Raw genomic sequence first — 51,123 nt, 5'->3', positions numbered from 1 at the left:
CTCTTTTTTTCCCATCGCTTGACTGTTTTATTGTTTGTGGAGTTAATTTATGGGAAGGACTGTATCCATGTTAACATCTTTAGTGTTGTTTTTTTTCTTTGTTTCCTGGCAACATAGCTGAGTGATAGCTTAGTTTCAACTCGGCGCAGTTTTGCTTTGGTTGGAGAGGGTTTTGTGGTACTTCCCACTGACGCAAACCAATAACAATAGCTCTTGACTGGCCAGAGTTATTTTAGGTCTTGAAAGAGAGGTCGACTTTCTGATTGATGCAGCCACCACCACCCTGTTTATTTAATTAAACTGGTAGTGTGCACCTGACATTCACAGCATGTTGGAGTCATTGTTGTCTCGAGTAAACACACTTATATCACCCATCCTTCCCCTTTTGAGACATGGCGGTCATACAGAGACATCTTGTAGAGATGCTGGAATGGGCCGTCAGTTTGGTTCAGGAAAGACTGGTCCTGTGCGTCAAGAACTAAACACTGTTTACTGCAATGTTCCGTTGACATGTAAGACTTTGGAGTTCTTTCCACATCTCTCACTATACATATGGTTCCATCTGTGTTTATCACAGCAGCAGACCATAATGCTATTTGTTAAGTATATTCTACAGTACAAATTATATTCTACAAGCTGTTTTATTATTGTTGATGGTAGGAGTACAATAATTACACAATTTCAAGAATGGGGAAATAAACAAACTTTACCTACAGCATATGCAAGATTATTAAAAAGTTACATATGTTCCATATTTCATATGGTCTAACTAACACGTCTAACTTGTTATGTTACATAATAGTGTAATTATGAAAGATTGTATATCCAAGTTTATGTTAACTTAAAGTGAGACCTACGGTTTGGTCTTATGTCTGGTGTCTGGTGAAACCTGCAGTTTGGTCTGGAGTCTGGTGAGACCTTCATTTTGTTTGAGCATACCGAAGAAGCTCTTTCACGAGCTGATTCATTTGTGCTGAGAGACAAATAAACAAACAAATAAAAAAGACATTGGTGAAATCTTATCAGATGTGCGTTGCCATCTACTATAAGATCATATCAAATTTGACTTACCTGCCAGCAGAGGGTCACTTCCACTGGTCACCTTTCCTCCTCCAAACATGGTTGATGCACCAGAACCAGTGGAACCAACACCTGCCCCTCCTACACTTCCATAAGCTGATACCGCTGATCTGCCCAAGTCAGGTTTCTGCAGGCCTATCCCACCACCCAGTCCTATTCCACTCGACCCGACTGAACCTCCTGCTATTCTGCTAGTGCCCAGCCCTGAGGAACCCGGGCCTGATCCGAACAACAAAGAAGTGGATCCAGGAAATTGGCTTTTTGGAAATGCCTAAAAAGAGCAACAACGTAAAAAGAACATTGTCATGTTTCTTTATCAGTTGGTCAGAACTGTAGTGAAGTAAATAGTCAAGGTTTAGAAAGTGGACGTGTCGAACAGAGGGCCTTCATCACCTGTGCAAGCAAGCTACTTATGAATTTGTAGGAGAATGAACCAGTTTATATTTGACAAATAGATGATCATTTTATGATCATTTTATCATTTTATGTCAGTGGAGGACACTCAGGACAGGGCCAGATGGAGGAATTTGATCCGCTGTAGCGACCCCTAAACGGGAATATCCGAAAGAAGAAGAAGATGAAGAAGATGATGATGATCATTTTATGGGATTCTATTGTTCCAAGAGTTTACCTCAATTTCCATATTTCATCGCTACCATAGCAACAACTAGTAATGCAAATACATATGTCACTGGAAGTTAACTCCTTCAAATTCAGAAGCACTTTGCTTGCACAGCTGAATATTAGCCAAAATATGAGCTTTCTCCGGATACCTTGTGTGCTAATTTTGTGAATATCTCTACATTTCTTACTGCAATACACTGCAGTTGCTCACCTGGAATCCTCTTCAGACAAATGTGTGATAGCGTGCAGCATTTATATGTATTTATGATGTAAAGAAATCAATAAATAACATTATCTCCTACCTTACAAGAGGTCAAAGAAGCATTAAGATCCCTGAGTTTAGTATCAAGCCTCTTAATTTCATCTTCCTTCAAATTCAGTAGCTGGTCCTTCAGGTTCTTCTCTCCAGTTATTCTCCTGAGATCCAACAGGAGTTTCTCTGTTGTTTCATCAAACTTTTGCTGGACCAACTTGAGGTCTTTTCTGTTCACTTCAATTAAAGCACTGCGGTTACGGGTACACCAAGTAATGTCCTCTTTTAAACGTTTGTTCTCAACCTTGTATTTGGCATTTTCACCCAGAATAGTGGTGACCTGATCCCCAACCTTGTTCAGATATTGTTGAAGTTTGTTCTCCACGTCTGTTGAGAGACTGCTACAATTTGTACGAATATCTTCGAGCTGGGTACTTTGCTTTTCACATGTGAGCTGGAAAGAAGCATGCTTCGAGAACAAATCGTCAACTCTTTTGAGAAATTCCCTGGTGACATTAGGGATTCCTTGTAAAGACTGAACAAACTCTTCCTTACACTTTGTCTCATATGTGTCGATTCGTTCCTGAAGATAGCTTTTGTCTCGCCGCAGCTCAATGGCATCCAGGAGGTAGTTGTTTCTTGCTTTGTGAGCATTCTCGAGCTCTAGTGACATGATCTGCATTTTCTCAGAGAAGTTTGCCCGCACTAGTTTCAACAGTTCCTGAGTTTCTTTAAGTTGATGGTCCAAATAAAATCCTGTATTAGACAAATTACAAAACAAGCACAGGCTATACCTTTTCTTAAATGGAATCAACCATTAATTTTTGTAATGGTTACTTTGTAACTGCATTGCAATTTATGTCTTAACTACATGTTAGCATGCCAGATAAGTACGTGTCTCACCTCCTGGGTTGGAAGGAGGACATAGAGAATGTGAAACAGGAGCTCGGCTGTCCTCACATTGCTTCTGCACAATGTCAAATATATGCAAACACCAATATCACTCAGACATTATTCATGAAGGCCAAAACACAGAAAATGTGCATTTCTTAATTGTAACTAATTACAATGAATTACTAATTGATGGTTCCTATCGCAGGGCACGAATGTGTTGTTTGTCCCTTTACTCTTTATTTTGGACAGAGGGCACAATAAAACCAAAATCTACACAATGAATACAAAGATGAACTAATGACTAGCAAAAATAGTTCTTACCCATTTGTTTAGCAAGTTATCTATGTTGAGGGCTGAAGTATTTGCTAGTCCGCGCAGTCTAAACAGGTGTGTGTCATCGATTATCTTTGTAGTGAGGGTGACATTTAATTTCTGAGTGAGGTTCTTCTCTTTTGCTCGAAGAGCGATGTTCTCCAGGGAGAGTTTGCTGTAACTTTGCTCCAACTCATGAACTTTTCTCTCCTCCACTGTCTGCTGTGGCTGTCCATAAACGAGAAATAGCACCAGACTGGCAATGATGAGTGACTGGATTAGTGAGGAAAAGAAAAAAAATATTTTCATGTAGTAACCACAGCTCTTCTCCTTTGACCTATGATTCTTCATGGCTGCGAGTCCCATGTGGACTTGTGAGTAGTTACTTTTATACATGGATTCCTAAGAGTAGATCAGTCAGACCGAGAAATGTTTGTCTTCTGTTGTGTGCTCCCGCTCTGTTCAGTGCTGTGTGTCTCTTTTAACATGCGGCATCTCCTCCTCCTCTTCCTTTTGTTAAACATCCCAACCCACCCTCTACCTTTCTACCCCTCTGCCATTTTGATTTATGCATGACAAAGGCATAGTGGGGGGGGGGGGGGGGGGGTCTGTGGTGTCTCTGAAACTATATCAGCAAAGAGGACTAATATGACCCACACTGGTCTGCTGAAATACTCTCCTGTTTACATTATCTCCTTATTATGGCCATTATTTCTACTGAACACACACTGCAAGAAATAAGTTTACATAATTTGTAAAAAGGGTTTTCTCTTTGTGCATTTATTGGTATTTATTAGGCCTGAAATTTGTGTATATAATGCCTAGAGCAGACCTTTTGGTGTAATACAGTAGATCTAATGGTGAATTATCAACATTGGTTCTATGGGGGTTTTTTTTATTTGATTTGCATGTGATCTTCTCAAACTGATATGCACAATGCACCAACCCAGCTATCAGTCCCAGTCTGCAGATCAGGACTCACAGCCAGTAGTGATACATCCACACTAACAACTGAAGTTTCACATTCTGTGATTTCAGGTTTTATATTAAACCACCGCCTTTTCTCAGAGGTTACTAAACTGTTTATCTTTCCATGGCGATGATGATAATTTGCTTCTGCCAGGAACATTGACGAGATGTACAGATGTCATAATCTGACTTATTGTTAAAACGATGGGATGTGGCAACCTTGAGACTAGTTCAGATGACAGATAATTTGTCATTCTTGCTTTTCAGGAGGACATATTGGAATAAATGGTACAAATGAAAGATTTTACTATGTTGTTTTAAAGGCTGGTAAGAGTGCCTCAGTCAAGTCACTAAATATTTGCAGATAAATACCCAAGAAGACTGGATGCAAATGTTGAAGATCTCAGCACAATGCTGTTACAATGCTTATCTCACACTCACAGATTCCAGTCTAGCTGTGTGACTCTCGTTTCCTACAATCTAAACCACTTCACAGCTGTGCAGCAGACGTGCAGGAGCGACTGGACACCTTATACTGTAGAAGCAGATGGGGAAAAAATGAAATTTATGTTCAGTGGGGGCCCGTGGATAACATAGAAGCAGAGAAGTGCGTATTTACTGAACAGAACCTTGACCTGCTGGGTTGTTTCATGCCAGGCAGACTCAAGGTCAGCATGTAGAAATGGTACAGTGAAACAGTGAAGGCTGACGTAAACAGTTATTTTTGCAAAGCAGAAGAACAAGATATGAGAAGGCTGCAAAGTACATTCAGTATTACCTGAGACAGCCAAACCTGTTTTTTATCCTCATGTTATTATCTGATGACCCTAGTTATGAACACACCTCTAAGCCCTGTAGAAATTTGACCCATCACCTAGCGTGCTGATATCTCTCTTTGCTTTGTTGTATATTAGTACCTTGCTGCATAGGTTACCTCAGGAGCACTGTAGTAAAAAACATCACAGCATACAGCAAACAGCAACTTGGACATATGTCGACATATTCTCTGCCTGCTAACTGCTAACATCCAACTCATTATTTGTTTATCACCTATTATGCAACTGTCTTTTATATTTAACTTTTTTCAAAATTGTGTATGACTTGCTGTCTTCAGTTGGCTCTACACAGTATAGTGTGATAGAATTAAGCCAAGCTCTGATACTACATTTTACTGTTAGATCTTACTATTACTATTATTATTATTGTTATACAAATATTATGCCATTTTATTGATTCATAATGAGGGTATCACTATAAAGGATTAAATATAGCATATTAATATATAATTTCTGAATTTCTAAAGCAAACCTTAGGTAAAACTATGATATTGTTCCTCTACTTAAATACGGATTGAGTTTTTTTTTACCCTTTTGATCTCATGATCCTTAATTCCATAACTCAGTCTAGCACGGAAATAACCTCGGAAAGAGTGTGTAAACTTTCGATTTGTCCACTCACCCCAGCTCAGTGATTTATATGGGGATTTAGAGATCTCATTCCAGTCTCACACATAAAGGATGACAAACATGCTCTAAATCTGCTGTGTTAGTGAAGAATGTTTTCAGAGTCAGCAATTTAACAGGATTAGGCTTTACTTGAAACCCTGGCTGAAATTAGATCATATGACCATGTATGATAATTACATATCACAGTTTTTAAACTATTTTAACACATTTTAAAAGTTATCTTAAGGTCTTGAGAATTAATTTTTCTCTGTGATAAATTGTATTTAGTGGCACTAACACACCAACTCCCGCTAGCTGTACTCTCCGCTTTCCTGTGTTCGCCTATTCATAGGGTGACCGCTTCGACCAGTAGGTGGCGGTATTGAGAGAAAACGTCGATACCCTTGCAAGAACAGACGTTTGCACATGCGCACCGCACGGCTGCGTTTTGGGAAAAAAGCCCTAGTAGAAAACAAAGCGACATCTTGTTTTGCTTTAGCAAAGCCTTCCTAAAACATTTTACTTTTGTGTTACTGTCTCCATCGATTTCGTTTAATCGCTTTCGTATACTAAAAAAAGCACAATCGGATCATCAGATTGATCTGTGCGATAAATTACTTTAGCAGTGTAGTGTCCTAAGATGGCGACAGCAGATGAATCGCGATACTACAGCGGTGAGTAAATAGCTAACGCCAGCTAGCCGCCGTCTCCGCACCACGGGCCGCTTACTGCTCAGCTCGCTAACAAACTACTTTACCCGTGTGTAAATGAATTTTACGTACATTTAATGGGCTATCTATTCACGTAATTAGCTAGGGACAACTTTGGTGCCGTGTTGGTTTGCTCCATGTTTTAGTTGTCCACGACCTGTAGTCATGGAGCTGTAGCTCAGTTAAGGGGATTCACTGTCAATGTTAACACACCGTTTCCCGCTGCTAGATAAATAATACAATAACTGGCTGGAATTAAAGCTAATTAACTCTCTATGTAGCAACCTAACGAAGAATAATAAACTGAACTATCATCTACTGGCTAATATGACACAAAATACTGGTTACATGACGCTGAACAGGTGTGGGCTAGCCAGTTAAGATAACGCTAGCTATGCCGTGTCTAACTCGGTGTGGTCCTGTTGTCTGACTAGTTGTATGTGAAGTGTGAACTCGGTAACTCAATGATACCAGTACCAATACTGGGACCTCATTTGCCATAAGCACGTGTTGTGTGCCACAAAACCACGGGTCTTTTCCCTCAGAACTCGATAAATTGAACGTAGTTTCTGAATATTCTGCGTTAAAACGTTACGTCTAAGTCTGATAATGGGGTGGTGCGGCGTCTGAAAACGTCTGAAATGCCGCACTGCTTTTACAGTAACCGTTATATTCAAATGTGCTGCTGGCTTAGCGTGTAGTAACAACATGGTAGTGCGCAGTGCAGCATAGTGCGTCAGACATGGGGCAGTAAGCATGCTATAATTAAATAAATGGACTGTTCACAGTATGCCATGTAAATGCATAGAATCGACAATAGGAGAAATCTGAGTGCACAGTTTTTGTAGGAAAAGGTAAATGTTAAAGGTGAACTTCATGTGCTGTTTGTTGTGTTTCAGAACATGATGATCGGGTTGGCGGACCCAGGCATCGGCACAAGAAAGGCAGGGGACCGTTCAGGGCCCCTATGTATAGTGACCAGATCTCGAAGCAGCGGCATCGGGGAGGGCACGTAGGAGGCGGAGGGCCTGGTCCCAGATCGAGATTTGAGGATGACGATGGAGATGTAGCCATGGCAGATGACTCCCATGATGGTGGATTGCAACGAAGATTGTGAGAATGTGTTTGCTATTGAATATGCTGTCTGTTCTTTGTCCTAAACGTTTATAATGCTGTTGTTTTCCTCTGTGGATCGTGGCTGTGTGTGAGCACCTCACTGATTTGACAAAGAGGTGCGCGGTGGTCACACTGTTGCTTATTCCTGGGCAGTAATCCTTACGGGCGGCCCCAGAATCGTCGCGACGGCCGTAGGGGAGGAAGGGAACCTGGAGGAGACGCTGGATCCCACCGGGCTCGAGGAGGCAGAGGAGGCGGTAGTGAAGGAGGGGGAGGCGGAGGCCGCAAGAACTGGTTCAAAATGACTGTGAGTGCATTCTGACCTGCTGGTGTTGCATATCCTCCTCTGTCTGCTAACTGACAGGCTGCGTTGCGATCGGCTCGTACCTTGTTTGCAGTGGGTCGGCTGAGAGCAGAACATTTATTCATCTGAAATGTTTTCCCCTTTTTAGATTCCCTATGGGAAAAAACATGAGAAACAGTGGCTTCTCTCTGCACTTCAAAATATTTGTTCCATACCATTCCACGCTGTGCATGTAAGTTCCAATATATGGTTTTAGCTTCCTCTCCTTTTGTTAAAGTTTTCCTTAAAACTGTGAAATTAGTTTATGACTTGATGAATAACAAAGGATCAATTTTTTTACATAAACTTTGGCTATCTGTTTGCATGTTAATGGTGTTTTATTTAGTGTAACATTTTTGAGTCAGTAGCTATACATTTAACCTTTTCCTGCCATTATAGTATCATACAGATGGCAACAGAGCACATTTCTACATTGATGACTCTACCACAGCAAATGCTTTGGTCAAAGTTTCAAGAAGAATCACAGACAAAGATGGATACAAGGTACAGCAGCATGTAGTCTATTCATTACTGGCCTTAACCATGGAATGGGGAAAAAGGGCTGTATCAGAATCTTGATTTATTTGGACTTGCTGTGTGGATAACAATAGATGAGTCCTCTCTCTTTCTCTCTCTCTCTCTCTCTCTCTCTCTCTCTCTCTCTTTCTCTCTAGTGTGTATATAAATTCCACACTTGCCCTTCCTGTTCTAGGTGGGGTCTCTTTATCTTTCATACATAACAGGAGATTGAAAACCCTGCGTAGTAGCTTAGCTGTTCCCAGGACCGAACTATTGGACTGGACTGTTGTTCTTGGCATATGCTGGTGCCATTCTCACAGTTTGGGAGTCACTGCCCCTAGAGGTCTAGTTACTATGGGATCTGTTACTGTTGCCTTCACCTTCTACATCTTTTTCAGCCCTTTGTATGTTTGAAATGTTTATGCTCATTTAGGGGTGCACGATATGACGATATAAAATCGTGAATGGCGATAACGAGTGGAGAATCGCAGGCGATCTACCAAATTAGAGAAATCGTATAGATCGCCTTTGCCAATCAGCGCAATGACTTTTTTATGCTAGTTCCCACCGATGCGTCAGACGTAGGGCGTAGGACGGACCAATCACAGCGAACTGCGCGTCTTCCACGCCTCCATGTTGTGTTTGTAAAAACTAAAAACTGCGTGGACAACGACGGCTGAAAGCCAAACCGAGGAGCTGGTAAAGAAGAGGAAATCCACCTCTGTAATCTGAAATTGATTCGGATTTTCTTCCACTGACCAAGACCAAACTACAGCGATATGTAAAGTGTGCAAAGAACACGTGAAAACGTCCGATGCCAGTACAACAAATTTATTCAATCACTTGAGACATAGACATCCCAAGTAATATGCCGAAAGTGAAACAATGCCGGCAGCCGCCTCACAAGTGACCATAGCGCGCGACTCCGCCACACCTCGCGTGAACAATATGTGGTAGTATAAAGAAACATCCCTCAAAACAGGGGAAGGAACATTTACTTGATGAAGTTTAAAGTTGCTTTGTGTTTCAGGTTTGAAAAGTGCTGGAATTTAGGCTAAAGTACTTGAAAATGGTTGAAATTGTAACTACTTCGTTTCACAACAAATAGCTGTCTGACTGAACAGTTCTCTTTACGTTAACATACGAGCCTCTTGTAATTCCAGGACGAAACATGAGAGAACGTGACGACGTTAAGATTGGGCGTTTTGAAAATAAACAACCATTAAATAATGTGAATAAAAAGCGAATTATATCGAATCATTTCGACTATATGTATAAATATTTTACTTTAAGTTTAAAGTGCTGGGAAATATTTAGTGCAATAGTGCGCTTTAACAGTGTAAGGAACTGCGTGACGCAGAGCAGGGAGGCAGACACAAACGCTGAGGAGAGCGAGATTTAATGAATGGACAGAGTCGTAATACCGGGCAGGGGTCATAACAGGTAGGCAGTCCGAACATGAAATATAAACAGGCATGGTGGCACAAAGAACAAAACAAGGCAGGGGAAACAAAACTAGGCTGAACGGCACTTACGACGAAGACGAAACAGAAACAGTTAAATACACTAGAGCACGAACGAGGCAAGAGAATAAACAGGTAGGCTAAGTAGCACAAAATAACCGATACCGACATGGGAGACACGGGGACTATAAATACATTGAACTAGACTAGAAACAGGCAGGGTTGCCAGGTCCTACAAAAATATCCCGCAAAAGTCAGTGTAAAACCCACCCTTCAGCAGCCTAAACTAGCCCAAAGCCCAAAGTCGTTGACGGGGGGATGGGAGGTGGCGAGTGTTTAAAATGGAGACAAATTAAGTATTATATCGCAATCGATTCTTTGTGTTGACTTGTAACCCCTGTGGTGGCCCAACTCAAAAGTAGCCCAAAGAACCGCACCCCGCGACCCCAGAATTTTTACCCGCGGCTGGATTTTCAAACAAGCCCAATTTGGCGTGAAACCGCAAACCTGGCAACTATGGAAACAGATTAAGACAATAACGACATGGGCGTGGCAGACGTGGGGAAACCATAGAAACACACAACAAGGCGGGCTCAAGGAGCAGGGAACAACAGACACGAGGTACAGTGAAACCGGAGTGACAGCTAGGAGAGGGGGGCGTAGCCCTACGTGACACAGTGTCACGTGTGTTTTTTACATTTTTTGTTTACAATGTTTGCACATGGAAAATTGCAATATCATTCATTTAAATCTGCTTAAAAAGAAAGCTTTGTAGCCCCAATTTTTTTTTTGTTTTTTTTTTTGGATGGAAGATCGTGATAAAAAATCGAAATCGTGATTTTATGAAAAAAATCGTGATACTATTTTTTTCCCATATCGCCCACCCCTATGCTCATTGTTCCTGATGTTGCTATCATTTGGGATTGCTTCATTTATCTGTCATTTATCATTACTATGTCCAGTTCGGGTGTGTCTAACCTCAGAACTTCCAATTTATATTTTGCACAGAGGTTTCTTTATATTGTGCAAGCCACATGTTTATGGTGTTCCACGTGTGCTCTGCCTGTTAGCATCTTGCATCCTGCTGTCATGTGCTGGATTGTCTCATGTGCATCTTTGCACATCCTGCATCTGGAGACCTGCCTGGTAGATCCCAGCCTCGTGATCTTGTGTCCAGAGCTTGTTCCTGTGCTAACTGTGATTAATGCCATTGTCTTTCAATCCAGCTTTTTCCACCTATTGGTATGACTTGTCCATATTGGCCACTTCCTGTGTTAGCCAGTGCTACAGACCGTACGGGGGTTTATCCTATGACTGCACCTCTTCTTCCTCATTCCCATCCTCCTTGGGTCTCTGCTGTCTGAAGTATTTACTCATCTTCCTTGGCGTACTTATGGATCTTGGATAGTTTCTCTGTTGATCTCTAATCCTCCCCCATTATACATTTTATTTCTAGAGAAATGGTTCATTTCGGGCACCTTCATTAGGTGTGCAAGTACTTCTAGGTTTCTAGGAGGAGGAACAGGCAATTTGCTTGCGTAGCTGATTAAAGGCCCCTGTCTAAAGCGTCCTGTTTCTCTATATTACAGTATTTACTGCAGTTACTCGCGTGGAAGTATTTGCATATGCATATATACACTATTTTGCCAAAAGTGTTTGTTCACTTTCATTGACTTTGACATATGAGCTTAAGTGACATCACATTCCCAATATTACGTTGGTTCAACCTTTGCAGCTAGATCAGCTTCAACTCTTCTGGGAAGGCTGTCCACAAGGTTTAGGAGTGTGTTTATGGGGATTTTTGACCATTCTGGTGTCCAGTGGCAGCGTGCTTTACACCACTGCATCCGATGCTTTGGATTACACTTGGTGATGTATGGCTTAGATGCAGCTGCTCGACCATGGAAACCCATTCCATAAAGATCTCTGTGCACTGTTCTTGAGCTAATCTAAAGGCCACATGAAGTTTGGATGTCTGTAGTGATTCACTCTGGAGAAACTTGGCGACCTCTTCGCACTATGCGTATCCATCAGTTTACGAGTTGCTCCCATTCCCAAACATTTCCATTTTCTTGTAATACAGCTGACAGTTGACTATGGAATATTTAGGAGCGAGGAAATTTAATGACTGGATTTGTAGTACAGGTGGCATCATATCATAATTCCACGCTGGAATTCTCTGAGCTCTTGAGAGCGAACCGTTCTTTCACAAATGTTTGTAGAAACAGCCTGCATGTCTAGGTGCTTAATTTTATATGCCTGTGGCCATGGAAGTGATTGGAACACCTGATTCCAATTATTAGGATTGGTGAGCGAATACTTTTGGCAATATAGTGTATATTTAGTAATTGGGTATACAAGGTTTCCATAGAAATGGGGCATTTTAGCAGTGGAGAATACGGTGTCTTCATTATAAGCTGTTGTATAAGACCTATGTGCTGGAAGATGCTGTGATGTAGAGTGATATATTTAGTGTAGGCAAGCAAATAATTGTTTTATTAAAACTTTTCTGTTGTTGAACTCTTATTAACAGGTAGCGGTGTTGATGAATTCCTGTCCACCACCCAGCTTAGTTCACCAGGACTTGAAGCCAGAGGACCTTGAGCACCTGAAGGTGAGTAAACCTCGAAGGGGTTAACGTAGTCGTTGCAGCTGGATAACGCTCCCATTGTAACATCATTTTTGTTCATAGAAGACGTAGGATTTCTTGCAAATCATTGGCTTTCTACTGGATGATGTCATGAAAAAAAGACTTTTCGTTTTCTTTTAACAGCAATGCATGTCCAAACGTTTTGATGGCTCACAACAGGCCCTTGATTTGAACAACATAAGAGTTGACCCAGGTAGGTCTCTTAAAATGTACTTACATGAATTGTCATATACAGTAATACCCTGAATGCTTGAATTTTGTATGGACAACTGTCTTCATATGTTAAACCCTAAATACGTCCCCAGAACACTTCATTAAAAACATTATGCTATAATTTTAAAATTGTACAGCTAAATAAATATTCAGTACTGTACTATAAAGTACATACAGTAAGATGTACTTCTACTGTCTGCCATCTTGTGTCCGGCCACATTTTTGCTGAGATGCTGTCATCTCTCGTGAGCGCATTTTCTGAGACACCAAATGCTATGCTATCATTTTCTTTGTGTATGATAAAATTAGGTTAAACTCAATTCTTTTGAACATGTTTTCCTTGAGACACTGACTACCATTTTCACAATTAACACAAATGTCGAATCAGCCAATCACATGGCAGCAACTCGATGCATTTAGGCATATAGACATGGCCAAGGCAATCTGCTGCTGTTCAAACCAAACATCAGAATGAGGAAGAAAGGTGACTTCAGTGACCTTGAATGTGGCATGGCTGTTGGTGCCAGACGGGCTGGTCTGAGTATTTCAGAAACTGCAGATCTACTGGGATTTTCACACACAACCATCTCTAGGGTTTATGGAGAATGGTCAGAAAAAGAGAAAATATCCAGTGAGCAGCAGTTCTGTGGGCGCAAATGCCTTGTTGATACCAGAGGTCAGAGGAGAATGACCAGACTGACTTTAGCTGATAGAATGGCAACAGTAACTCAAATAAACAGTCATTACAATTGAGGCATGCAGAAGAGCATCTCTGAACGCACAACACTTCGAACCTTGAGGCGGAAGCGCTACAGCAGCAGAAGACCATACAGGGTGCCACTCCTGTCAGCTAAGAACAGGAAACTGAGGCTACAATTCACACAGGCTCACCAAAATTGGACAATAGAAGATTGAAACTTTGCCTAGTCTCAATTTGGGCTGTGACATTTGGATGGTGGGGTCATTTATGAGATATTTGGAATTGTGTCTGTGAGAACTGAGTTGTGCCACAGATGACGACATGAAGTTTGAGATTTGATTGCGGCGGTTGATAACAAAACCTCAATGAGTGTCTGAGAGTACTTTTGGAGCTCAGTCCACAATCTCAATCAGCAAGTCCAGCAATCTAAATAATCTTCATAAGCTTTTCTTACTACCTAAGTGCACTTGGGGCACACAAGAAGACATACACTGTGCTATTTATTGTTGCCTGCAACCCGGCCCAATTTATCTGTTGCTCAAATACTTCCACATGAATTGACAAGACCAGTGCTCCTGTCTGCCCATGCCAAAACCTGCTACAGTTCAGAGACTTGTAACCACTTTGACTTTGTTTCACTGTGTACTTGTATATTGCTGGAATGACTAAAGCCTCTTGACTTCTTTCATGCACATGTCCCCCAGCTGACAGACTGCATTTTCTTGTAACAGTTTACAGCTCCACTTGATAACAGTATGTAGCCTGTTGTTGTAGTACATTTCCCATCCAATACAGTAAAGCTGTGATATGATTAACTTGTCTTCATGCTCCATGGTGGCGCCTTCTTAGCAAACCTCTGTCCATTAACCTGAGTAGCAACTCCTATGGACTGAGTTGAATTAGTAATAAGTACTTTAGTTAGCGAGTATTTGTGTGTTGTCTTTGGAAAGTTATGATTAGTACTTTAATTGTGCACAACATCTGAACACAAGAGCCGTGTGACATTGTGCTAAGGTTACAACCTCTTTTTTTTTCTGTCGCCTATTATTAGATCTGGTGCCTCAGAATATTGAGGTAACACTGAACAGGAAAAACTCAATGCAAGCTGTCATCAAGATAATTGAAGAAAACATCCCTGAGGTACTAACATGTGTAAACTTTGTTTAGTTTAGTTCTTCCAGGTTGTTGCATGTCCAGACTCGCAAAGCTTTGTCTTCATCTCCGCTCCTCTGTTGAACCGTTTTCTCCCTTTTCCCAGCTGGTTTGTTTAAACCTGAGCAACAACAGGTTATACAAGCTCGACGACCTGGCTGACATTGTCAACAAAGTCCCCAACCTGAAGATTCTGAACCTCTCGCACAATGAGGTGTGCTGGCATCGGTCACGCGTCTTTAACATAGTGTCCTGTTGTCCCCGTTTAAGGCACCTCTGTCAGTTTGTGGTGTTCCTTCTCGTCCTGTGCAGTTAAAGACAGAGAGAGAGTTGGACAAGCTGAAGGGCCTGAAGTTGGTGGAACTATCGTTGGAGAGGAACCCCCTGTGCGACCATTTTAAGGATCAGGCAGACTACATTAGGTCAGTCTTTACGTCATCCTTTGATCCAAAGTCATGGAGGAGACACAGTGTGCGTGCGTGCGTGTGTGTGTGTGTGAGGGAGAGAGAAAGAGAGAGAGAGCACACTTCGTACACCTTGCCCCAGAAGGCAGATGAGTCCTGTCTGGCAGAGCCAGAGCCAATTGGAGCGTTACACAGGAGCAGTGTGTAGGAAATGAGAAAAGTAGAGGTAATGTCCTGCTCTACCATGGCTCCAGATCAGAAGTGCTACTGTATCACAGAGCATAATGTAGGATTTAATCCTCTGTAAATTGCACAGTAAGGCAGAGCTGGCCTGTAACCTGTTACCATCTCTGATCTTGCTAAGATGTGTAAGGATAATCACTTTTGCAGCATCTTTGTCAAACAGACCCACGTGATACAGGACATGCAGAAGACCTGTGAGGTTGTTGACCAGTTTCTTTGTAAGACCATAAAACCATGTGAATACAAGGCCCTTTGATAACTGATAAATCAAACTATTTTATGTACTTATTTAATAGCAAATGTACACTGGCACTCTGCCTGATATTTAAAATTACTATAGTACTATGAACGTGAGGTGTTGGGTTTTTTGTTTTTTGTATATTTATACAAACAAGGGTCGTGGGTCCTGGTGATATCGGGAAGGATCACAATCCCTCCATCTTTCCTGCTTTATGCTATCACTCTTTCCACACCTACCTCTGTTCAGCAGTGCTGTTGACTCTGTTGCTCTCTTTACAGCTTACTGCAAATACTGCAGTTGTATTCCTAGAGAAAACAGTTAGTTCACTTGAAGCCCTTCGTTTGGGCCACACCATATGTATCTATGCTCTGAGCTTATCTGAGATGGAGAGCCAGTGTGCACTTGACCACTCAGAATGCCCGATGCCTTTAACCCTGAGGGCTTCGGGCCTGGGCCGATTCTAGAAGTGAAGGAAAGCCGTTTCTCAGGAGATTATGCGCTGTGAAGTGCGCTTGTACTCTCGACCCCTCCATAAAGCTGCTGCTTGTTCCCCTCCACGCCTCATTGGGTTTACCTTAAGTCTGGGAGGCTGCTGATTGGCCAGTGAAGAAGGCTGGTTAGCCAAAGACGGGTAAGATCCCACCACAAAACCCGGGACAACCTAAGGCAGGCACAGCCGCAAAACTGGCCACAGCACGCAACGTAGAACGCACGCTGAACGCCGCTAGGAAAGAAGAAGAGGAAGGTGTGAATAGCCCGTCGTGGCAAAGCAGGAACCTCTTGGGTGGAGGAGGAGAGGGAGCAGGTTTTTAAGAGAAGCCCTCAAGCCAAGCAGTGATCAACACCACAGTGACCCCTAAAAGCCTCACTTCCAGGTTTTGGGGCGTAAAACGGAAAGTACATCTCCATGTCCACTGTATGGAATCATGTGATTGGTAAAAAAAAACATCAAATGCTCCATCTTGGAGGAACACTGGTAACTGAGCTTTGTGGGCATGTTCTCACCTCACCATCACAGGGAACGTCAAGTTCTCCAGCTTCAGTTAAAGTAGGTTAGCATGAAATTAGATTTAGCTGACTAGGTTCGTCAAAACTCTTTAGCTTCATTCTTTTTTTCTTGAAAGAAAACCCTGCTGTTTTTTAAATGCAACGGTAGGGTCCAAATGTACTAGGTTATGTGTTTCGAGACATTGTCTTTTGAAATGGCGTGTTTTTATTAGCAGTTTTCTGTATAGAAGCTCAGAGTTCAACTTCATTGTTGTTATTCTTCCCCCTTTCTAAATCTCTGCTTTTTTTTGCTATACTGATCACTTGTTGCATTTTTTTTTCTTCTGCTCTTTAAAGCGCGCTTATTTCTTTTCATCCTTTTCTTATTGGCATTTTCCTCCTCGGGGTCTTGCATATTGAACTCTGTGATCTCACACACATGGCTAGAGTGTACAATACATACGAGCAGTTAATAAACTGCTCCTATACGAAGTCCTTGTAAGAGATGAAATGTGGTTCAAATGTAAATATCGTTAAGGCGTTCTTTAACCGACACAAAACCGGCTCAGAGCATCAGTTGTTACTCATTCTTGCTAAACTACGCAACCCTGAAATGGTCGTTAAGTAATGGCATGTCAGACAGAACTAGCTAAGGCCCCCAAGGGCCTTCGGTCCCTATGCACCCAAACGTACTGACTGTGTCCTGCTGGTGTGAGTGTTCATGCCCAGTCACCAGCACTACCCCAAACACCCCCCCCCCCCCCCTCACTCCCACTCCTCAGAGCCTGCGTGTGTCTGTGTTTCGGCGTGTAGTGGGGCCTGTGGTGAGTATTGTGGCGGGGTAAGTACCATGTTCCTGTTTGGGGGGTAGACGAGCACTGTGAGAAGGGTCATCGAACCCAAGTGTGGTTTATGTCCTTGCTGTGTCATACAATGTTTGTAGCATTTCAGGACGTAATAGAAAGTCAGGGATTAAGTTTGGCTGTGGTAAACATGCATCGAACATAGCTACCAGAAACCACCTGGCATCTCAGTATCTCATTTTTTATTTAAATAACCCCCGGATTAAATGTTGTACTCAGCATTGTTGTCGCCCCACTTGCTGTCAAGGTGACTGTGCTAACGGGCGGTAGGGCTGTGTGTTTGCGGAAGGAGCAGCGCCGTACGGTCTGCAGTAACGGCCCTATTCTTTTGTCTTCTTCTGTCTTTGTGATTGTTGGACAGTGCCATACGGGAGAGGTTCCCCAGACTGCTCAAACTGGTAGGCCCAACACATCACTGTCTCCGTCCCAACCCACTTCCCCCCCTGCAATCAGTATCGTACAATAGGATAGGAATCCAACATGAACCATTTCCTTGTTCATCTCGCGTGTCTTTATGCGATGAACAGAAAGTCGTTAAGTCTCTCTCGTTTCATTGGCAGGATGGACATGATCTTCCTCCGCCCATTGGCTTTGATCTGGAGGTTGCCCCTCCAGGTCTCCCGCCATGCAAGGTAATGACTCCACGAAAATGTGTGCTTTATTCGGTGACGTTTGCACGCGGCTTTTGTTCATGCCTGCCTGTGTCGGTGGTGGCAACGGTTCCTATGGCAGCTAACTTATTTTTATGTGTGTATTTTTAACCCAGGCTAGTTACTTCTGCTCAGAAGAACTCAAGACCCTCATCTTGTGCTTCCTACAACAGTACGTTTGTTTCTCAAACCTTCAGCACTGGTCTGTGTCTCATGCTCCTATGTTTCACTCAATCTGACTGTACCTTTGCCTACACCCGTCGCAGATATTACACCATATACGACTCTGCAGACAGACAGCCTCTTCTTAACGCCTACCACGATGGAGCAACGTTCTCCCTCATCATCCCCTTCTCCATGCAGAATCCTTCCAAGTACAGTACATCCACCCGTCCCGACGTGTCTGTCGACCGTAACCTGAGCTCTCCAGTACATCGCTGTGACTGTTAATTGTTCATTAAAGCGTCGTGCTCCTGCTTGTCTCGTAGATGCAGTCTCGGAGAGTACCAGAAGGACAATCGTAACATCAAGCGCCTGAGAGATTCCAGTAAGTGCCAGCGGTGCCCTCGAACGCGGCCAAGCGCCCAGCTCGGCCGTTTTAGTTCCTCGCTTGCTTGAAATTGAGAGCGAATCTTTACGCCTTGGTGGTGTTTCCCCCACACACACTTGAACTAAGAAAGAAGGAGAGCACCTTCGCCCGTATCCGGAGTAAACCCGGCGCCGTGGTGAATGGACCCGTTCCGCCCTAATCTTGTCGTTCTGCCCCCTTCAGCAACACGGTTCCGCTTGCTGAAGCACACGCGCTTGAACGTGGTCGCGTTCCTCAACGAGCTTCCCAAGACCCAGCACGACGTCGCCTCGTTTAACGTCGACGTCAACACCTACACTGTGAGTGCATTTCCCGGCACAGTCCGCTTTCTGTGTTTGCCTGGACGTCTTTGACGTGACTGACCTTTCTTCCCCCTGCCAGAACACGCTGTTGTCGTTCACTGTAAGCGGAGTGTTCAAAGAAGGTATGTTTAAGATGTTTATGATGATTGCTTTAGAGGTGAATATAAATAGGCTGTTTGTATTAGTCATTTCTGCTGTCTGTTGTTGCTGCTAAGTTTATTTCTGTCTCTTCTCAAGTGGACGGTAAATCCCGAGACTCCTACAGGGCTTTCTCTCGAGTCTTCATCGCCGTGTCTGCTGGGAATGGATCGTAAGACACCATCCATTGTGCCTTCATGTGATAATTAAGAACTTAGCCAAACCGCGGTGTAACCTTGCACTACAATCGACACTCACCTGATCCTGTGTCTTCAGGCTCTGCATTGTGAACGATGAGATGTTCATCCGTAACGCCACGACGGAGGAGATTCGGCGGGCGTTTGTGGCCCCGGCCCCCACCCCGTCCAGCAGTCCCGTGCCCACGCTCTCCGCCACACAACAAGAAATGCTCTCCGCCTTCTCCCTGAAATCTGGCATGAACCTGGAGTGGTCTCAGAAGTAAGTCTGTCTCATCTTGTGTATGAAATTATGAGCGTTTGAGCATGGTTCAAGACCAAGGTACTGAACTGTTAATAATCAAAATGAACACTGGAATCATTCTTATTGCAGGTGCCTGCAAGACAATGACTGGGATTTTGACAGAGCAGCTCAGATTTTCACAGACCTTAAGGTACTCAAGCACTCTTGTGAGGTTGCCTCAATACAGACAAAGAGAATAAATGTCACCAATTCATTCAAATGTGACCATTCATTGTGTGTTTTTATTATTTTTTTTAGGTCCAAGGAACAATACCAGAAGTCGCTTTCATAAAGTGATTTTTTTTCTTTATTTTTTTAAATGTTGTTTTTGTTCTAAAGTGATCTTCCAGTCATGCATTTGTGTTTATAGATGATGTAATTATTAAAATATCAATTTAATTATTCTGTGCTGTTTTTTCCCCCCTTAAACATTTACTGACATCATGTTCTGGATATGATGATATCATATGTGACTGGAGCTACTTAATTAAAACAGCACATAGAGGAATACGTATTTAATTCCTCTACTGTACAGCCTCTTAGTGAATGCTATTTTAATTAAAAGTTTTCTTGAAAACCCAAACAGCAAACAAAAAACTGTCAAAGTACCTTTATTTTGTGGAAATTAGGCTGAGATGAAAGTAATATTCAGTGGAATGCAAACACTCTGAAGACCTTTTTATTGTAGGCACAACAGACATTGGGCACTGTAAGTGTTAACAGTGGTGGGACTCAATGCAGCACATCACACATTGTGCGTTTCGAGTTCCCATTGAGTGTGAACCATTAAGCCCTTTTCCATAATGTTACCATCTCTGAATCTTTGTCTTTGTCTGAAGTGCCACTAATCTTGCTGTGCCGTTTTCTTAAGGCGGTGAGATTTCACCTATTCACAATTAGAAATCTTAATCCGTGACTCAATCTGTAGGAGTTGCAGTAGTTTGAGGGCATGACTCTGTAGAAGCTGGTCCCATCTAGAGCAGGTCGGACAGGATGTTGGAAGCCAAGCTGCAGCTCAGACCAGTGCCATCGGGCTCCACGTTTAGCTTCTTCACCACGCCGCCCTCCACCACCATGGCGTATCTACACACAAGTACAGCAGGAGTTCTGGAGTCTCGGGTCGTGCCACTGCATGGTGACAACAGCTACGCTAACCTGACTTTGAATGGCACTAGCTAGTGGTGTTTTTGCTGTAGCTCCTAACAGTATGGACCAGGTAATTGGGGAATTGTGGATCAAGCACTTAATTGTTACAAGCATTGCGAGAAGATCTCGATATCCAGTGAGGCCTTAAAGGTTGAAGTTAAAACTTATCATATCATTTATACAAAAGGACAAAAAAGTTGTCAAGAGCTTCATGATTGTTTAAAATGCAGACATGTTAAATCCATTGGAGGTTCAAGCAAAAAAAACATTTGTATGCACTTGGACCAACACATAACTAACCTCTTTGATCTTTTGTTACCAAGCACCTGCACGAGCTCATCATTATCCAGGAAAAGATCCACTGCCTGAAAAGGAGAATGAAGGATAGTTACACATTATTCCAAAATCGATCTATGTAAAACAAAGTCCCAGGAAAGAGAACCTGACATTGCAAACACCTTGACCTCTTGTCTGCAACAGCACGCGCGTCCACCTGTCAACTGAATAATGGTAATGAGAGTGGTAGGCCAGTGAAGTCTTACTGCAGTGAAGGTTCCTGTGGGATCCGCCAGCATCCGCACCTACGACAAAATGGAGAACTGTCAAATACAGACCGGAACGTACTACATTAAAGGTGCTCTGTGGGATGTACTTTCAAGAAAGATGGGAATTTACAGGGAAAATAACTGCTAAAACCAGTTTTAGATGCAGCCAGTCAAACAAGTTGGCAGACCTGTCAAGTATCATATGTGCGTTTCTTAAAGAGCTGGTCCTATATTTTCATCAGTGAAACATTTATAAAAGACTGAACCCCCGAGCATCACACGGGGCAGTAATCATAATTGTAACACTTTGTTTTGTAAAAATTTACAGGAGAGCACAAATACATTTCAGCCATACAATGTCATCTGTGTTTAAAATGTTTTTAAAATAAAAAAAATGGTTTAATATCTGCATCTGATCTGTTTACCATTAGATCGTATCAAGAGCTTTAATCTGATAAGCGTAACTTTCATGAAGATTGTCATGTCTGGTCCCAAGCCCTCAATTTGGCCCTGACTTTACTGAAGCAAACTAAGAAATGCCCCAGAGTCTCCCCGATGCCTGTCAGGCTCCGGACGGCTCACCTTTCCACGCGTGCCGTGTTCCCTGCCCCACGCGGCCATGACAAACGCGTCGTTCACTGAAACACACGCCACCTCCTGCACACCCTTCGCCCTCAGCTCCTCGACCTTCTGCACAATCCCTGGCAGGTGAGTCTGACACAGGGAGCAGAGGGTCAGGAGGCTCAACACACAAAACATCACAGAAGCTCAGAACTGTGTTTGGATAGTCTAGCTCTGCTAGTCTGTGAGCGTTAAAAATGCTCTTAATGCATTTAAATGCGGGGGTTCCAGCTCAAAGGGCAGAGCAGCAGTAAACTATGTGTGCAGAGCTACAGGATGAGTCATGTGGATGTGTGAGGAACCTGGGAACATCCAGGAGTAAAGGCTCCGGGCACAGCAAACAGTACGCCTTTTTCCCCCTGGAATAGTTCATTCATGTTAACTTTGCGACCTGGGTCTTCCTCCTGGACCTCCACTGCAGGGAGACTCTCTCCGACCTTAGGATTGAGATAAGGGGGTGGATAATGGAATAATGACGTAAAGAAGATGCTTTTCTTTGGGTTGTCAAATGCGGGACGAACTGCGCATGCGTCACAGCTGATAGAGCCTTTGCTGCGATGCGTCGCTACGTCATCAGTTGATGTTGACAGAGTCCTTATTACTTAATTTGTATGATATGTAATTATGCTATCACACTACAAGCTTGACGAATTTGTAGTGAATTTATGGTAAGCTTTATTTTAGACCTAAACATTAAGGTCAAATTAAAAAAATCCTTAATAAAAATAGCCGGGACACATTATCTTTCGGTTGATTGCTACACAGAAAGTGATGTTGACTGAACCAAAACGCTCAAAATATCTAGCCTAAACAAAGAAACAAAATGACATTTTAGTTTGGTGGTATTTCCCATATCTCATATATTTTCCTGTACAGCACAGGTCACAAATTAATAAACTACTACAAATTTAGCTATATAAAATTAGAAACTCGTTACATCCGTTAACTAAACAGCAAAAAAAATTATATGCATTGCATAACCACAAGTAGTTCATCCAAATCCTCCCGCGGTTGCAAACGGTCTTCTCACCTTGATTGGCATGATGTGAGAGTAGTGTGTAAGTTACAGTGTCCAGTTCACTCCACTGGTCTTGCTACCAGACGTCAGTGTAGTGATTCATAAGTCCGACTGCACGGTCATAAATGCTGGGAGGCGGGACTTACCTGCATCTCAAACCCTGATTGGTTGAATTTTGCTTAGCGAAAGCTGTACAGTGTGCGGCAAACTCGGATGTCGCTCAAGCTTCGGTGCACGTTTCATCTTGTTTTACTTTAATAGCGTACTTAAACTAAGGGCTGTGATGTTTTCACTTGGGTCTAAATTAACGTCATTAAATTTAAATTAACCAACATTTATTTTGCTTTCTTTGCAGATTTGTAGAAATAATTAATATGTCTTTGTATCCATTGAATTGTAGTGGTGACTCATTGTCCTGCAAATGTTAAAAATGTGGTTCCGTTCCCTCTTTCCCGGGATCTTGGAGCACTTTGGCCATTTTTTATTTCCCGCTGTCAGACTTATTTCCTTCTCGTATTATACGGAGTAAACGTATGTGTAAATGTGGTGGAAAATCAAGAGGACTTGTAGTATTTACATGTTGAATTAAACTGGATATAATAAATAATTCCCTAAAGTTACCTCAGTTTAATCTGGTCTAATGCAACTTAAAAGAAGTTCTTTTCTCGTTACGTCTAAATATATCTTTAGAGTTGCGCTAAACGTTCTGGCCCTACATCGCCCTACAACGTCCGATTAGACTTTAACCGAGCACTGACACAAAACCATTTTCGCAGTAAACAATAATTGAAGAGTCGCCGAGACGTTCTCATCGCAGGATATGTTTAGGGTAGATTGTCAATTATGGACTCGGTAAACCATTACTACAAATCCACTGCTGAAACTTGTTAAGAAGCAATTTGGCTGTAAAGGTCTAAATGCTACCATAGCCTGCCCACTGCTTCAAAGGCCTGTGTATTTAGATGAAGGATGGCATAGTTGATGGGCCCATGTTCCACGAATGTAAAACTTTTAAATTAAATTACTAGTGTAAAAAAAACGTTTGCCATCTTAAGATCACGTGAAACAATATACCTTTATCTTTTAAAAAATCGTGAGCTAGTGGAAAAAACGTTTCTGCTGCTCCAACGTGCTGTTGTCCTGCTGCGGTAGGTTCACACGGGGGCGCTGTTCATACACGGACATATACTCCAGCACAGAGCCTCATACCGCAACAACTAGGAAGAGACGTGCTAACGTTTCAGTAAAAAACGTAAACGTCGTTATAATATAGGCTATAACAATGGGCTACGCCAGAGCTGCTATTAGTTAATTGGTGTATGAAAAGAAAACGTGTAACTTCACGTTTCTCATCCATGTTAATAATTTTACATTTTCCGTTCTCGATCACCTTGTGACATTGTCAAAAATATAACTTTTGGCACCATGTTATTCATTTTAGTTGTAATATAATATAGTAATACAATGTAATTGACATATAAGACGAACAAGATCACAACAAAGGACAGACCAAATGACAAAATACTGACTTGTGTTAATTTATTACAAAACACATGACAGCGACAATATCTTAAAATACCCCCTATACTCCTGTGGTGTTTTAGTGTTTGCCTTGAAATCACAGTGATTCAATATGAACATATTTGATATAGTCACTACTGCAGATCTAGTTAGCTTAAAAAAGCACAGACTTTCACAATCATTAGACTGAAACCCACACAAAAACAGAAAATAATATTAATAAACATCAGCAAATTGAGTAAAAAATAGAATTTAATCTTTTAAATACAATATTTTAAAATACAAACATTGATTTGTTCTTTACCTTATAAGCTTCATTATTTCTATTAATTGATAACACTGTTATTACTGCTGAGGTTTAATTTACAGTATGTCACTATACAGAGAAATGTGAAACGTTTTGGTAAATTCTTGTATTGCTCATTTACATAAATATACACAGACAAACTAACAGCTACCCATGACCTTAAATGAGCTCTAATCATGTGATGCCCCAAAATCTCATTTATCAATGACAAAATGGCATCATATAATGCTGATTGTTATGAAAACACTAATGTAATATAATTATTATATTTGCTATTTAATTATAATTATTGACACAAACATCGACTTTTTCTTTTTTTTTTAAACATCGTTCTTTGAATGGACCCAGACATTTGTGGTTATGTACATGTTCCGAGAACCACAGACAGAGACACGGTTTTTCCTGTATACAAAAGAGCAGGATAAATATATATAAAACTTTAAACAACCCAAAAAGTATTGTAGTGGTAATAAGATTGGGTGACATAGACTGAATAGCAACTTGAACAGTATTGTTTAAATTTAGCCAATGCAGAAATTCAGAGGAAAAAAAAATTGAATCAATCGGGTCTTGTGTTCAACACCACTTACACACCGTTCCTGAAATCTGCAAAAACTATTTCTGGGTCATACAAAATGAAAACGTCTCTCTCCCTGGCTTGCCTTTATCTTCTGTTGGGGCTCACTGTCAAATCAACAGGTTTTGAAAAAAATTATGAGCAAAAAATAAAAAATCTAATACAATAGAAAAATGAACATTTTACAACATTCAACCATACAGATTGCTTTATTTCAGTACCAAACCTGAGGCCATGTGTAATATTGTGTAATAGTTTATGGAAAGTCTATAATTCAAGTCAGCCAAAATATAATAAACCACAAATAAGAAAAGAAGCTCATATTAGCAGATCCAAAATCCCATCACATATCACACTATTTCCCATAGCATTTGGGGCTGGGTGATCTGGGTGAACAAGATAAAATTTACACTTGAACCAGACATGTTTTGTTTAAATACAAATTTTCAAATTAAAAGTTCAACTGCTGCCCAGAATTAGGAATTATCTGCGTTCAAGATGCCACTTCCTTTATACCTGGAATAAGCATGATTTGTACCACTTTCAATGTCCACAGTAACAATCATTACTACAAACATACAGTGAAAAGCACCCTGAAGACATAATATCATTTCACAGAGATCTGGAAACTGTTGATCAGTGGTTAGATTTTATTATTTCTTCTGCCTTGGCCTGGACGGCAATTGGCTTCTCTTCCTTTTGTTTACATATGCAAACAATAAATAAAAAGGTGGCAGAGTTACAGGACTCTGCACATGATTGCATATAATCCCAGACTAACGTCTGCAAACAAACATCTACAAACAGCTCTAAAACAGCAGTGGAACTTAAAAAAGGAGGAGAGAAAAGCATGGGTTTGGGTCGAGCCTGCTCGTCTTGGTCATGGACCACGAGGCTCTCCGTGATGTAGCGAATGTTGCTCTCAGCCAAAGAGGTCAGAGGTTGAGTCCCACGGCACACAACCTCCTGGTCCAAAATGGACCAGCCGAGGGCGTACGGTGCACCCGAGTCAGTGAAGATTCAGTGTTCGCTCTTTCCCGACCTTCCCACGTCAAAAGGGATTCGTTTCTTAAACTCTCCAGGGATTCAGAACGCGCGATGCAGAGGTGACGCTTGCGTTTTTAGCATTGTGACTCGAACAGAAATAACCAACTGGGAGCAGTCTTTGTGCCATCTTCTGCACTGGCCGTCAGCGAAGTCTGGTGTTGGTCACCTGAAGAGCTGGACTATCAGGTGTATCCTCAGGTTTGGTTTAAGAGTTCTCAATACTCAGTCCTTGTAGATAGATTACAAAAAACAGAATCAGGAAAGAGCCAGCTGTCCTACAGGGGCTGAGGTTGCTCCTTTACCCTGATCTAAATGCACCGTCATCAGTTCACTCTGACACAGCGCACACACCGTATGCAGAAACACACACACACACACACACACACACACATACACACACACACACAATGTTCAGGCCGTTAATCTATGGAACAAATTCAGGTATAGACCAATAGACTGAGTGCATTACTATGTTCTCTAAGAATGGTAGTTGACAGTATTCCCTTTGTGTACCTTTGCTCTCCCTACTCAACTACAAGTAACTGCAATATTCAATTTCATCCGCACAAGACTTGTCACAACACCCCCCCCCAAAACAAACGGATAAGTCGTTGCTAATTGTTGAATGAAATAGTACATATTGCTTTAAAATATATTGCATGTTATAACACATACGATATTTCTGTTAGTGTTAGCATGTCAGTGTTAAAATGTTCGATCTTAAAACGTTTGCAGCCGATTACACATATTTTCTCAGCGACCTTTTGTCTCTTCTGAAGGTGTTCATACTCCTTTACGTGTTGCATATTTCAAACCCCGAAGCATCTACTATTGCTAGGTAAATCAGGAGATCACTGGCACGTTACAGGAAGTACTTCTAAACGGCCGTGAGTTCATCTGTCTACATGTATACACACATAGTGAAAGAAGTGGGACTGAAGTGGGTGAACATGGCTCTTCATAGATGGTTGCCTGCAATGATTACTATACTTTCAGCTGGGTAGCATTTTGTATGGCTTAGGTATAGTCTTAATAAGGGGAGCTACAGTTAAAGCAGAAAGAGAACCATGACTGTTTTACTTCTGAGAGTCAGCCTTACTACCGTACAAGAAGGGAGATTTCTTATAGCTGTAGCGTAACGTTTTGACACATAGTTGCCCCCGTCAGGGTTACAGTGATGGAAGGTCCCTATATAAACATTTGTTGATATATTCCATAGAAAGCTGCATGATAAGAAGGGTATTAACATAGTAACTGATTCTGCTAACCTTCACCTTGATATTTATTTTTTGGGCACAAATTAGTCCCACAAGGTACTTCAATAATATAATCAAATGACTGTGTAAGAAATCAGTTCAAACGAACCTTTAGTCACATAAAACCCAGAGAGGACATCTCCGACAACAATTTCATAAAAGTACCTCAGGTTACGCACCAACCCGCCAAAGCGAAAATTTCACACGTGAATCTTTTTTTTTTTTAAAGAGACCTCTGGCTCCACCGTGGACAAAAATCCCTCTCTTTTGCATTCCAGTTTTTCTGCTTTCTTCTGACACCAAACATCATCTTCATAACACAACAAACAAAAAAAAAAAAGCTACTAGTCACACTCTGTCCCTCCGCGTCTCTCGCCAAATTGCCGTTTCGCTCGTCCGTTCTCTCGTCCGCCGGGGTGGCTAGGGCGAGTCCATCATGGCCTCCAGCATCTCCAAGAAGAGCTTGTGCATGGGCACGCCTCCGCGGCTCTTGATGCTATAGAAGGTGGTGAGGGCGCGGTTGGCCGTCTGCCGGAGGAGGGGCAGCGTCAGGAGGAGCCGCCCGGCTCTCTGCGGGTCTTCTGGCCGCTGCTGCACCTCCAGCTCCAGCAGGGCCTGGTGGAGCAGGTCCCTCAGCTTCTGCACAGCCTCGATGTCCTCGATGTACACCGAGTCTAACGGGAACGAAAGCGCACAATGATTAGAGTGTTTATTCATGTCACAGTAATGGTTCACAAGGTGATGCAATTCACTTCAAACCACAATACAAGAGAACGAGTAAAAATCTGACGCGTCTTCAAGGACATGCTACAGTTTACCATCATAAAGTATATTTGTGCATATCATGGCAGCTATGCTACAAAGAAACCAGCTACGCGTTGCATGAAGTGGACTATTATGTATTCACACATAAGCAGATGAAGGAGAGATCGTATGTGTGCTCTTAAGTACATTAAGTACAAGTCCATTGCTTGTGACTCCCAGTATTTGCATAACAAATAGAGAGGCTTTGGGCTAAGCAGAGGGAGTGGCCGCCCGGAGTGTTTACAGTAATCGACGGCGTCGTGGGCCCTGAAAGGAGGAGCGAGGAACACACACTCATGCCTTCTGAACACACATTTGCTTGGGGCAAAATAGCCGATGGGCACTTCCGCTTTCTGCAGCACCTTTCCAAAACAGAAGCGTCTGGTTCATTATGTACGATGGCTAATCTCAGCTCTGAGCACCAGGAGAGGGGCCGGTACACCCCCCCCACCCATGCCCGATGGTTTAATCGGTTATGTGCAGAAGTGGTGTACAAATTCGGATCTCAAATCCCATAAAGGGTCTTGGATTTTTGTTTAACTGATGTGATAGAACATACAGATTCATCCATCTGTCCTTGACCCAGCTGTGATGTGTTCAATCAGTTACCTTTACCGTTAATTGGTAATTATAAACCAAAATACATTGTACAGTAATTACAAAATCCAGGACTGGAAATGGATCCCAGAGCTCCAGAGTTGAACAACCTGGGTTGAGTGTTTTTCCTGTTCCATGAGGCTTGACACAGCTCACAGTTACCTGCCAGGTTGAGTCATTCGTCAGGGCACGGAACTCACTACGCAGTGCAGAGGCGAGACCCTCCGGGGTCTCGGGAGCGTGGCTGAGATCAACTTCCTGTGGTCAGGCTGCTTACCCGAGTTGGTGAGAGCGATGGCCTTGAGCATGACGAACTCCTCGCGGTCCAGCTGCAGGGCCCTGAATCGCCGTGCCAGCTGACAGATGGCGGCGTTGAGCTCCGTCAGGCCCGCCACCCGCGACATCTCCTCATCCAGCACGAAGTCCTCGGCGAACACCACCTCGTCCTCGCAGGCCAGCGAGCGGTATGCCACGCCCAGCACCAGCACCTCCAGCCACACAGACTGCAGCACAGACATCTGGTCTGCCAGGGAGAGAGAGAGGAATCCTGCAGGGGATACACACGGGGGAGGGAGGGAAGGAGAGAGAGAGAGAGAGAGAGAGAGAGAGAGAGAGAGAGAGAGAGAGAGAGAGGGAGGGGTGAGTGAAGTATAAGAGGAAAGACAAAGCACAGGAAAAAGGGAAAGAAACATTTAAGGACAACCATGTATGGTATTAGTGCTTCAAAGTCCAGAGACCTGGAAGGCAGTGCTACAAATATACATATCAATTTAAAGCACTCTTCAAAATAGCCTGGACGTGACAAAAGGCAGCAAGTCCCTGCCTCGCGTGGACGAGTCAGAGCAGCTCGCCGCAGGGCTGGACGGCAATTAGGTGAATAACCTCCCCCGCTCTGCCTCCCTCTGCCTGACTCCAGCTCTCCTCTCAATTATAAGCCCTTTCTCCAAGCACCTGTTCCTCCACAGCGAGGCGTGCGATTACTCAGCACCTCCCTGCCTCCCGTCACCGCGCACAGAACACAGGGCGTGAGGAGAAGAGTGGGCCAGGTCTCCGTTGCTTCTCCCAGCCGGCCTTTTAGAGGCTCTGGGACGTGGTAGCTTGTTATCAACCCCCTGTCACTGCAGCACTTCCACTCCACACACACACACACACACACACACACACACACACACACACACACACACACACACACACACACACACACACACCCACACACACCCACACACACACACACACACACACACACACACACACACACACACACACACACACCCACACACACACACACACACACACACACACACACACACACACACACACACACACACACACACACACACACACACACACACACACACACACACTCCATTCCTCACCGGGAACGTGCTTGGCCCAGCCGATGATGACGACCAGCTCGCGGTCGGCCAGGTCACACAGGGTGGTGAGGGTGCGCTGGGCGGTGTCCGGCTGCAGAGGGTCCGGCATGGCGAACAGCTTCTCCGGCTCCGCCACCAATAGGTGAGACACGATGATGCTCGGAGAGCCTGGGGGAGGAGCGCACAGCAAACCCCGTCACCCAGCAGGAACGGGCACGGAGATAACGACTCCAATCCACTACACCGCATTACCTCCACCCGCTAAACTCCAGGCTTACTACTTAGCTATTAATCTTGAAGCATAAGATGCGGGAACAGCTGTGACTCATTCCGTAACTACGCTGAAGTGAATATGAAAGCTATATAGTAACGAGAATGAAGGACCGCAGGCCGGACCCACGTGCACAAGTGCTGCTGTGTGTCGTACCTCTCTCTCCCTCTTTCTTTATGGGTATCGGGGCGCTCTGATACGTAGCGTTCTCCACCTCCGGCCTCCTCTTGTACTTCTGTCTTCCTCCTCTCACCCGGTCCAGACGGACTCCTGCACACACACAGCAGCACCAGCCGTTATACTCCACGAGTCACCTTGCAGGCAGGAAATGACACGGCGGGGAACGATCTCTTCAGCATCCTCCGCACGTCACACAGCGCAGTTAGCGGACGAGACGCCGTCGGCCGGCCACTCGCCTTCCTTCAGCATGCCGACTTTCAGGCACTTTGTGAAGCGGCACGCCTGGCAGGCCTTCCTGCGCCTCTTGGTTATCTCGCACACGTTGGACGCCGGACAGCTGTACTCGATGTTGCCTGGGAAAGGGGCGAGAGCGGAGAGGCGGGGCTGAGCAAGGACAAAAAAACGCAGAGAGCTCGCGCGTTCGGGATACGCGTTCTGCTCCGGCGTGCGTCATCACACGTGCGAGACGGACGCGTCGACTCACCCTGGATGGTCCTTTTGAAGAAGGCCTTGCAGGCTTCGCAGGAAGCCACGCCGTAGTGGTAGCCGGAGGCCACGTCTCCGCACACCAGACAGAGTCTCTTGGGGAGCGTGCTCAGGGCGTACTTGCACCGGCCCCCGCCGGCCCCCGCCGAGCCCTCGTCGGCGCCGTCCGGCCCGTCCTCCTTGAAGTGGCAGCGCAGGGCCGGGCTGTACATGGGTGAGGAGTAGCGGCCGGCGCCGTCGCCCCGCACGCCTCCTCCGCCGCTCTGTGAGGAGTCTGAGGAGGCTCCGCCCGGGCTGGTTCGCCCGCCTCCGCCTCCGCCCTCCGGACTGCTGGGCTCCGCCTTTATGTGCAGGTCAGAGCGGCGCTCTCTGGAAGACATGACACCTGCTAGCAGAGATGGAGAGAAGGAGAAGGGGAGAGAGAGAGAGAGAGAGAGAGAGAGAGAGAGAGAGAGAGAGAGAGAGAGAGACAGAGAGAGAGAAAGAGAGAGAGGGGAGAGGGAGAGGAAGAGGGAGAGGGAGAGAGGGAGAGGAAAGCGGAAGGGATTTTGCATCATGAGCTCTTTGTCTTCCCCTCAGTATCAGTGCAAAAACCCTGACAGGAGAAAAAGTCTCACACAATGACAAGGAACTGATGTGCAGAAGTGATTTCTACCAACCCAGACTGGAGTAGCTTTGCTACTGCAGCACAGGTTCTATGGCACAGCAAACAAGAACACAGCGTCACTGATGCAAAGCCCCACTCTGAAAGCTGAGCGCTAACAGCTTCCCCTTGTGAGGAGTCCTCCGCATGTTAAACGTGAGTGAGTGAGTTACATGGCAGGTTCATGAGGTGCCTCACAGCTAAAAATCGAAAGAGCACAACACTCTGTGTCACTCATGCTAATGAGCTCATGAACCACGGTGCAGCCTCGATGACCAGGCTTAATGGACATTTCAATGAATTAAGACTAGTGAGCCATTCAATTTAGCTCCTTGATGATTCTCACATGAATCTGAAAAGCCCAGCATCTGTGTGTGCAGAATGGACCGAATTCACGCAAAGACCGTCCATAATCCTAACACCTTAGCCTCCACCCACATCAGATTAGGGTCATTAATCCAGGACAGAGAGACAATCCTCTGATTATACCTCCAGATGGAGAAGCAGCAGACCCACGGTTACTCCAGCAGACCCACGGTTACTCCAGCAGACCCACGGTTACTCCAGCAGACCCACGGTTACTCTAGCAGACCCACGGTTACTCCAGCAGACCCACGGTTACTCCAGCAGACCCACGCTTACAGACCCAGGATTGCTCCTCTCTCAGATGCACTCTGACTCATGGCATTCTTTCTCCAAGCTGCTGATCTTTCACTTTCATAACCAAGTTAACCAAGATATTACTAAATACGATATTACATAAGACACACTGCAATGGGGAAATAGGGAACGCTGCCTTCAAAGCATACCCAAATGGCAGCGAGTGGCAGCATAAGTGGGTAGCAGTAGCCATGGAGACTCTCAGGTGGCCCTGAGTTTAACTCATTAGCTGCTCCATTTCCAGAGCCCAATGAAGAGGTGTTTGGTCAGGTTGCACAGCCTCCTCAAACCATTCAGCAGTACGTCATCATCAGCCAACACCATCAGCCATCAAAGCCAGTCCAATGCTTGAACCAAGAAGAACCGTTTTGTTGCAGTGCAGCTCAGTTTTGCTGTTGTTTTTACCATAGATATTGTCACGAAGCAGCTTCATAGAAATACAGGTGAAGACTACTAAAGATGTAGTGCGGAGGAACTGGGATCATACGGAGGAAAGATATGCGAGATAAGCATGTGGCCAGTGATAGACAGTATAGCAGACTGCTTCAAGAACTAGACATTTTGAGGATGTTCGTTAAATATGCTAAGTAGGATGTTTAATATGAGTATTAGGCATGTCTGGGATGGCAGTTAACACAGCTAGGTATGAAACCAGATGATTTAACTGCAGGATTTGAACAACAGAAAAACAGGTTAGGGAGTTCTGTGTCAACACACTGAAAATAGCAGGCACTTCTGAGGGTTTTGCCTGAGTGTCTGATAAGGGAAGTGTTTGTAATTCACTTTTAGAATGTCAGACACATTCTGGTTATTTTCAATCTGCAAGACTGGTAGAGTACACTTTTGGAAATGTAGAGGGCTGGGACCTTGGAATCTCTGGACTGTCAGATAGTACCTATGTGGTCTCTTACCTCCTGCTTCATGGGACGGTAGCTACTGTCACTTTGCCCCCAAACAGTTTGCTATGTCCTAATAAAACGGGAGCTAAAGACGGGGAGACTCATTATAGACCGCCCCATGGTGAACCACTAACAGTTAACAACAGGAAAGAACACTGCGCATCTATAAAGCTCAGACGTCTTGACCACACAAAAACCAGGATGTAAAACAAGCAAATGTCAAATATGGGTTGTTCTAGACTAGGTTAAGTAAAGTAGAAAGTGGTTTTGCTGGCAATGGCTACAAGCTGCTATCTATTTCAAACAGCAGGCATCATAACCGTATGACTTAGTTCAATGATTTAGTAATGATTTAGTTCAGAGTTGTCACATTTACTAATCTAGGTTAAGAATATACATATGCCACAGTGAATGGACTTTTTTTTCACTTTGATAGTTTGAGACACCTTCCTTAGTTAAAAGGCAGACGTGTCTTAGCAAAAAAAAAAAGCTAAAAAGGTCGAGCACATGCCATATTACTGTTATATACGGACATCTAAAAATTTCAGGATTAAAATAATGGACAACAGGTGTCCCTGGGGTCATCTGCTATACACAAATGCATGCTGAAAAAGCCAGAGAGAGCAACAGGGAGGAGGGCACAGAAGTTCAGAGAGAACTGAGGGAACTGTTCTCTGTAACTCTGGGCCGTGTACATAGTGTAACCGTACTTACAATCTGTGTTCGACCACTTGCGCAACTTCTGAACTTTGACATTACACCCTACCCCCTCCATATCCCAAGCAAGACATTTTAATTTGAATGAAAGCACACACACACTCAAACACAACAGAGAGTAAGGAGTGTTTTCTATTAAGACCAACCATTCAGAGATATTTATTAATAAGGATAATAAGGTTTTAAGGATCCAGCATAACAGTTCAACAATATGAAAACGGACCACAAAAAGGGAAATATTAGAACAACGCCAAACACACGAGTTCAGTGTGTATTTTAAAACAGGACACGTCTGATTTGAGAAACTCCGGATCCATGCCGGTCTAGTTTGAAAAGGAAAGTCGGCTGATGAAATCATGTGTCGAAACATCTGCTGGTATAGAAATGTCTCGTACTAATGAGAGCGAAAATGAACGTACTGCAGTCCTCCAGTTTCACTAAGCAGAGTCCAAGCAAATCCCACTGTCACCTTCAGTAACAGGTGAGCCAAGGCCACTGACAGGTAGTTCGTGTCGCCCTCTTTCGTGGTACCTGACGTGCCATCAAAACACTGACCAATTCAAAACGCTGTCAACGCAAACACCTGCACAAATAGTTCAGTTTTTGCAGTCTGCATTTCTACACATTCAATTAAGCTTGGTCATACGTTTAGATATTTAATTCTTTTTTCCTTTTTGTAAATGCTTGGGCAGCAAACCAGAGGTGCTAGCATGCATGCTAACTAGCAAACTAGCCAGCGGTATCACTTGGCTATTTAGCCAAATTAGCTTAGCATACCAGCTGTTATTATTACTAGCTAAGCTGGCTAACTTACCTTTCTTAAGGTAGCTTAAGCCTAAATGTATTTCCTTGCTTTCGCCGTTATCGAATCTCCACACAGAGTACCGGGTCCTTATTTAATGTTAGACAATAATTTCAGTTATTAAACACTGGCTGTCGTTTGGATGATTCTGTTGTTTGAGTTGTGTGCATTTTAAAACTTCACTTTTCGCCCACATGGACTCTAGACGTGTCGTAAGTCATGGGCTGTCTTCGAGAGAGAAAGAGGAGGAGCAGTGTACGAAGATCCAGTTTGCTATCCTGGATAGTTTTTATCAAACGTGCCAGATTAATTCAAGAAAAGGGACTGGTGCAGCTGCCAGCACTGAATACAAATTAGGTGTTCAGTCACAACAATAGGGTTCATATAGTCTAATAGGGTACTATAAGGTTACAAAGCTTATGGGAAGTGTCTCCAAACAGTAGCCTACCTGGTACAGATCAAATACCTCTTACTAAATTAAGACTGTCTCAGTCAAAACTGTTCTCCCTTTCCATGAGCACCATCCATAAAGAATGTTGTTAGTGAATGAATTATTTGTATAGATGGCTTACCTTTTTGCTTTTACTTTTAGCCACACGTATGAACGAAGTCCTCTCACTTCCTTCTGACTCAAATATGTCAACTGGTCAGTTTACTCTAGCCATCAGGAACCCTGTAGGACGACATATTTATTATAAACCTGAATTAAAACTACAGACGCTGCAAAACCATATAGGCTATTTTAGAATCAAGGGTATATTCAGACATGTCAGATACATGCTTAAAGTAGGGTACATGCTTAAAGTAGGGTACCGACTGCTGTTTTATAAATTCTGATTTTAGTACTGAACTGTGATCTTCTGTCTTTCTGTATGAAATGCATATGTGCAGTATGTATTATTAAAGACCACACAATGGCAACCTTAATGTTGGTTTCTTATGTAGCCTTCTCCCCTCATACCTCTATAACAAAAATAAATGGCAGTCAGATTTGCAGTCGTTATTAGTCTGCCTATCTGTCTGCATGTCTATCATGGTGTATCTGTCCTGCGCCTTACCCATCAACACCATTAGGCAGAAAATGCTGACGGATGGGGAAAGTATTTCTTTGTCTTTCTCACAGGCAAACATTTGCTGCTCTCGCTCACTGTCATCCACACACTCTTCGCACGCGTAGCAGGGACACACTCTCACACACTGTTTCTGCACACAATACCCCCTCCCCATTACGATCCAAAGGTCAAAGTCACATGAGGGCCTGAAGGACAGACACCGTAAGTCTCTCTATTGCACTGCACATGCACGGAAAAACTGTTTCACCTGGGTGATAATTTACCACGTTTGAGGTTTAGGGAGAGACTTAGAAAACTGGGAAGAAGCAAATCAAAATTACATGCCAGATATGAATAATAATATGTATTCGTTCGTTTGCAAATTTAGTTTTATTTATATTTCTTAATTTTACTGTCACAAGTAAATTGTTACAGTGTGTTACAGTGGCAAGTTAAAGGACTTTGTCATTAAGAAATTATCAAATTATCAGAAAAAAAGATCTTAAATGTATTAGTGCCTTAGCATGACATGGGAGTTTAGCTTGATAGGTGGTAGTAGGTAAAATAACTACGAGGTAATTTTGACCGGGGGTACAATATAAAAATCTTTGTTTTTATCAGATAAAATCATATCCAAAAGAAGTCAATAAATGCAAATGAAGAAAATGAAGACAAAGAAGCTTAGGCACTTGTGGACGTACTACACGGGCTGCTCGGGTTAGATTAGTGACCTCTTGAGAGGGATGTGCACAGGCGCAAATGACAGCAGTCTAATCTTAAGTCTGTCATTGTCTGAAGATTCTTCATTAATTCATTGCTATTGTTTCATAAAGTATGCAAGAAGAGTGAAAGTGACACTCGGGCATTAAAGTGGTCCTGCTAATGCAAATCATGTGAAGCTCTTTACAAGTTCAGTAGAATAAAGAGCTAAAAGTGGAGTTATACAATGAAGTAAGCAACTTTATATCAATCTTTTTTATGTTAATATTTACTGTAATAGTGGTCTTAAAATGGACAAATAAATCACAGTTAAGTCTTGATCTGAGGGCACCACACTCTATGTTATGTTGAAATGGCATTATGATGAGCTGTGCCTTATCTTACCCCCAGTGTGTAAAACTGATTCACAGCAGAGAAATTTGAGTGCTGCGAATTAGAGATTTGGCTGCAGTACACATGCAGTGTGCACATAAAGCAAAGATTGCCACAGCAGCCTTCAAAAGGTGACCTTGCCAAATGAGCCCTGACTGGTGAAAGGTTAATTTGTAAAATTGGATTGCAACTTCTTAAAAGCAGGGATTCCTGTCTCAATCCTAGTCCCACAGGGAGCACAAGGTTTAACATTACTGGATCTGAACCAGCATTTCAGTATGTAGTTGGAAGGCAAAGTTGTCTTTTGCAATCGTGTACAATGCAGAAGACTAGTTTACTGATGTCATAAAGATGATACAATTATTTAAACAATAGCATCAGCATTTCTATTCTCATTCATTTAAGGTGATGGTATGTTACAGCATTGAAATGAAAGCTTTTGAACATGCCTTGATATTTCTCAAAAACCCAGGCAGACCAACTGAACAAATGGAACATTCCCTAAACAGTGATTATAATTTTGCCCTTATTAAAACAATTAATATAATTCTAACCTTTGTTACCTACAAGCAGACTGAAAGTGAACAATTACAGTTCACTGGGTACAAGTCGAACGTGTGGCAACTGAAGACACGCGTGGCTGAAATCAACTTTTTTCGGTCAGTCACTAGACAGCTTTGAATATTGGAATGGCAGCAACCTCCGAGGATCTGACGTGTGTGGGGGTTATTTTCGTGCTGCAACCGAAGGCCAATGGGAAATGCACCATGATTGATGTAGTTGGGGGAAAAAACTCAGTCGCTGACACAATCTTATGGACTAGGATTAGGACAACGCGACCAAGGTCAGGCATCAGCAAACTGCTAGTCTACTGCGGACTTTCCCCTCCTACTTTAATAGTGTCCGTATTGTTACACCTATCCTATTTGCCATATGCTCTTATGGTTCTGACAAATGGCGTGAATTGCATTTGCGGAACGTTGTTATTAACTTCCCATTTGTAATTTTTTTTTACTATAAGCATTCCGGGTTGAATTGACTTTGTAACGCATCTATTAACGCAAAGATTATCAGATTTATAAAAAAAGTTACATGCATTCTTTAGTGACAAACTGTATGCCATCATAATCGTTTATTATTACCTAGCTCACGAGCTGCAGCCTACGATTAATTACACACACCATCTAGGTAATAATAATGTGGCCACCATCAAACCCTGAGCTGGAAAGGGGCTACACAGACTCCCTTCAAATACAGAAGCATTATTTTGCATCTCTTACTTACCAGCATTTGTGAGGTTACTGGAGACAATGTTTCGCAGCCTGCCAGATATGAAGCTACTGTAATTATTAACCGCGCGCCAAACCCAGTCAATTCGACAAATATGAGCGTGCTATAATGGTCAGGAGACGTGAAACATCTCAATACGGTCCGCTTTGCTGAACAGACGCACGGGCTATTTGTTGAACAGAGCTAATATAGGCTGCTTTGAGAATATGCGCAACTTTAACCCAACAGTAGGCTTTGTAGAGATCGCCACTACACTATTGTTTCTTGAACAGCAGGAAGCACACCCGAACGAGCAGCAAAAAATGTTTTAATCCATATGTTTGATCCGTCGTTCTCTGCACCGGGTCTTTACACCGCTGTTTTGGGTCGCTACTGGAAGCCTGGATCCTGTCTTCCGCCGATACCAGTGAGGTGCTGGTTACGTATATCCCCCTCTCTCTCTCTCCTCCCTCTCCCCTTTTGCGTCTCCTTTTCTCCGTTACGTCCTCGCCCCCTTCCAATCGCACCGGGCGTCATCGGTGCCGCAACGATGAAGAAATATTGGCTTACTGTAATGTCTGTCTGCCTCACGAGTTAACATACTTTTGATCTGCCTCTTGCAGTTTTTCACGCAAATTGGTTGTGACTAGTGCACTGCTATTTTCAGACCGCTAACGACTAAATCAAAGGAGGAAATCTGGTAGCCTTTAGCTAGCTAGGTTATAGCAGTCGGCGACTGTCAAAAGCATTTGGGAACCAGTTTATCATCGTTATGAAATAACCGTCACGATTTGTGACTAACGAAATAATCCGGCCTTTGCTTAGGGCACACATGTTACAACAGATCAGTTACAACATTCAATATTTACCAGATCAACGTTAGAAAGCTTAAATGCCGAGAAACTGTGCTATATTAACTAGAGTAGTTCACCATTTCTGCATTTTTCGCGGTTATGCCAGATGGCCTACTTATTCTATTCGCATCATGTTAACATGAATAATTGTCTATTGTGCATATTAATAACAGTTATAAGCGCGCCCCCACCCTGTTTCATAGTTTCCCTTATGTGTTAGTGAAGCCTAAATGTAAACTAGTATAAGCTAACGCTCAAATGAATGTAATGAATGTAATTCATTTGCCCAATCGAAGCACGCGACACTACTGTAAATCACGCATCGCTTTAGATGGCATGGAAAATGTTCGCCGCGCGCGCGCGCTCAGCCCGCGCGGTCTCGTGACACCGAGCCGGCTCGCGGCTCCAGGCCTTCCCAGTCAGCTGGTTCGCGGGACACTTTCGGGCGCTTGGCCAACAGCGCAAGGTTCACCGTGACTGCGGAAAGGAGAGGAGAAAGACCAAAAGTATCCAGTGCTACTAGTAACTCGATCACGGCCGCAGGCGGGGAGAGAGGGCGGTGTGCCTTGTCTTAAGCTCGTGCTCTGTCCTCCGTAACGGAAAAGAGTCCCGTGTTTGTGACACAGTCTCAGCAGACCGTGTGTCCCGACGCATACGGCTTCTATGATATGACCACTAAACAGAAATATGTGACAACTGTGGTACGTTTACCTGTTTTATAGCACAAATGATTAAAATCCCAGCAGAAGTTTATAAAAAAAAACTGCACCGAGTCTATAGTGTCATAAAAGAGATTCATTTGGAGGGGAGGGCGCACGGAGCGCTAGTGCTCCCGGTGTCTTTGAGAATCTACAAGCGACCTTGAATTCAAGGTCATTCCCCGACGCCGCATACACTGCATTTCAATTGAGCTGCTTGGTGCTGCATTCCGTCTACAGCGCCTTACACGGTGTCTTTACAGCGAATTATAAACTACCGGAGACGATATTTTGGCCGTGTAGTTTTTTTTTTTTGCAGTCAACCAGTATATCACCTTCATGTTTTTCGTTTTCTGAGCTGGAGGAGAGCTCAAATTATTTTTTTTGGGGAGGAGTACTTGTAAATTTGTTTTATGACTTTACCACAGAAGGTCATGCTATGCCCTCGTGTTCCGGAATGCTGACTGGGTTCATGACCCCAGACAGGTGTGAATAACCACACAATATGACCCAAAGACAGGTGTGAACAGCCACCAACTAATGGTCACACAGGTACCAATTGGAGGCCATAAGACTGTAGTAAAGCTCTGAAGAATCCCTTTTATTCTGTATAGCGTCACTAAGGTATCTAAGCACAGCGCAGTCTGTTCTGCAGTGTTTTCAGATTAGTATCCTGTTCGTTTTGTATACTGGTAGGCTGGTACCACGATAAAAATCGCTTTAATCCGCATCTATCTTTGCAATCTTGGTCAGTACGACCACGGATTGATACTTGATATAACATTTGTAAGTATTTTAAACTGTAGACATGTAGATTCTTGAATTAACGAGGTCAACGCAATTCGTAAACTAGAAACATGTTAAGTAGTTTAATTAGCTCCAGCGTCATTTAAGGCAAAAGGAGACCCCCGGTTTCACACGGTTTAAACATATTTGTGAGTGTCAATGTTATGTCATTATAATATTTTATTCCAAAGTAAAGTCAGCAAATTGTGCTATAGTCATCAAGTTCCATGCTATAAATAGAGGTAATAGAATAAGGAAACAGTTTCTAATTTAAAAGGCAGTATAATGCCCTCTAGTGGTAGCGTGATTACTTGGCTGATGAGTAGGTTGTGCCAGTCTGGCGACTAGTGACGTCTACGCACTGTGTCCTTGAGTACAAGGTCAAATGTTTCTGAGGCAGAGAGTTGAAACACTGAAGTGCATTTATGAGTGTGCTCATCAGTTATTGCTTTGAAGCGGAAAAGGATATTTTAAGAAAAGACATTTTACTGAAATGAGAATCTATTTCCAAACAGTGGACTATATTGTCTATTCTGTACATGTACAACAATACTGTACTATTTTGTACCATATGTGTATATATATACACACATAGTTCAGAATAGTATGATACTATATATTACCAATACATAATATTATATATATATATATATATATATATATATATAATATGATTTTATATATTATATGATTCTATATTTGATTTTAGAACGACAATTACTGTAAATGATATATTACATAATACTATATATATACTGTATATATACTGTCTATATATATATATATATATATATATATATATATATATATATATATATATATATATATATATAGTATTATGTATTATATCATTTACAGTAATTGTCTTTCTAAAATCAAACTGTTACAGTGGCAAACCTAAATTTATGTAGTTAGAACTAAATCTCAGATAGTAGGCCAGTATCTGACTACAACATTTTTCACTCACCAAACAAGTTTAGAAATTCAAGTACACACACACACACACACACACACACACACACACACACACACACACACGCACAGACCTTGCTACTTTTCATGTAAATTATTTACCTCTAATTTCCAGTTTACTGTGCTGCTAGGACCAAATCATCCATCAGACTGAAATGTGACACTATCAGTTTGAAACACGTATCTGCTCTTGTGGAGAAAATGGAGATGAGAACTAATGAGTGGGTGAATGTGAATGCGACAATCAGCCGTGCAAGGTTTAATTCAGCAGTTTTTACTGCTGAGAGAGAGAGAGAGAGAGAGAGAGAGAGAGAGAGAGAGAGAGAAAGAAGGATAGAGAGAGGGAGAGAAAGAGCCTGTAGCCCAGCCCAGAGAGAGCCCAGAGGAGAGAAAGTACCATGTTTCTTAAGGTTGGACCATGTGACTCAGGTAAGAAGTTGCAGCAGCATTTGCGAACACTTGGCGTCCCTCACTAACTGTATGTGAACACACAGGAAGTGCAGCTATATTATGCTTTACACTGTCTGGTCATGACATTATGTCGTTGGCCACTGGGGAGGTGCATATTGTCTTTCATACTCAATAATCAGACAGTAGAAATGTACAATACATATATAAAGCTGTACTTTGAAAAATTGAAAATATTACATATTATTTATCTAATTGCATCTTGGATCTCGAAAAGTTCAGTACTCCAAAAGTTCCACACAATTAACACAAAATCTGGTTGATTGGATATGTCGCTTGAATATACTTTAATATTGTACATAGTACACAGGTACACCCAACAATACCAAATGGACATACCAAAAACATGGATGGGGATTGGGTCATGGTCATCCCACACCAGCAGTTACATTGGTACAAGACTGAACTGTTCATGGACACAGCTTGGGCTGGTTGTACCTAGGCAGGCTCCGCCCTCTACTTTCACAGTCGTGTTGGTTCAGTGTGTCTCCTATCAAAAGCAGGCCCCGCCGAGGAGCTGCTCAAGCTCCAATGCTTTACCCATTCAGTTAATCCCTTCGCCACCAGAACAAATGTGTTGGAGAGGTAAACATGCCCTGTGAAGGGAACATGTGGATGATTGTGTATCAGAGGAGGAGACACAGACCTGATTTCATATCTCCGGTCTGTAACATCTGGCAAAGTGAGCATGTCCCCAAGAATTCTGGAGCATATAATAATAAACAGGTGTAAATGACTAAATACAAGTCTAAACATATTGACTTGGTGCAAAGGACTTGGCCACGTTAAACCTGAGGGAGACATGGCCAAGCCTCTGAGGCTGGAATGGTGGTGAGGCATCTCCAAATGGCTGAAGTCTTCTGCTGGATTTGGAGATACACCTTACACTACTGGCAGCTCTCCTGCAAGGGCAAGTTCATCCTGCCCTGCTCAGATCCTGCGCACACCTCATGTAGTGTGACCTTAATAACGTCAGCTAGGTGATAGACGGCAGTGTTCGGAGAGCCACCAGAGGAGGCAGCGAAGAGCTTCATACCACAGACCGATCCGTCTGACTTCATCTGCATAGAGAACCGAACTGCACGCGCTCAGCCGCCCCAAGTCGTCCAACAAAGGAGCCGACGGTTTATTTAATCGGGCGCTCTCTCGGGGCTTAAGGTCCGGAGACATGTCCCCGCAGATGCTCGTCTGACCTGAACCAGAGTAGCAGCCGATGTCCTGGACCCGTCTCCTCGTCCTCTCCCTCTGGGTTTCTGGCACATACAGGCACACGGGGACAGAGACACGTACAGAGACGAGTACATCCGCGTCAGCTGGGACCGCATTCCACAAGGTGAGGGCTACAAATGACGAGCAGACATTTTCCAAATGAGCTGTTTTTATTACGGGGAGGCGTCACGAGGAGGTGTGTGGGGGTAAGATTTGCCTCCTTTTGCTATGGAATAGTGTACAACTTCCAGCTAAGGACTCAGATGAGTGAAAAGCCATTGTGGCTACAGTTGTGTCATGCATTATGGATGATTAAAATCTTATATTTGAAACCATGCTTCATTACAGCTCTTAAAGTGCATTCTCCAAGACAAATACTTCTACTGTATAATCTTTCTTTTAAGTCTGGCTAACCAGTGTGGGGAGGACACACTCACCCATTTCTGCAGAAGACGTCTAAATTCTCATTTTAAACAGTCAGGCTCTGTCGCCAGGGTGAATATATACTGTAAACAAGCAGTATTGAAAAATACTTAAAATGAACAGTAGGTCAGTGGAATTTACTTGAGATTATGTTAATCTGTTTCTATTTGCAGCTGGATAACAAAAGAAGATTGCGGCAAAATGTAATATGGGCTTGTTTTGTTCTTAAATAAAAGTGTTCCTGATTGATTAATTCTTTCCTGATTGCAGCGTGATGTGTCAGTAAATGGCGTAGAACATGTGTCTTGGGAAAGATCGTGCTTTGAAGAACAAATGAGGTCCTGCACGGTCAGCACTTTGTGAGAACAGTGACTAGATAATAAAGGAAGAGCCCTGAGTTTACTGGGTTAAAGGCAATTGCCCATAAACCAATAACCTCTCTCTCTCACACACACTCACACATGAACGCATGTATACACACACACACACACACATTTATGGTCAGTTTAGAATTTTCCAAAATGTAACCACTCAATAACACACATCTTATTCATTGTCCTTTTTAGAACTGCTTGTATAACACAGTGGGGGCAGTGTAATTTAAGGCACAAACCAAGGGTCAAATGAAGGGTCAGTAAAAAATGGATTAGAATATCGTGTCTGAGATAGAGCATTGTGTATGGGTATGCAGCACAATCAGGTCATTTAACTATAAACTAAATATTCAGAGCATAAAGGCAGACAGCTTAAAGGCCAACCACGTCAGCGGCTTAACATGCTGCACTTTATCACCCAGCCAATCCAGTGCCAGCTCCACAATTCGCCAGCAGAGGGAGCTAAGAGCTTTTCTTTGATGTCCATGTGCACTTACAACTGACTGGTTGGTAAACTCTCACATATTGGGGGTTTTTTGGTTGTTTTTGGTGTTGTTATAGTCATCCCGGTGAGTGAGTGCATGAGCCTCACAATCAGTCCAGAGTCACGGCTCGGGTGGGCCGGGTGGGGGGTTGTTAGGGGACAGAATGTCTCCATTGGGCTCTTTGAGCTCCAGGTTGGTCGGGCTGGTTTTGGGTGTTTTCTTTGCTGCCGGTCTTCTGGGACGCCTCCTCTTGGCCCTATGCAGTGCGTCCGTTTTGGACTTGGGCATGTCCAAGAGCGGGTCCAAATGAAGCTTCCCACTGACAGCATCTGAAGACTCGTCAATAAAGGCCAGATTTTCCCCAAAGTAATCCAGTGGCTGTGATAAAGTGGGGTCTGTAGGGGCCGTGGGGGCTGGGCCATCTTTCCTCTCCCCTTTGTCCGATACCTGCTCGGTCTGGGTCGCCACTGAACCAATCTCGGACTCTGAGCGCGACTCATTAGATGAGGTTGAGTATGAGGCAGAAGAACCAGATTCGGAGCCACTATCAGAGTGCCTGTTCTCCTCTTTTCCGCCCTCGTCCGGGTCAGCTGTGCCCGAAGTGTTGTGGTTGGTTCCATGGCGGCGGTGGCCATGGCGACGCCTTCGGCGATGCTTTTTAAATGGATCGTCCAGCTTTCCAGGGATGCGGAAATCCACCGACATGTTCTGAATGTTCTGAGTCCAGTCAGTAGCATGCGCTCTGAGCTCCTCCATCTGGCAAAAGAAGAACCAGAGATATACGAATTAAAGAGAAAGATTTAAAGTAGAGAGACAGGTGAGGGAAGAGGCAGCCAATGAAAATGGAGAGAGACAGAAAAGCTGAAAGCAAGTGAGAATTATGTGAGAAATAAGTAAATAATTACATCCAGGTGCAATTACATGACAAATTACATGATAAAGACCACCATTAGAAAACACAAATTCTCCGGTGAACGAACCTCCGCACGTGTCTTTTTGGAGAGAACCCGTAGCCAGTTCCCGATCATGGTGAGAACAGAGGCGAAGTAAGCCAAACCGAGCAGGATCCAAAACCACACTAGTGGTTTGTACAAGGGCCCCATCTTCTCATACCCTCCATCACCTGAGCAAGAAGGTTTGAAGGTGAATGCAAAAAGGCTACAATTACAGTAACTGTAACCACAATAACAATATGTTTAACATATGAGTAATCACAGTTAAACTTGGTCTCTACTTTGTACAAAATATCAAAGAATGTATTTGAATGTGATTTATTTTATTTAGTTTTTCCCATTTCATGCAATAACAAGCAGTTAAAATGGTTGTCTTCAGTCTTCATTTAGTTAAAATAAGACACAGCAAAAACAATGTAGATGAAAGCAATGCTCAATTATAATCGTATAATCTTCAAATCAGATTTTCAAATCTTCCATCTTGCACCATTTTTACAGTATCTATTGAACACAAAACAGAGATTCAATCATAGTTTCATCCATAGAATATAAACATGCTTGAGGTCACCAGAACCATGTTTATACATATTGTATTTGAATGTATTTCCCTATATTTTTCCAGGTAATTATTTACTGTCACTTCTCTCTGTGTTGTCACATCTCTCTCAGTAATGAGGTTACCCTGTGATAGGTTCCCCTCAATCACAGCCAAGCTCAGGTTTTATGACTGATCCTTGAAAACATTCTGGATCATTCCACAGTACTGGCTTGTTTAGACCAAGCAGAGCAGTGGCATGTGTATGACACCCTAGGCTCTCACTGACAGATTTTATACATCTCTGTTCCGTTTTAGTTGTAACACACATTACAACGTAGAATAGGAATCTTTTAAAATATGGTGTTTATCCATCCAATGTGCTTGAAACCAGTTCATGAGTCTTGAGGAGTGTACCAAGTAGATATTTATAGAGACCATGCTGACAGGGACAGTCTGTTTCTGTAGACAGTAGGCTGCATGCATCAACTCTGGAAGACGTAACTAGAACAGTGAGGAGTATATGGCAGAAAGACGCTTTAACCGGGAGGTTATGCTGGTTTCACCGTGCCGATGGTGTCCCAGAGTGTGTACCAGAGTGTGTACCAGAGTTAGCGTTACAGAGCATACCTGCGACGTAGTCCCCAAAGCCCACGGTGGTGAGCGTGATGACGACGAAGTAGGCAGATTCCAGCAAGGTCCATTTCTCCACCTCCTGGAAGACCAGCGTGGGCACGAAGATAAAGAGCACGCAGCCAAGCATGATGGACAGCACAGCGGAGATGACGCGCACGATAGTGGGACTCACTTTCCACTTCTGCCAACATCAAACAAAAATAAATCACAACCAAAAACGACAAACACGGAGCAGACACGTGTGTCCTCATCAAAGTCCACAGTCGGAACCTTCATCTCTCTGTCTCATCGCTGCCAATTCCAGCTATTCCCTCCTTTTCTGAATTAGGACTTGAGGAGATTGGGAAGATTACAGACAACATAGCCGTGTTCTTTCAGCGATCACACTAGATACTGGTTTAGCTTGGTAGTCCTATAGAAGTGGTGCCCATACAGCATATGGAGCATTCATATTTGAAAATCTACTGTGGCAGATCCCAAATGAGTCATATGAAATGACAGTATGAGGTAGTCTGAGGTTCAGAGCACCTATCCAGAAATATACGTACAGCATGTGTCATACCGTGTCCCCTTTCTAGCAGTTATTCCACTGTATTTTTAGTGTAGCACAATGTAGGCAAAATATGCCTTTTTTGTGATGTGCCTTTTTTGAGCCATTAATTTGACAGTTGTTGGTTCAGGTCAAGATGGAGTGAGATCGGTCAGCATGACCACAGAACTCAATAAGAAAATTGTTGCAGTTTGTTAGAGGGCTGATGTCAGTATCATAAAGGTAAAATATTTGGATTTGCAAATGATACATTGTACAACCCTAAATGTAACGTAATAGCATTTTGTATTTTCTTTATGGACATCATCATCATCATTATCATCATCATCATCATCATCATCATCATCATCATCATCATCATCTCTCTCACCAAGAAGAGCATTTCTATCTTAGCGATGGCCTTCCTTAGTCCCGTGCCCAGATGGTCGCCTACTCCAGCCAGCAGGAAGCCAAACATGGGGATGCCCACCAGTGCGTAGCAGATACAGAACAGCTGGCCCCACTCTGTCTTTGGGGAGATGTTCCCATAACCTGGAGCCCACACAGAAATGCAGTGAGATTTGCAGCCTGGATATTTATAGCGTCTGCGCAGGGTGAACAATCCACAGAACGCAGGAGGCAGGCCAGCACCTGCAGTTAAATCGGAGCTGGGCTTCAGTGACTCTGTGGGAATGCCATGCGGACGGGAATGTCATACCGATGGTGGTGATGATGGTGCCGGAGAAGAAGAAAGCACTGGCCAGGTCCCAGCTGCTGGTGAATGTGACGTTGTACTTGGGGTTGGTTCCAGACCCAATGGCATCTGCAAGCTTCTGCAGAGGCATTCAGCAAAAGGGATTGTGTTTAGATAGCAACTGTGTACACAGCAGCCTGGCAAAAGCAACAGAGATTCCCTCCACTTGATTAGATTCTTGCATATTCGGGTCCATCTATACATTTATGTGAGATAGATTTTTATATTAATGCTGTTTAATACTTAATGCCAAAGATTGTAACAATCAGAACACTACCAGCAATGGTTGCTTATTCTCTCTGAGGTTCACAGGATATAAAATAATTTAAAAATCTTCATTGAAATATAACATGATCCCCAGTAAACAAATCAACGAGCCAAGGTCAAGTCATGTGTATTCACTAAGACCTAAAAGCCAAAGGCTGATGACACAGGTCATCGTTCCTGACTGCATTTTCTTGGCGTCTCTTTCCTGCGCCGAGATCCCATATACCTCTATGAGCTCCTGTAGGCCCTCGGAGCTTATGCAGCTGTAGTTGTTCAGGAACTCGCGATGGGAGTCCTGCAGCCTGACGTGATTGTCCTCCTCGTGCGGCGTCTCCAGGGTGCGGAAGACGAGCGCGCCCATCACCAGGTAGAGCAGCACGGCAGTCAGGATGGCCAGCAGCGTGGAGCACCGCATGACTGACCTTCCGTTCAGGCTCAAGGGCGCCCTCTTCCTGCCGCCGCTGCCAGTGCTGCTCCGCTCCGCGCCGAAGCTACACACGGGGCACAACAGCGCGGCGAACGATTTAACCGCAATATCAAAGGCAGCCAGTAAAGAACATTCTGAAAATATAATCGGATGGACTTCCCCTTTAATAACAAGCCAGATGTTGAAAGATAATGCAGTTTTTTTTTAGAAGTGTTCATGTAGTAAAGTGTGCCACTGTGGCCCTGGTGAGTTCACCTATCCCACTTGTCTCCTCGATTGTGCCTCTTCCTGCTGCGTCGGAGGCTGAGGATTGAATCTCTGGAGCCGTAGCTGACGGGCAGGTCCTCGCAGTCCGAACGAGGAGGCACTAATGGCGTAAAACACATAAACCATATCAGAAATGCAATAAACATGTCAACAATGCACCCAGGGGTTGCACACGGTTGGAACAACGTTCACTTTCAACGATGAAATATGCTGGAAACAATTTTCATAATCCTACCCCCAACAACCCGCCTGACAATGAACAGGTGTATTTGTGTCCTTTAATTTGTTATTTGACTGTCAGTAGTGCACACAGGGCTTGTGCGCACCTTTACAAAGCCACACAGTGGAACAGAAGTGCATACATGACATGCGTGAACCTTATGGTGTGAGCAGAAACACTGGGCCAGCAGCAGTTGTTGTGGTTGTGCAAACCCATACATGCTATGCAAAGCCTAACCAGTCAACCGTTACTGAAGCCCAGCAGGATAGTTATGGCAGCTTCCCGGGCCTCTGGTGAGCAGAGAAGGGATGGAGACCTATACATTGGGTTTAAGTCCTGGTTATCATGGAGTGGGAGGGGAAGAAGCATGTGATAAATCCACCATACCATGGAGAAGTCACATCAGCTCAGAGTAAACAATCGCCTGAAGTGTTAATAATGGGACTCGATGGCAGTGCTATTTAGACTTAATGGCTCTGGGTTTCCATAGAGGAATAAGCCAAGAGATATTGTGGCAGAAAGCATGTAGGGAACACAGGGCTCCTGTGTGTGTAAACGTGTAGCTTTGCGTGAAACGTCCGTCCGTGACTGACAGCGTGGGGGTCAGGGAGGGACGGAGGGAGAGAGGGACAGAGGGAGAGAGAAGGAGAAAATGTCTAAATGTCAGGGGTGGTGGGGTGGTGCATATCCGTGGCGGTTGATCGGGCGGTAGCTGGATCAGAGAGTTGCTGACTCTACCACTGCAAGATCACCATAAACCTGCTCTGTTCTCTCCGCTAACAACACACATGCTGCCGCGGATAAATACACACACAGGATTACATATCATCACTCCACCATCGCCATTCCAGTGGAATATATCTGCAAACTGTCACCATACATATATACTGTACATATATATGACTATATATATATATATATAGACAATTCCATAACAACAGTTTACAGCCACGATGTTAATAGCTCCTCGGGCGCTGTGTGTACCAACATGTATAGCCAGTTGCTGAAAAACTATGTGTATACTTATTTATTTATATATTATCAGTGTGACTGTCGGTGTATATGACTTACTAGTGTGCCTTAGCATGGGTTAGGCATGCAAGACATGTTCAAAGCTACATGGCCACTGTGATGCACCACAGAGAGTAGAAGGGAAGCCCTCAGAATTGTTTAATTCTACATTTGTGGCATGCATACAACTCCACATTTTACACCGGCAGGCTACCATGCAGTGTTAAGAGGACTCACCATTAACCATATACCACACACTCAAGCTCTCTCTCACACACACACACACACACATGTGACTCTTTGCCCGTCTCCTACCTCAAAGATCCAGGAAATTCAGCACGGCGACCCCGAACTGCAGGGCTATCCAGGCGGTGACCACCGAGGGTGTGTGGGCGCGTGTGTGTGTGTGTGTTCCTGAGACCGGCTGTTGCTGAGTGCCCAAGAAATAAAAAGGTACTCAATCAAGCTGCCTCTGAGATGTAAGAGTGTATCTGAGTGAGAGAGGGTCTGTGTGTGTGTGTGTGTGTGTGTGTGTGTGTGCGCGTGTGTGTGTGAGAGGGAAAGAGGGCGGGCCATGGACAGAAAGGGGGAGGTGGTGGGGTGAATAGGTGTTACCATGAGGGAAAAGGAGAGAAACAGTGAGAGATATGGGGGGGGGGGGGGGGGGGGGGGGGTATAGGAGAGCGAGAGAGAGATGGAGGGAGGGGTTGATGCAGATATTCTGGGTGTGTTAACTGCTCCTCTGATCTCTCTTGCTTTCTCTCCCCGGTATCCACTCACCGTTCCCCTTTCACCACACCCAGACTCCAGTAGTGGCCATAGCTTTGAGAAATCGCAACAAAATACTAACACTAGGAAGACACAGGGGACACTATGACTCACAACACACCTCCATCACTGTCCTGGCTTATCAACCCCACACTTTGAAAAGGACCTTAGAGAAGGCCTAAGTGAACTCATGGGCCAAACATTAGTTATTAATGATTAATTATCCATCGTAACTCAGAAGCTCCGCTCTCCTTGATAAAC

The 51,123-nt window shown here is 43.5% G+C and overlaps 5 protein-coding genes across 10 annotated transcripts; 1 reads left to right on the top strand and 4 right to left on the bottom strand.

Annotated features, from left to right (window-relative positions):
• Nucleotides 1–263: 263 nt before the first annotated feature.
• On the bottom strand, nt 264–3,653 carry plvapa (plasmalemma vesicle associated protein a). 2 transcript variants are annotated; one of them, XM_076979347.1, is made up of 5 exons: nt 3,173–3,653; nt 2,861–2,921; nt 2,007–2,713; nt 1,072–1,351; nt 264–973 (listed from the first exon to the last, which is right to left on the bottom strand). In XM_076979347.1, exons 1-5 carry the CDS (start codon nt 3,557–3,559, stop codon nt 921–923), a joined length of 1,488 nt encoding a protein of 495 aa, XP_076835462.1. In that variant the 5' UTR covers nt 3,560–3,653; the 3' UTR covers nt 264–920. The 2 variants fall into 2 exon arrangements, with proteins under 2 accessions (XP_076835462.1, XP_076835461.1); XM_076979346.1 differs by having other exon boundaries at nt 2,861–2,924; nt 3,173–3,652.
• A 2,331-nt stretch (nt 3,654–5,984) lies between these two features.
• Nucleotides 5,985–19,742, top strand: nxf1b (nuclear RNA export factor 1b). Its single transcript, XM_076979498.1, has 21 exons — nt 5,985–6,251; nt 7,187–7,400; nt 7,557–7,710; nt 7,856–7,939; nt 8,146–8,250; nt 12,262–12,342; nt 12,502–12,571; nt 14,343–14,431; nt 14,550–14,657; nt 14,756–14,865; nt 17,543–17,579; nt 17,742–17,813; nt 17,948–18,003; nt 18,098–18,205; nt 18,320–18,378; nt 18,604–18,719; nt 18,802–18,844; nt 18,960–19,032; nt 19,137–19,319; nt 19,431–19,491; nt 19,599–19,742. The coding sequence occupies exons 1-21, from the start codon at nt 6,218–6,220 to the stop codon at nt 19,635–19,637; spliced, it is 1,896 nt and encodes a 631-aa protein (XP_076835613.1). The 5' UTR covers nt 5,985–6,217; the 3' UTR covers nt 19,638–19,742.
• A 193-nt stretch (nt 19,743–19,935) lies between these two features.
• Nucleotides 19,936–22,796, bottom strand: prdx5 (peroxiredoxin 5). Of its 2 annotated transcripts, none has more exons than XM_076979499.1 (6): nt 22,683–22,796; nt 21,955–22,089; nt 21,614–21,745; nt 20,945–21,067; nt 20,787–20,851; nt 19,936–20,423 (listed from the first exon to the last, which is right to left on the bottom strand). In XM_076979499.1, exons 1-6 carry the CDS (start codon nt 22,692–22,694, stop codon nt 20,315–20,317), a joined length of 576 nt encoding a protein of 191 aa, XP_076835614.1. In that variant the 5' UTR covers nt 22,695–22,796; the 3' UTR covers nt 19,936–20,314. The 2 variants fall into 2 exon arrangements, with proteins under 2 accessions (XP_076835614.1, XP_076835615.1); XM_076979500.1 differs by having other exon boundaries at nt 20,004–20,423; nt 21,029–21,067.
• A 1,396-nt stretch (nt 22,797–24,192) lies between these two features.
• On the bottom strand, nt 24,193–39,095 carry esrra (estrogen-related receptor alpha). 4 transcript variants are annotated; one of them, XM_076979453.1, is made up of 8 exons: nt 38,242–39,095; nt 35,386–35,486; nt 31,091–31,480; nt 30,843–30,959; nt 30,583–30,696; nt 30,156–30,323; nt 29,057–29,326; nt 24,193–28,052 (listed from the first exon to the last, which is right to left on the bottom strand). In XM_076979453.1, exons 3-8 carry the CDS (start codon nt 31,470–31,472, stop codon nt 27,799–27,801), a joined length of 1,305 nt encoding a protein of 434 aa, XP_076835568.1. In that variant the 5' UTR covers nt 31,473–31,480; nt 35,386–35,486; nt 38,242–39,095; the 3' UTR covers nt 24,193–27,798. The 4 variants fall into 4 exon arrangements, with proteins under 4 accessions (XP_076835568.1, XP_076835567.1, XP_076835566.1 ...); XM_076979452.1 differs by having other exon boundaries at nt 31,091–31,477; nt 38,242–39,094; XM_076979451.1 differs by lacking the exons at nt 35,386–35,486; nt 38,242–39,095 and adding exons at nt 34,826–34,902; nt 34,997–35,326.
• Nucleotides 39,096–42,283: 3,188 nt separating this feature from the next.
• On the bottom strand, nt 42,284–50,628 carry kcnk4b (potassium channel, subfamily K, member 4b). The gene is made up of 8 exons (XM_076979450.1): nt 50,410–50,628; nt 48,852–48,963; nt 48,396–48,660; nt 47,867–47,981; nt 47,540–47,700; nt 46,614–46,800; nt 45,476–45,618; nt 42,284–45,251 (listed from the first exon to the last, which is right to left on the bottom strand). The coding sequence occupies exons 3-8, from the start codon at nt 48,582–48,584 to the stop codon at nt 44,616–44,618; spliced, it is 1,431 nt and encodes a 476-aa protein (XP_076835565.1). The 5' UTR covers nt 48,585–48,660; nt 48,852–48,963; nt 50,410–50,628; the 3' UTR covers nt 42,284–44,615.
• Between the last annotated feature and the right edge of the window lie 495 nt (nt 50,629–51,123).

The sequence above is a fragment of the Brachyhypopomus gauderio genome, chromosome 18 (assembly GCF_052324685.1).
Source record: "Brachyhypopomus gauderio isolate BG-103 chromosome 18, BGAUD_0.2, whole genome shotgun sequence".
NCBI lineage: Eukaryota > Metazoa > Chordata > Actinopteri > Gymnotiformes > Hypopomidae > Brachyhypopomus > Brachyhypopomus gauderio.
The sequence above is the reverse complement of the archived record's forward strand: the minus strand, read 5'-3'. Positions and strand labels throughout refer to the sequence as shown.

Excerpts from the sequence above, each read along its gene's own strand:
- nxf1b (XM_076979498.1), top strand. The coding sequence starts at position 6,218 with ATGGCGACAGCAGATGAATCGCGATACTACAGCG. Across the intron at positions 12,572-14,342 it reads CAACATAAGAGTTGACCCAG|ATCTGGTGCCTCAGAATATT; the intron begins GTAGGTCTCTTA and ends GCCTATTATTAG. Across the intron at positions 19,033-19,136 it reads GTGTCTGCTGGGAATGGATC|GCTCTGCATTGTGAACGATG; the intron begins GTAAGACACCAT and ends CTGTGTCTTCAG.
- kcnk4b (XM_076979450.1), bottom strand. The coding sequence starts at position 48,584 with ATGCGGTGCTCCACGCTGCTGGCCATCCTGACTGCCGTGCTGCTCTAC. Across the intron at positions 46,801-47,539 it reads AGATAGAAATGCTCTTCTTG|AAGTGGAAAGTGAGTCCCAC; the intron begins GTGAGAGAGATG and ends TGATGTTGGCAG. Across the intron at positions 45,252-45,475 it reads CCAAAAAGACACGTGCGGAG|ATGGAGGAGCTCAGAGCGCA; the intron begins GTTCGTTCACCG and ends TTCTTTTGCCAG.
- prdx5 (XM_076979499.1), bottom strand. Across the intron at positions 21,746-21,954 it reads TTACTCCTGGATGTTCCCAG|ACTCACCTGCCAGGGATTGT; the intron begins GTTCCTCACACA and ends TCCCTGTGTCAG. Across the intron at positions 21,068-21,613 it reads AACACGGCACGCGTGGAAAG|GTGCGGATGCTGGCGGATCC; the intron begins GTGAGCCGTCCG and ends ATTTTGTCGTAG.
- plvapa (XM_076979346.1), bottom strand. The coding sequence starts at position 3,559 with ATGTATAAAAGTAACTACTCACAAGTCCACATGGGACTCGCAGCCATG. Across the intron at positions 2,925-3,172 it reads ATAACTTGCTAAACAAATGG|AAGCAATGTGAGGACAGCCG; the intron begins GTAAGAACTATT and ends GACATTGTGCAG. Across the intron at positions 2,714-2,860 it reads TCCTCCTTCCAACCCAGGAG|GATTTTATTTGGACCATCAA; the intron begins GTGAGACACGTA and ends TGTCTAATACAG.
- esrra (XM_076979451.1), bottom strand. The coding sequence starts at position 35,034 with ATGACTTACGACACGTCTAGAGTCCATGTGGGCGAAAA. Across the intron at positions 30,324-30,582 it reads AAAGAAAGAGGGAGAGAGAG|GCTCTCCGAGCATCATCGTG; the intron begins GTACGACACACA and ends CTCCTCCCCCAG. Across the intron at positions 29,327-30,155 it reads CTGGGCCAAGCACGTTCCCG|GATTCCTCTCTCTCTCCCTG; the intron begins GTGAGGAATGGA and ends TATCCCCTGCAG.